Source organism: Benincasa hispida, chromosome 10 (genome assembly GCF_009727055.1).
Source record: "Benincasa hispida cultivar B227 chromosome 10, ASM972705v1, whole genome shotgun sequence".
Taxonomy (NCBI): domain Eukaryota; kingdom Viridiplantae; phylum Streptophyta; class Magnoliopsida; order Cucurbitales; family Cucurbitaceae; genus Benincasa; species Benincasa hispida.
The window spans coordinates 7,010,869-7,081,278 of NC_052358.1; the positions used below are offsets into that span (position 1 = coordinate 7,010,869).

Sequence of the window (70,410 nt, forward strand, 5' to 3'; positions counted from 1 at the left end):
AGTTGGGAACTCCTGCCATTGAGGGCGATCCTTTAATTCGCATGGGTGCAAGTGGCCAGGTAGCCGACTCAAACCTACCACTTTGAGGATTCGTCTGATTTGGGAGCTGGGAACTCAACTACACAAGATGGAATTCACTCCTCCTCCAAAGTAGGGGTAAGCAGATAGATTGCTCCCTTAAAGGTACGATGTGTCGCCACACACTTTCTCATGGCCCAAAAGGTGTCCACACATAGTGAGACTATGTTGTATTTTTCATTAGAGGGATTAGTGGTACTTAAGAATAGGGGCAAAACGATAAATTAGCCCAACTGTACTTACGAGCATCTGTGAAGGGTTATCGTATTGATGATTGGTTATATTTGATGGACATAGAAATATATCTGTAGTAAGAAGAGTTCAGCTGTAGGTCTTTAGTGGAATGCCTGACAGTTAACGGATGGTGGATCTCGTGGCTAAAGAGTTTAGTCAGCTATTCACGTACCGTTGGAGTTTCGAGCCATAGGTCCATAAGGTCCCCTTGGTAGCTTGGATACAAGTTGAGAATCAGTTTTTGGGTCAATTTGAAATATTTAAATTGATAAGAGAAAGTTCGATTATATATGATATAATTGAACTGATTAATTATATATGATATGATTGACTAAATGTATGAGATACATTAATTTAGAGAAAATTGGATATAAATATGATTTATATCAAGTAGAGGAGAAAACACTATGGTTGATATATGATATCAAACTATAGAATATGAATATAATGTGATTATAATTATTATTTTATTAATTGGACAGTTATGGGATAATTGCCCGACGTTTTCTCCGTAGTCACTCGTTAGTGGGAAGTTCAATTCTGTTTTCGTAACTGAAGAATAAAATGAAAATTGTTTTCATTTTGCAAGACATACGCATAATTGCTCACGGTGTGATTTGCAATCAATCGTTTAGTAAATCAGAGCCTATATGATAGCGCATTATTTTACTAAACGATCGCTCACTCCCGCATGCTTCTCTAAACGTTCGCCCACAATTTACTGAACGATCGCTTAACGCTCGAGCCTTACTAAACGATCGTCTAGCTTTTCCTACACGATCATGTACCTCGCCTAAAAGATCAAGCACCTTGACTATACGATAGTCATTGCCTTATCCCATTTACTTGATCATTGTACACGATCTCTTTTCCTCCTCACCTTTATCAAATCCGAATAGAGTCCACACTTTGGATTCTCACTCCGAGAATACTAATGGCTCCAAATAGTGGTCTCGTCCTCATTTCCTGTTGTTCGTGTGAAGCCGTTCGTGGTAGACGACTGGGATGTTGCTGAACGATTACTTGTTGTTCTAGCTGTTGGGTTTTATGTCCTCAAAACGCGTAGTTTGTAGAATGATAAACATTTTCTATAATCAATAAACTTGTTATTGATCTCATAAATCGTATGAAAGTCTAAATCCAATAAACTAAGACCCATGACTATTGTATGAGTACTTGAACTTTATGTGGAGATATAAGAGTGGATCGGGTTCGAGTAAATAGTCAAAATAATCTATGGTACATGAATGAGGTTGGGTATCTTATTCTGGTAACACCATTGGATGCGGCCTACTCTATAGTTATTACAAAGAGTTGTAAAATGCTACATACAATGTGATCCTAATTCGTATATGTTATGACATGAGGAGTGAAGACATCCTATGCAATGAGTTTGCATAAGATTAGGACAAAGAAATAAGTCACTCTTACTTTATAACGTTGTTTACTATTTAAGACTGACTATTTCACCTAGATGACCTAGGTAACTCAATCTTAATCTTGAACTAACTATGAACTCTTGTTTATTCGAGATTGCCCTTAGATTTGCATAGTTGAGGGTTGGCTCAACAACATCGGCTTAATAAGACTCCCACTTCAGGGGTAAGACCGGATAGATAGCTGGGGACATAGGGTGTAAGATGAAGTTCACACCTACCCGTTTTAGGGATAGAAGAAAGGTTATTCTCTCAAGTACTGAATCTAGATCTTGAACAAGGGGCCCCACCCTTTCACTGGGGTGAGAGAGTTTGGTTTGGTGATTGGATCACAAACCAGTTGTTCATTAGAGAATCAGTAGGGAATTGAGGAATAAGACGTAATCTTGGGGGTAAAACAGATATTTGACCAAACCGTTATTACGAACAACCTGTGAAAGGTCGACTTGGTGATTATGGTTAAATCATGTGGACATAATATATCTACAGTGAGAGGAGTGCAACTATGGGCTTTAGTGAAGTGACCCACAGTTAACGAATGGGGATTAATTTGGTCTAATGAGTTTGGCCAATTAATCTTGGATCGTTGGAGCCCATGATCTGTAAGTCTGCGAGGTCCTCATACTAACTTGTAATGGACTAGTTCTAGAATAACGTGATAAGTTAATTTGAAACGTTCAAATTAGAATTAAGGGAATTAGTAATTATATGAGATATAATTATATGTTTAATTTTAGAATTAAACAGAATAGGAGAATTTATATATTTAAATATGATTTAAATATTTAAAGATGAATATGTGTTAAAATTAATTTAATATTTGATATTAAATTAATTAAGTTTTATTTAATAATTAATTTATGAAATTAATTATATTTTCTTTTTTAAAATCAAAATAGATTTTATAAAATCAAAATAGATTTTATAAAATCAAAATTTGATTTTTAGATAAAATTGAAAAATTGGTAAACAAAATACACAAAATGGAAAAATAAGTTTTTCCATTATCCATCTTTGAACTAACTCATACATATTGCAATGTCTTGGCCTTGTCTTCTCTAAGCATGAGCTGCAACTTATGCAAATCTTCTCCTTACATATTGATCTGCAATATAATAAAGAGATTGGAGTGAAAATCGGGCATACAATCTATAGTGAATTTTAGAGAAAATTCGTTTTGAAGAATGATTCTTCAACAAGGTTGCTGCAGTGAGCTTTTCTCCTTCATCCCTTGATTCAAGCTTGTTTTGAGTCCCACAACTCAATCTAGAGACCAAAAGAATAGTGGGGAAGATCTTGAGGTGGTCTACAACAAGATATGGAGAAGATTGCAGTTGGATAAGGAGCTTTGAAGAAGTTCTACAAGAGGTATGTCTTGAAACCCATTTTTCTGCAGAAGCATGTTTTATATTATGCCAAAATTAGTGAATTTGAGTGCTTAGATGATCCTTGTGCTTCTGCTGCTGTTGATACAATCCTACACTAGCGAGAGCGAGGGGAGTTCATTCGTGGAGAGAGCGGGATTTTAAGTGAAGAGAGTCTTCAACTGGTAAGTTCCTCGTTCTCTTATTTATTTATTTCTAAGCATGCCGGTAATTTAGTGGTGTTAATGCATATATGTATATTTGAATGTATATGTAGAAATTCTGTCACAATGAATTGGAAAGATTTGCTTCCGCTCATAGATACTCTTGTATAAGAGTTCCTTCAGAGGCAAAAACAGTTCTTCCGAAAAATAAATAAAAGATGGCTTTTATCCAAAGGCATATAAGTTATTGGCAAAGGTAGGGTATGACTTTACTGTTGGGTTTCATGTCCTAAAACTCGTGGTTTGTAAATAATAAATTGACTATGTAAATTGATAAAGTTGTTATTAAATATATGAATGACTTATTTCGTTTTAAAAATAAATCAAATAAACTAAAAGATCCATGACTATTACATGAGTACTTGAACTATAAGTGGAGACATGAGAGTGGATCAGGCTCGACTAAATAGTCAAAATGATTTATAATATATGAATAAGGTCGGGTGCCTTATTCTAGTAAAACTATTGGATGCGACCTACTCTATAGTTGTTACCATTTGTTGTAAAGTGCTACAAACGAAGTGATCCTAATTCGTTCATGTATTAACATGAGGAGCGGGGGTGTCATATGCAATGAGTTTGTATAAGATCGAACCAAGAATTAAATCATTTATAACGTTGTTTACTGTTTAAGACCGACTATTTCAAAGCGATCACCTAGGTAACTTGACCTTGATCCTGAGCTAACTATGAACTCCTGTTTATTCAGGATTATCCTTAGACTTGCATGAGTGAGATTTGACTCAATAGTGCGGCTCAATTAGCCTCCATTTCAGATGTAAGACCGGGTAGATATATGAGAACATAGGGTGCAAGACAGAATTCACTCCTACCCACTTTTAGGGCTGACTCTGGGTCTTGAATGAGGGGTCCCACCCTCTCATTAGCTCGAGAGGACTCAGTTTAGTGATTGGATCACAAACCAATTGTTCATTAGAGGACCAATGGGACTTAAGGAGCAAGATGTAATCTCGGAGTAAAACAACTTTTCATCCCGTCATTATTACGAACAATCTGTGAAAGGTTAACTTACTAATCATGATTATATCGAGTGGACATAATATATCTAAAGTGAGGGGAGTGCAACTACTAGGCTTAAGTGGAGTGACCCGGTAATTAACAAATGGTGGTTAATTAGGTTAAAGTGTTTAGCTAGTTAATTGCGGGTCACGATCTGTAGGTCCGTGAGGTCCCCCTACTAGCTCATATTGAACTAAACCTTAAAATAGTGTGACGAACGAATTTGAAATGCTCAAATTCAGTTTTTGGAGCAAATCGTTAAATATATACAATATATTTAACCTAATGTATAATTGTGAATTAAACATAAAGAGAGAGAAAATGTGAGATATTTAAATAAGATTTAAATATCAAGATTATGAACAAAGATTCATATAAATTGAGATTAGTGTTGGATTTAATATTAAATTAAATTAATTAAATTGTTTAATTAATTATTTAATATTAAATTAATTTAAAAATTTATTATTAGAATTAATTTTGAAATTAAATGGAATGGGTCAAAATTGCATTAAAAGTCAATTTGTTGACTAGCTAAAAATGGCAATGAAAGTCAAATTGTTGATTTTTGATTTTTGAAAGCCAAAAAGTCAAATTTGTTGACTTTGGATTTTGAGAATCAAACTTTGACCAAGTTAGTGGAAAGACCCAACATTTGTGAGTGGGAAATTCCAACTATTGAATTTCTAAGTGTTGTCTTCATTTGAAGACACTCGTCCCACTAAATCCCATTTTGAGTTAGTAGATTTTTTAGTGTCAAATTCTCATCAAACTCAAAGTTTCATGTGTTTGCATGTAATGGTCTTTAAGAGGGAGTGTTTATTAAATTGCAAAAATTCTTGGCCATAGTGGAATTGGATGAGATTATGTGATAATCTCATTGCAATTTTCTCTCGAAGTCTTAACCTTTTCCTTTCCAAATTAGTCACTCACCAGATTCCATCTTCTTGTTATAAGGCTGGAGAATAGTTGAGAAAACTCTCGTGGTGGTCTATGAATCGTTCGTGAGAAGATTGGAGTTAATTTGGAGAAGATTCAAAGTCTACAAATGTTATATTATTTTCTCCCTTTTACTTGTTATATTAATGCATGCTTATCTTTATAATTAACCTAATTAGAGTACTTTAGATCTGTTTTTCTTCCACTGTGCATGTGTTCGTTCCATCAATTGTCTCAGAGCATGCTTAAAGTACTAGTTTTTTTGGTTAATTTATCCATATGGTGGGTATTGATTCATTTGATGAATACTTGTGTTCCAAAATGGATAATTTCACTTTTGGCATTCGTTTTTCCTCTTGGATTGTATTAACTATTGTAATTCTCTAGTGTTTTATGGGCTTTAATGTGTCGTGAAGGGTCTGTAAATTTGCTAGAGTCTTTAGAGTCGAAATTAAGTTGTAATTACAAAGAGGACAGTTCCATTTTAGTGAAAAATTGCTCACAGACCCGAAATGGTCTCCCAGACTCGGTTCAAAGTTTCATTAACTAATTATAATAATTTTCATCCACTTTTATAAAATTTTCAAAATTTTCATCAACATCGATATTTTCACTAAAATCGAGGTATCAATGTTTTCATATATTTCCATAAACACCTATATATCCGACCTAGGTTATTACCCCCAAATTCTTTTTTTCTTTTGATTTAATCTCAGGTTGGCGGTTTTCTTTTTCTTTTTTTCAGGGTTTATGCTGCTGCTTCCCTCTTCTTCCAAAACCCTATTCAAGTCCACAAATTCACTTGATTGATTTTGAAGTGAACAAGGAGCTTCCATTGTGTGAAATTCTAACCTCATTTCTCGTTCTTCGTCCACCAAGATGCCACCGAACGATGACATTGTTTTTACTTCCCGAGCTACGCTTAGAATTCCACACTTTCCTCCGTCTAGTTCGCATTCGAGTTTCAGATTTTGCTTCCGAAATTTAGCTTCACAGTTCGATCAGTCCTGCAACTCAATATTCCAGTTCATTGATTCGGTTAAGAAAGGTTCGAAATTGACTCATTTCAATCACAGTATTCCCCACTTATGGCCACCAGCACTCCCCTTTGGTGCTTCAAAGAAGCTAACTCAGCAAGAGAATTCGGTCAATCGACGAGCAAGTTGGACTTGGGGGGCAATGTTTGTTAGCAAATCTCCTCTAATTTGTTCAGCGTCAATGTCGCTAATTCAATCAGGCGTGTCGAATAAGTCTGATTCTGGTCATTGTACGGAGCATTCAGGAAGGCGACGGGGGATGGAGGACAAGAGTACGGGGTTCGTTGGAAAATCATCTCTTCTTTGTTCAGCTTCATTGGCTTTGACGCGTTCTGACGAGTCGAGTCAGTCTGGTGGTTCGGAGAGTAAGGAATTGCCTCAAAAGGGGTATTCAGCTGGTCGGCTGGATGAGGAGAGGGTTCTAATCAGTGAGGTTCTCGTGAGAAATAAGGACGGTGAGGAGCTAGAGAGGAAGGACCTCGAGATGGAGGTTCTGACCGCTTTGAAGGCGAGCCGACCCAACTCTGCGCTCACTGTACGCGAGGTTCAAGAAGATGTGCACAGGATCATCAATAGTGGATATTTCTACTCGTGCATACCCGTTGCAGTTGATACCAGAGATGGCATAAGATTAATATTTCAGGTATAATTGTTGAATCAGTTGTATAATATATTCCCCCCATTGGGAAGGAACTAGGAAGAATTTTACGTGTGGAATGGTTTGTGTTAAGTGAAAGGGGAGCTCGATTGAAAGTTCAAACAACTTATACGTTCTAATGCAAGTTGCGATGACAAATTATGCACATGTGAGCTTGAAAAATAAAAAAATCTCTTGATAACCCTCTTTTGAAGCTACAGAGATAGAATTTATCCTGATTGGTAACGGTTTTGTTTTTCATTTTCTACTTTTGAAATTTATGTTTGCTTTCTCATCAATTCTATACTATGGTTCTCACATTTATTGAAGAAACACTTGAATTCTTAATCAAATTCTAAAAACAAAAACAAGTTTTTGAAAATTACTTTATTTTCAAAATCCAAATAGTTACCGAATGGGGTATAAGTGTTTAACACACTTTCCACAGGGAAAGTCATTGTTATGAACAAGTTCCTTTTTACATTTCAAAAGAATATTTATTAATGTTATTTTCTAATGGCACAAGGTAGAACCAAATCAAGAGTTTCGGGGGTTGGTCTGTGAAGGTGCTAACGTCCTTCCAGCAAAGTTTCTGGAGGAAGCTTTTCGTGAAGGCTATGGTAGGATTTCCTACATAATTATAGATTATCGCAATTCTGTGAACCAATATACAATGTGCTCACAGACGACCATTATTTTGGATTCTTTGGTGTCAAGCTGTGCAGGAAAAGTTGTCAATCTCCGGCATTTAGATGATGTAATATCATCCATCAATAGCTGGTATGGTGAACGTGGCCTTTTTGGCAGGGTTAGTTGTTTTTTTTTTTTTTAATCTTTATCCTTTAACAATTTCATCAGTTTGTTTAAGTTGAAAGTTAAATTGTTTTTGCCTTGTAGGGATTAACACATTGCAGACTTTAGGTGTGCCTTTTTTATGATCACTATTGTTCTCATATGTTGATACTTTGACTATAACACAGGTATCAGCTGTAGATATTCTATCCGGGGGCATTCTTAGCTTACAAGTTTCTGAAGCTGAAGTAAATAACATTTCCATCCGATTTCTTGACAAAAAGACGTAAGAATATGTCTTTTGCATCTAAATTTGCATGCTAACAGCCATAATGCACTAATGCATACTGCAGTAGAACAACCTTACACACATGCGCCTATGTGGGATGGGCTTTATATTTTTTGAAAGTTTGGATTTCAATTTTTTGACTGGTGGTTACATTCAGTGGCGAGCCAATTTCAGGAAACACAAGACCTGAGACAATACTCCGGCAACTTACTACCAAGAAAGGACAGGTATTTGGTGCATGCTTGATGTGTCTAACTTTTATTTATAAAATATGATCATCGATCAATTTCTTCACCGTTTTGATGTAAGTAGAAAGGGGTTAAATTGGGTAATTGGGTAAAAATATAGGTTAATTTCCTTTTTACTCTCCACTTGTATTCAAACTCTATAAATAGGAGTCTTCCCCCTCATGTATGGATAACAATTAATGATTAAGATTTTCTTTCAAGAATTCTCAAAGATTCGTAGTCTACATCAAATTGGTATTAGAACGCCTTCGTTAAAGGGCTTGATGGTGATCAAGAACAGCAACAAGCTTCTTGACCTCTAAACTCGTGATGCGGAAGCATCCTTCTCCACATATCCTCAATCTGTGAACCGAAGACTTGGGAATTTGGAAACCTCTATAAGTGGTTTATTGGATAAGATGGTTGCAATGCAAACTTCAATGGCTCTTATGAAACAATCAATTGAGAAATTGACTTTTGAAGTAAAAAAGATAGCCAACAATCAACCAAGAACCAACCAAGTTCCTACATCCAACCAAGAAAATTTGGATGACTAAAGGCAGCTTCAAGATCTTCAGTAAAGGTAAAGAAATAATGAGAAAACCTTACCAAGAAACCAAGAAAATCTGGATAACCAAAGGCAATTTCAAGATCTTCAGCAAAGGCAAAGTGGTAAAGACTAAAGAGTCTTGGAGAAATCTTGGAAGAATCTTGGAGCTAAAGTTTTTATTCAATGATTAAAATGAGTGATAAGTTCCCTTTAAATAAGCCCAAAAGGAAAGGGCTTGTACACACCTAATTAACTAACCTAACCTCCTTTAAATAGACCCAAAGGAGAAGGGTTTTGTCACACCTATTCTAAAATTAAAATTGAATTTAAAAAGAGAAGACAATCTGTCATTTTACAAGAAATATCCAAAATACCCTTTTTACAAGAAATGCCCAAAATACCCTTAATATCCCTACATCAACTCGGCCCCCTTAGAATTAAACTCGTCCTCGAGTTTTAAGTTGAAAGCTTGAACTCATCCAGAACTTGATAAGGGAAGATGTCTGCAACATTGAAAGTATTGCTTATGTTGAATGAAGAGGGGAGGTCAATCTTGTAAGCATTATCATTGTATTTCTCAAGGATAGCAAATGGTCCGCGCTTTTTGTCATTAAGTTTGTTGTATGCTCCTTTTGGCAAGCGGTCCTTTCAAAGATATATCATTACAAGGTCTTCTGGCTTGAATGAAACATGTCTTTTATGACTATCCGCTTGAGCTTTGTATGTGGAGGTTGCTTTTTCTAGGTGGTCAATGACTTCCGAGTGTAGTTCTTGAATATGTTCAACAAGTTGTTCAACTTCTTCGCTAATATACGTTAGAAGCAAGAGTTGCAAGATCAAAAGTCAAACGAGGGGGTCTAGTGTATACAATCTCAAATGGACACTCCCCTATTGATCTATTCTGTATGTTGTTGTAAGCCAACTCCGCTTGTGCAAGGTTAGTGTCCTATTGTTTTGGTTGATTTCCACTTAGACATCGAAGCATATTACCCAATGTTCGGTTTGTAACTTTTGTTTGACCGTCCGTTTATGGGTGGCTTGAAGAGTTAAATTTGAGGTTAGTGCCAAAACGTTTCCAAGAACTTTTCCAAAAAAAAAAACTCATAAGTTTGACATCTCTATCAGACACAATTGTCTTTGGAATTCCATGAAGCCTGAAAATATCTTGAAAGAAAAGATTAGCAATGTTCAAAGCATCATATGTTTTCTTACAAGGTACGAGATGAGCCATTTTGCTAAACCTATCCACAAGACAAATATAGAGTCAAACCCCCTTTGTGTCCTTGGCAACCCCTAATATAAATCCATCGATAAGTCCTCCCAAATGTTAGTAGGGATTGGAAGAGGAGTATACAAACCGATGTTTTGAGTGTGATCTTTGGAGATTTGGCAAGTAAAGCACCTTTTTACTAAATTGTTGACATCTTTGCGAAGCTGAGGTCAGAAAAATTGTGTGGCAAGGGTTTCATAGGTTATGTCACGACCTAAATGAGCTGCTAGACCGCCCGAATGGGCTTCCATGATGATAGCCTTGTGTAGAGATCCTTGTGGGATGCACAACTTATTACCACAAAACAAAAAACCATCCAAAAGGTGGTAGTCCTTAGGAGGAGAGTTAGAGAAACATTTATGCCAAATATCATGGAAATCAAGGTCATTCTCATAACAATTTGGTAGATGATCAAAGGCAATAATTTTACTTTGAAGCATGGTAAGGAGAGATGACTTTCTACTCAAGGCATCAACCATTTTGTTAATGATTCCAGATGTATGCTTGATGATAAAATCAAATTTTTGTGTAAAAGAAATCCATCTAGCATGCATTCGGTTTATATTTTCTGAGAATGAAGGAATTTTAAGGAATAATGATAAGTTATTAAAACAAATTCCTTGGCTATAAGATAATGTTCCCATTGATGGAGGGCTCTGACCAATGCATAAAATTCTTGTTCATAGGTGGACCACTTTTGTCTAGCCTTGCTTAACTTTTCACTAAAAAACTCTAAAGGATGAGATTCTTGTGAGAGGACATCCCCTATGCCAGTAGAACTTGCATCTAAAACCGGTGGGTTAGCTAATTTGTGTTTTAAAGCATTAAAACTATCCGTAGTCTCTTTAAACCATGCAAATTTACCTTTCTTTAGGCAACGAGTTAAAGGGGCAGCTATGGAGTTAAAATTCTTAATAAATTTGTGGTAAAATGATGCTAAACCAAGGAAAGATTGCACCTCTTTGACCGATGTAGGTATTGGCCATTCTTTGATGGCTACAATTTTTTGAGGATCCGCTTGGACACCTTCTTGTCCAATAATGAAGGCAAGAAATTTGATGTTGCTGCATAAGAAGACACATTTCTTAGGATTGATGTATAGAGCATTAGATTCAAGGATAGAGATTACTTCCTGGAGGTGTGTAAGGTGGTCGTTGACAGTCTTGTTGTAAATTAGGATGTCATCAAAGTAAATGACCACAAATTTGTTGATGCAAGGTAAAAATATTTGGTACATAAGTCTCATAAAAGTGCTAGGTGCATTTGACAGCCCAAAGGGCATTACAAGCCACTCAAATAGTCCTTGGTTAGTTTTGAATGCGGTTTTCCACTCATCCCCCAGTCTAATTCTTATTTGGTGGTATCCATTATGTAGATCCACTTGGAAAATACCTTTGCACCGGCTAATTGGTCAAGTAGGTCCGAAATTCTTGGAATTGGAAATCTATATTTGATTGTTATCTTATTGACTGCACGACTATCTATGCATAAGCGCCAACTACCATCTTTTTTAGGAGCTAAAAGAGTTGGGACAGCACAAGGGCTGAATCTAGGTTGAATATGTTTCTTATGTAAAAGATCTTGGATAATGGCTTGGAGGGCTTGATACTCACTAGGGCTCATTCGATAGTGGGGCAAGTGGGATAAAGAAGATCCGAGGATGAAATCTATGTTATGTTGGATGTCCCGGAGTGGAGGTAGGCCACTTGGGATCTTAGTAATGGAGGGAAACTTGTCTAAAAGGTTCTGCATTTTGCTGTCCATAGGGGTTGGTAATAAGGCCTTGGGTTTGACATGGACAAATAAAGCTAGTTTGAATGTGTTTGCATTTGCCCAAGCTTGTTTATAAGGCATGATAGAAATTAGTTTGCCTTGTGCTTCTCCTTGATGATATGTTTGCTCATATGAGTTTTCAAATCAATAGGTACAAGGATCACCTTTTTACGCATTCATTCAAACTCATATGTGTTGGCATTACCATTATGTTTGGTATGATTATCGTATTGCCAAGGTCTTCCAAGTAGAATGTGACAAGCGTCTATGTCTAGGACATCACATATGATTTGATCTTTGTAATGTGTTTCAATTGACAATGGAACCGTACAAAGTTCATTAACAATAACCTCACTCCCCTTTTTAATCCATCCTACCTTATAAGGGCTTGGATGGGGTCAACTTTTAGCTTAAGGTGGTGTACAAGTTTCTTAGACACCATACTTTTCGGGCTACCACTATCAATAATAACGTTGCATACCTTCCCGTTAATGGTACAACGGGTTCTAAACATTGCGTGCTTTTGAGGATTTTTTTCGGTTATCGGAGTCAAGAGGACCTTTTGGATTACACAAGAAAGAATGTCTCCCTCATCTGGTAGGGCCACATTGATATCTTCCTCAGAATAGTCCTCATCTTCTTCATCCTTATGTTCTTCTTGAATTGTGAGGTTCTTCCTTTGGGGACAATTGTTAGAAAGGTGTCCCGTTTGACCACACGTAAAGCATTTGCCAAGATGAGGTCTATTATAAGGATTATTATTATTATTTCTAGAAGAAAAAGTAGGACTTCCCTTAGATTCAACTTTTTTCCCCTTGTTTTTGGTAGATACTTCACTGGACTGCCCTTTCGAAGTTTCTGCCATGGATTTTCTGGTGGTTGTTGAATTTCTATCCCAATTGCTCCTTCGGCCATCCCATCGTTTCTGTTTTAATGCTTCATCTTCCTCAATTGTAGATGCCACGGATACTGCTTCTGCCAAAGAAGATAGGGGTTGTAAATGTAATTTTTCCTTTATGTCTTGTCTCAAGCCATCGACAAATCGAGCTACTTGTTGGTTATCACTTTCGGCCAAATTGTTCCTAATACTTAAGGCGATGAAATTCTTCCGTATAGTCTTCGATTGTACGAGTTCCTTGCTTGCAATGGTGAAATTGGTTGTAAAGGAGTCTCTCATGATTAGCCGCAAGAACCTTTTTTTCATTAATTTCAACATTTTTGGCCAACTAGTGATAGATCTTTTACTATACAAACGTCGATTGCTTTGAATTTGATCTCACCACGCCGATGTGCCACTTTTAAGTTTCAAAGAAACAAGTTTTACCTTCTTGTATTCCGGGGCTCCCATATAATCAAAGAAATTTTCCATGCTTTTCACCCAATCCAAAAAAGATTTCGATATTCATCTTGCCATTATATGTGGGTATGTCGATCTTCATTTTGAAAGTCATTTTCTTGTCTCCAATTTGGTTGTCCATGCCAATCTTGATAATAATCTTGATTTCCATACCCCTGTGCTTGTGCAAAAGGAATTTGTTGTTGAAAAAGTGGGTTATTCCCATGAGGTGGATGCATCATTCTTGCTCGGTAATGTGGTTGGGGACTAGCCGAGTCTTCATCCTCGGATGAATCAGAATCCAGCCTCAACAAATTTGGTGGCACGGGTCTAGAAGGCAAGTAAACCGGCAGATGTTGATGATTATGAACAGGATTCGGCAGCCGCACTCCTCTATCTTCAAATCTTTGTTGTATTCTTGCTGGTTCTTGAATTCTTGGAGGAATTTCTTCGACCCTCCTAGGCAAATCTTGGTTTCTTTGAAGTAATTGGTGCTGGTTTTCAGGCCTTGTTGAACTTCTTGCAGCTGATCTTGATTGTTTCCACCAGCTTGGAGTCCGGTTGGTGCTTCTTGATGAGTTATTGGTTGATTTTCAACCATTCTTCCCATGTCCAAAGTCAGTTTTTCAATTGCTTGTTGCAAATCTGCCATAGAATTTTGCATAGCACTCATATGATCCATGATGCCGTTGACGGTAGTTTCTAAATTGCCCAATCTTCGGTTGGTGGTTTGAGAAGTGGAAAAAAATGCTTCCGCATCATTAGAAGAGAGGGGGAGAAGAGTGGGGAGTTTACCGAGCCCTTTACTCGCCATGAGGTCTTTTCACGAGGTTACTCTGATACCAATTGGTGAAGACTAAAGAGTCTTGGTTGGTGGTTTGAGAAGTGGAAAAAAATGCTTCCGCATCATTAGAAGAGAGGGGGAGAAGAGTGGGGAGTTTATCGAGCCCTTTACTCGTCATGAGGTCCCTTCATGAGGTCGCTCTAATACCAAATGGTGAAGACTAAAGAGTCTTGGAGAAATCTTGGAAGAATGTTGGAGCTGAAGTTTTTATTCATTGATTAAAATGAGCGATAAGTTCCCTTTAAATAAGCCCAAAAGAAAAGGGCTTGTATGCACCTAATTAACTAACTAACCTAACTCCCTTTAAATAGACCCAAAGGAGAAGGGTTTTGTCACACCTAATATTAAAACTGAATTTAAAAAGAGAATACAGTCTGTCATTTTACAAGAAATATCCAAAACACCCTTTTTTACAAAAAAAAAATGCAAAATACCTTTAATATCCCTACATCAACAAGGAAATAATGAGCAAGTATTACCAAGAAACCAAGGAAATAACCGACAAGTTCTTCCAAGAAATCAAGAACCAACAAGAATACCTCAAGGAGATTTAAACAGAGCAGTTTTAATGCCTAATCCTTTTCCATACCATCTTCAAGTCCCAGATTATCCACAAATAAGACCAATGCCACAACATTTGATAGGTTTAGATTCTAACTCGTCCAAAGAAGAAGAATACCCTGGTCCTCAGCCCATTTATCCTCCAAGATTTCAACTCCATCATCATGCAGAAAATCCTTTATTCCAAAGGCAAATTTCTCTCATTCAACTACGAAGACATGCTAATCAAGTATTTTCAAGATTGGCAAGATCAGCCATATTGGAGGCAAGAAACCGAATACAAAATGGAAATCAATATTCCAACATACAATGGGAAGATGAACATTGAGATCTTTTTAGATTGGATAAAAAATTTGAAAAATTTCTTTGATTACATGGGAACCTCGGAAAACAATAAGGTTAAACTAGTTTCTTTGAAACTAAAGTGTGGGGCATCGGCTTGGTGGGATCAAATTCAAGGTAACCGACGTGCTTATGGGAAAAGACCTATAACTAGCTAGCCAAAAATGTTTTTTTTTTGGCTTAGAGATACTATCTTGGTCAACAGGTACTCGAACACTTACAATGCTTGGAGCCTTGATGAGCTTGATGGAAATTTTATGTTTTGGACTTTTTTCATAATAATTTTGTTCAAGATGTAGGAGGTTCGTTTGACTATAGTTCGTTGTACAAGTTTATTTATTTCTTAATTGTTTCATTTTTTTTTCTTCTTTTTAAAACTCGAGGACTAGTTTTCTTTTTGGAGGAGTAGAATGATGCAAGTAGAAGGGGTTAAATTGGGTAATTGGGTAAATGTATAGGTTAATTTCCTTTTTACCCCCACTTGTATTCAAACTCTATAAATAGGAGTCTTCCCTCTCATGTATAGATAACAATTAATGAATAAGATTTTCTTTCAAGAATTCTCCAAAATTTGTAGTCTACATTACCTTTAAATTGGTGAAAGCCACTTCATGATGGTTGTTGTTGGAAAATAGTTAGGTTTTTGTGGGGGAAAATTGAGTGTACTCTTAGTTTGGCATTTTGGCTAGCATAATTACACACATTAATGGGCAATTCATTTTACTAATCTCCAAGCTCGAATGTGCTGGTTTCTCAATCATATGTAGTCTTCAATTTAAAGATAATATTTAATATGAATACACTCTGATTCAAGGTTGAAGTTATTCATTACAGGTCTACAGTATGCTCCAAGGAAAAAGAGATGCAGAGACTGTCTTAACCATGGGGATCATGGAAGACGTCAGCATTATTCCCCAACCTGCAGCTGGTGACAAAATATTTTTCACTTTTACATGAACGATTGATTTGTATTTTCTCTTTATTTCATTACTTAGGCCTCAGAGTTCCTGGCTGATTGCTAACTTAAACTTCTGATTTCATGGGAAGTCTTATGCCTCAAGTCCAGTGTCATAAGATCCAGTGCATAAAATCAACTTAAACTTTTATGGGAAGACTCTTTTGTATTGTAGCTATTCGCTTGGCCTGATCTGTTTTCGCATTTTGTGGGCTTTCGTTTTTTTTTTATGTCCATGTATTCTTCCGCGCGCGTGTGTTTTTTTTTTTTTTTTTTTTTTTTTTTTTTTTTTTTTTTAAAAAAAAAAAATTAATTTAATGAAAGCCAAATTCTTTTACCAATTAAAAGGATGAAATTGAAGTTAATCAGTAGTTTATGTGTAGATTTCATTTGGACAAATATCAATTTATATCCCGAAACTTTAGGTGTTGTATCAATTTAAACTCTAAACTAAGAATTGTATCAATTTAAACCTTGAACTTAGGGTGTTGTATCAATTTAAATCTTAAACTAATAATTGTATCAATTTAAACCCTGAACTTTCATAATTGTATCAACTCAAATCCTCTATTATGTTTTATTTGGATATACTTGTGAAAATTTAGGGTTTAAATTGATATATTTATGAAAGTTCAGGGTTTAAATTGATACACTCAAGAAAGTTTAGGGTTTAAATTGATACAATTATTAGTTTAGTGTTTAAATTCATACAACTCCCAAAGTTCAGGGTCTAAATTGATACAATCTCCAAAGTTTAAAGTTTAAATTGATACAACCCCCAAAGTTTAAGGGTATAAATTGATATTTGCCCATTACATTTTTATTGGACTTGGATATTTAGTTGTGTTTAGTGTGTTTGAGGTGGCATCAGGTTTGAATTTGATTATGGATAAAATATTTACTTGCGGAATTAATATCAACATAAAAGAGAGACAGTGATTGCCCTGGTTACTACTACTTGGGATTGTTCCTAGAGTGGCTGAATCATTCTGTATTTGGGCATGCTGTTGGAGGCAATCTGATTTGAGTGGCATTTTGGATAAAGTCGACGAAAAACTGGAGAAATGGAAGAACTAAACTCTTTCAAAACTCAAGAAGAGGATGCGTGACATTGGCACGTGGGCGAGAGGGGGAAGAGGAGAGGGAGGGGGAGAGAGAAAGAGAGAATCTAAGAAAGTGGAGTCCAATAGTTATCTTCATAAGTCAGAAAACATAGTAATGTCAGATTCAAAGTTATCTCTTTATGATCTATTTTTATTGTGCGGACTTGTATATATTTTCACAACATATATCCAATTCTCATAATTCTTTTATTTGGAATTGTCTAGATGCTGGAAAGGTTGACATACTGATGAACGTAGTTGAGCGTCCAAGTGGAGGTTTCTCTGCTGGTGGCGGTCTATCATGTGGGTATGAATCAGATGAACGATTTTTCATCTTTGCTGAAGTTTCCTCACAGTTGACTACATTTAGTATTTTCAGTTATCTTTATTTAATGTTGACTTTTGTCACTTTTTAAAATATAGGACCACTGGTGGTGGTGGCCCTTTAGCTGCCCTTATTGGAAGGTAAGTTCAAAGCTAAACATCCTGTTCTGGAACCCCCAACATAAATCCATTCATATAAACTCTCGTCTGGAGAGACATATAATCTACATGTTTCTCTTTTCTTCATGTACCACTGTTATCTCTCTATGATGGATTAATTTGCAACTACTTAGTTTTCTTGTGTCACGCCAGCAGTAAGTTCTGCTGCCAGCCGGCCACCAAGTGCTGAGCATTTTAGCTTAGTAACAATATTATACTTGTTGCAGCTTTGCCTATTCCCACAGAAATCTTTTTGGGAGGAATCAGAAGCTCCATGTCTCCTTGGAGAGGGGACAAGTTGATTTCACTTTTCGCATAAATTACACAGACCCATGGATTGAAGGAGATGATAAGAGGACATCACGGACAATTATGGTTCAGGTAATCTTTGATTTGGTGTGTATTTCTATTTACGATATTTTTCAGTGATAACCTGATCAAGATTCTTTGGTTCTTTCCTTCAGAACTCAAGGACTCCAGGTACACTTGTCCATGGTGGTAGCAACCTGACTATTGGTCGGGTTACAGCTGGTTTGGAATTCAACCGCCCTATCAGGCCAACGTGGAGTGGAACGGGAGGGCTTTATTTCCAGGTACTTTAGTAGAACTGGATACATGCTTCTGAATATCCTTTGCATATGCACTGCAGGAAAGTGATTCCCCCCCTCCCCAATGCGCGTGCACACACTAATGTTTTCTCTACATAATTAACTTCAACTCTCTATGCTGTTCGGTTGCTAACTTTGTGATAGACCCAAATATATTGAGATATAATCGGTAATCAAGTAATATGTGGTACTTGGACCTTGCCAATCTTGATATCTCTCTCAAGGCGTAATTCACTCACCACAATATTTTCTTCATTCCCCTCCCCCTTTGTTTGTTACAACAAGTATAGCAAACTCCCTAGCTAATTACTGATATACCCTTAATACTATGATAACTCCCTAATACCATTCTGGTCACTTTCTAGCTAAGAAGTACTAGACTTCTTATTTCCAATGTTTTAAAGGCCCTCCCAGGCGCACGCAGGCACTAGGCACAGGTTTGGCGTCTCGTCTTTTCAAGGCAAGGCATGCAAAAGAATACGGATTAGTTTACGTCTTCTGTGAAGTCCCAAGGCCTAAAGCCCTGAATCTTGGGGCTGTTTCATTATTTGAAAAAAAAAAAAAATATATTATCAGAGTTTTTCCTTCTATATCAATTAAAGAAATAAAATCTCCTAAGCTTAAATGCAAAATTCCTTGTGTTTAGGGTTTTTTTTTTTTTTTCCTTTTCTTTTCTTCATATTCCCACTTCAACTATGCTTTCTCTTCTTTATGTAGTACTTTTATATATAGTGCGCTTTACATAAAAATGCTTGCATTTATTTTCACTTTGCATTTAAGCCTCATAAGACTATTGCGCTTTTATGCGTACCTGGACTATGCAATTTGAGCTGAAAAAGATTTTGGCAAATTCCAGGTTGTGCATGGAATTATTGAACCTCTGGAATGTTATTTATAAAGTTCTGTCAACAGTCAGATCAAAAGAATTGTTTGGCTTACTATGCAAATTAGCCAAGATATTCATAGTTTCTGCATTAAATGTGCCACTCTTTGGTTCTTTTCCTCTATTGAAGTATTTTAGGGAGATTTCATAATATTTTTGCCTATTCATCTTCATATACAGCGTGCTGGTGCTCGAGATGAACAAGGAAATCCTATCATAATGGATAACATCAAATGCCCTCTCACTGCAAGGTCTGTTCCTTTGCAATTTTCAATTACACTTCATTTTTAAGGAATTTGATGCTAGGTGCAAGTTAATTGTGTTAAACATTGTCTCTTAATGATGTTAGTGGGAATGCTGACGACAATATGTTACTGGCTAAACTTGAGGGTGTCTACACTGGTTCTGGGGACCATGGATCTTCCATGGTTAGTTACTTCCATCATCTCAACTTATTCTCCAGCTTTGATAATCCCTCATAACTTTTCTCCGTGCAGTTTGTTCTTAGCATGGAACAGGGGCTTCCATTTTTACCTGAATGGTTATGTTTTAATAGAGTGAATGCTCGTGCCAGAACTAGCATGGAAGTTGGTCCCTCTCAGCTCCTTTTGAGGTATGGTGCCTAGTTATGAAGTGCAAGAATCGCTATAAGTTGAAAGATACTGGGAGGATTGCTTTGAATGCTGCCCTTAATTCCTTTATTCTTTTTGGTTTGAAATGAATCATGGAATATGATCGTGCCTGGAAATATGTTGGATTTGCTTTCTTTGATTTTTGTAGGACATTCCTCTTAAGGCGACAGGAAAACACAATGGCTTGCCTTTAATCACTCCTTTTGGTCCCTTTGATGTGAAAGGAATGAATGAATCTTCACAATAGACACTTAATATATGATGACTTTAGGGATTGGTTATTTTTAATGCTGTTTTGGTGAAAATGTTCTCACCTCTTTAAGGATCATAATCTTTCTTCTTTAATTTATAGTTGGCAATCCTTGGTGGTCTGGTTATTTCATTTATCAATGAAATTCTCAGATTATTCATAATTGAGGGGGGAAAAAAGAAAAAAAGGAAAATCATCAGATTGATTTTACTTCGCTGATGTTTTTTGGTCCTCGTTTCTAGTTTGTCTGGAGGTCACGTAGTTGGTAAATTCTGCCCACATGAAGCATTTGCCATTGGGGGAACAAACAGTGTAAGAGGATACGAAGAAGGTGCTGTAGGCTCGGGTCGATCTTATACTGTTGGATGTGGAGAGATCTCTTTTCCCTTGGTATGTAGGGAAATCATACTTCGTCTCATTGTGTTTTATGCTTCAATTTGTTTTGGTCTTTCCATTGAGTTTCATTATAAAGGACTCGTTTGATGCTATAAATGTCTGATAAATGACAGCTGCATTTCTTTGTGTGGATCTTGACGTGTTAGATGAAGCTAGTTGAGCTATTTAAATTAGATGATGTCAAAACTGAATGTTGACTAAAAATCATAGAAGTTTTTAACCCATCTCGGCTTCTTGCTCTTTCAAAGGAGAGAAATTGGATGGATTTTGAATTAGCAATTTACATGAACAAATTAGTATTTGAGGGGGGAGATTGTGCGCATTGATTTGAACAGTCCGAGTTGGGGTCAATGGTAATTACCAATTCCGTTTTTCAACTTTACCTTAAGATCAAAGTTATGCTGGATTGAAGGAGTTTAAAGCCATTGACGTAAAAAATTTAATGAAATAAGGTTTCTTTTCTTTTTCTTTTTTTTTAAAGAAATTAATGGAAGAAGGCTTGAAAAGTTAAGTCAGTTTCTCGGTATTCTTGCTGATCAAATGCCTAGAATTTTCTTGCTAATCTCAGCTCCTGAATTATGAATTACGTCTTGAATATACCTTTGGTGGCTGGTGGGCATGGATAATCTTTTTTAATCCTTTTATTTACCCTCGTTTGTAGTTTGCCCCTGTAGAAGGAGTCCTTTTTGCTGACTACGGAACTGATCTTGGATCGGGCTCAACTGTTCCAGGTTGGTCTGCTACATTTCTTCGGTTATGTTGGACATTTTCTATGTTCGATTCATTTTCTTGCTTTCTGAAGATAATTAATTTTAGTATGTGGTAATATGATAGGCCCCAAGTCACCAAATTTTATACATGTAGGAAAGAGATGAACGGGGAGTTGGGTGATGTTTTATGTGGAGTGAGCATGTAATTTCTGTAATAGTTTGGGCGTGTGCTGCTGTGATTTTGTGGGCCCAATTACAATCCTGTCAGAGGGTTTTTTTTTTTTTTTCCTCTCTCTCTCTGAGGCGCTGCTTGGGTGATTCTTCGGGGAGGGGTGGTATGGTTTTGGGTATCCATTGTAAACTCCTCATATTTTGGGTGTTTTGGGAGAGGAGCTCTTGAATATATCTTGGCGGTTTCCATAATCATTCATAAATAATCGAGATTTACCATAATACTGGAATTGATTGCCTCGAGGAACTAGAATTCGTGCACAGGCACAACAGCAAATAAGCATATGGGGTATTCATGTTGTCTTCCTAGAAAAGATTACATTGAATTGAATATTTAAGCATTCCAGACTTGATGTTCTTTGATGTGATGGCTTATTAGTTAGCCTGGTATTGATGAAGCAATGTATGTGGTTTTGATGCTTTGGTCTATTCAACAGGCTATTCTATTGACGGCAATAGAATCTCTCTGCTGTAATTTGAACGAAAAGCTTGTGTTTTCCTTGAATCAGGTGATCCTGCGGGGGCTAGGATGAAACCTGGAAGTGGATATGGGTATGGGTTTGGCATCCGTCTGGACTCCCCTTTGGGGCCTCTTCGTCTAGAATATGCATTCAACGACAAAGGTGCAAAAAGGTTTCACTTTGGCGTTGGCCACCGGAATTAACTCCCTCTTCCTGCGATTAGATGTAGGACCCTTTTTGTAGCAATCTTTTCTTCTTTTCTTTGTTTTTCTTGGTGGGGGCGGTTGATGGATCTTGTTAGTAACTTAAAATCAATTAATTTATAACGTATTTTTCTGGGAAGTAAAATATTTTTCATCATCCTCTCCCTCTTTATTTTTTTAATTTTTTTTTTTTTTTACCTCGGACGTGATTAATCTAGTTCAATCCTTTTTTTTTTTTTTCATCCATTTTCTACTTTAATATTTTAATTCATATACTTCAGAAGTTTGTTTGTTTGTTAGACAAAAATGGAGGTTCTTAATAGGAATTTGGCCGTGTTAGATGGGTTCAACCCTAAACCCTACATCTTAAACGATATTCAAATATACATCTATAGGACCCAAATTTCCATATAATATTTTGGATACAAACTATATTGTTGATGGAGGAAGTTTGAAGATAATTGGAAGAAAAAAATAAGATTTGAATTAGATATTAAGGAGAAAAGTGAGGAATTCATAGTTGCAAAGATATCATTGTTACTTCATTAAGGGAAAAAAAAAACATTAAGGGAAAAAAAAAACATTAAGGAAAAAGAAAAGATTAAATAATAAATTAGATAAAAGAAAATTGAATATTCCAGAAAAGAAAAAAAAGGTAAATAAATGAAAGAAGGGAAAAAAACAAGCGTGGCTTCCTTTTTTTTTTTTTTTTTTTTTTTTTTTAAATTACAATAAAAGCTAAATAAAGAAGAGGAAGAAATAGTAAGTCGGTCAGTAGAAGCTCCATGAAAAGGAAAGAAAAAAAAAAAGAAACTGATTTTTTTATTTATTTTTTATTTAACCACAACCATGATTGAGAGGGATTGAGGAGAAAAACTTAAATGGAATAAGTTGCTCTTAGAGGGCCAAAAACAAGAAGAAATATAACTTGAAAGGTAAGAATATTTACATGTTTTGTTATAGTTTTATAAAGACGGGTTGAAAATAGACAAATGGGGATAAGGATTATGTTGGAATTAAAACTTGGCGTGAAATATTAACACTGTGAAAAGAATTTGGTGTATTTTCATGCAATAAGTAACTGTTGAAGAAATCGGTGAGTTTTGTTAATTTTTAAGAAAAAGATATTCAAGAAATTGTGTTTAATGGCGGGAATGTTGAAGGAAGTCTATTTTTAGTTCTTGGATTTAAATGGCAAGGGTTCTTAGGTTCATGAGTTTTGAAGTCGCTGAGGAGGTTAGAGAAAATGAAATTAAGGAATAATGTGTAATACAATTGATTGAGGATGGACGTTGGTCTGAGAGAGAGAAAGTGCACTTTAGAAGCTAAAAAACAGGATTGTTTTTATTTACTTTGAAATAATTTTATAGTTATTGAAATTCCAGGTTGGACGGAAGTTGGAGTTGCTTACAATCTAAAGGGAGATCGACAATATTTTTGTGAGTGGTTTATTTTATGAATTTTTTATTATTTATTATATTTTAAGAGGTTTCATGAAATTTATGTTTATGAATGGTTTTAAAAGTGTTGCTAAGTGATTTTCATGAATTGTTTTCAAACTTACAGTATCATCATGTTTTTAGTTGATGTTATGTTAAAAGGAAGCATTAAAGTATGTTGTATTCCAAACGGTTTTAGAATAAGTTATGAGATTTAAGATAAAGTGATTTAAAATGCACTGAATCTTGTACTCATGTGATTATTTGATATACCTCGTGAATGTGTTTCCACGGTATAAATGATATGGTTATGTTTTTCAATACACCTTGAGAATATGTTTCTAAGGTATAAATATTATGGTTATGTTTTTTGATACACCACCAAAATGTGTCTCAATGATGTAAATGTTGACCTACGTATGGAAGGAAATATCGATTGTGTGTATTGATCTACACCAACATGTTTAAGTTGGGGTACGCGTTTAGTGAAGATTCTTACAAGTTTATCTTAAAAGATTACAAGGGAATGTTTTGAATTTTCTAATGGTTTGAAGATAGTTTTACTAAATTATTTTAATTTTAAACTCATCACACACCGAGCTTTTTAATTCACACTTTAAAAAGGAAAAAAAAAATAAAAATTCACCAGGTTGTTGTTGATTTTAAGAAAGAGTTAGCTTACCATTATTTATCACCGGTCTCACCACGTGTCACAATACATCTTTTGTATGTATATTTAGTTAGACGTTAAGCTAGGTTTAGGTTAGTGATGTTTTATGTGTTGTAATATGAATGCTATGTTGAAGAGAGTATAAGGATGTAAAGTTTAAGGTAAGGAAAGTTTTGACAGTAAGTTCCATTGCATCTTTAAAATCTATCGTCGTAACATCTCGTCTCGGGTTGAATAGAGAATTTGGGATAGGGTGTGAGAGCTCCCCCACCCTCACACCCACACAGACCCACACACAAATATTTATAAATATATATAGATACATATGTCTGATTATATTTGGAACGATAATTTTTCTTGCAGAGAAGGTAATAGCTTTTCTCGATTTCATTGATCTAGGTAGACTAGGAATGTTTCTCTTTTAGATCTTGTCTCCGTCCTTTTGGCTTTTTTCTTTTGTTTCATATACTATTACTTTCTTTTTCTTTGTTATTTCAATATATTTCATTAAACAGTATAGATATTTAGTGATACAACAGTAAGCTATTTCTTTATCAATATTTTTGGTTAAAACCTATACATCTGTCTCAAAATTTCTAACAGTATATTATTTTATGTGTATATTCAAGACCAAATAGGGAGCAAGCTTTTTGAGGAATTTGTTTCTTTGTGTGTAGTAGGATAATATTTATATTCATGGCCACTAGCTTGACTCTTTAATGGGGTGTAGGACAGAACAAGGACAGGAATAAAGAATGGTATTGAAACTTGCTTGTTCTGAATAAGTTGAAATTATGTACTAAGTTATTTACTTGATTTAAATCTAATTAACCCCATTGTAAGAGCACGAAAAATAGGCTATTTCAGAGGTGGTGACACTCTACAATTCAGTGTGCAAAAGCTGCTCACTGCAGCTTCGAAATAAGGTACATTTTCATTGAATGAAAGCTGAGGATATCATCATTTTAAGGTACAATCATTCCTATGGTTGCAGTAATTTTGTTGTCTCAGGCAAATGCCCTTCTTCCAAAGTTTACATATTAATTAAATTATTAAATATACCAAAGTCCTAAGCTCTTCTTTTTCTTTGGTTTCTTTTACGTAGATCTGATCCCCTCTCTCTCTCTTACCTTTTTTAGTAGTAGGGTTGGATTAATTTTTGGCCATGGTGGAAAGCATAGATAAGAAAAAGTAGGGAGTTTCAGTTACTTTTGTTTGATATGAAGTTGGACAAAGTGAATATGCAATATATTGCTATGGAGAAAAAAGAATAAGGTTGTAATGTTGGAAAAGGATCTTATCTCATTGCTATCATTATCTAGGCCCCAAATCAAATAATGAAGCATCTTGAAAGAACAAAACTACTTTTTCTTATTTTTTGGCTTTCCACTTTAATTCCTAATTATTTTTTGTCAAATATGACTCAGCAGCACCATTTTCCTAAATCTATTTCTCATATATGTAACTTCCGTAAGACACTGATTTTAATCATAGCACATTTCTTTCTATGAAAAGGAAAAGTATTTGAAATAATAATAATAATAATATTTTTATACTTTTAGAATTTTCATCAATCATTGACTGAATTCATAATAGCAAAAGTTTCTCTCTACATGATGATGAATTTGAATATCCTCCTCAAATTATGGTTCTCTTTACATTTTACATTTTGTTTATCTATATTTAATTGGTTTAAATGTATAGGTATTAGTCTAGATTTTTTCAACCTTTTTCCATGACATTTTATTTTTATAGCGGATATTTTATATAAGATGACAATTGAGATGATTATTAACAACCATTAGCTTAAAGTAAAGTTTACTTTTTATGACACTTGTGCTGTATTAACTACCGATTATATCTTCTTTGTGTTCTACAACATAACAAAAAATCTTAATTTTTTTTTTCTATTATTTGCAAATGATTTTATTAAATGAACATCTTTTGATCCTCATCAAGACAGTAAAATCAAATATGGGTGAAAATAATAATGTTGCAAATCATGGCTTTGGTTGCCAACTTAAGCATTGTTCAACTCGTTGAGTCATATTGTTTATTAAAATTTCATTGACATTTATATCTTTTTCAAATTAACAGAGATATTTTGCACTACGAGAAATTTAACTAGCTATTTTGAATAAATGAAATAAGAAATTTATTTTGATTTTCATTATTACCTAATAAAACTAAATGAGAAAATTTATGATAAACCAATCAATTAATCACACATGCTTTGGAAACCAAAATATTTTTTAAAAAATATTTCCAATTAAGTTGTAGAAAACACTTGAATATAAACGACTATGGAAATAGTCCCCCACAAACTTGAGCAGGTTAAAAATACGTCAACTAGATAATAAAAATACTCAAAATGAACTAAAAAAATATAGATTAAAAATCACATTGTCTTTCCTGTAATTTTAATTTTGTAACAATTTAATACTTAAATTTTACTATATAATAATTTAGTCCTTATACTTTAAAATTTGTAACGATTTAATTCATATTGTAGATACTACTGTTACAGTTTAATTAATTTTGTTGCATAAGTAAAGAATAAAATTGTTATAAAATACAAAGTCTAATCATAAAATAATAAAAATTGACAACTAATTTTGATAATTTTTTTTAAAGTTAAAGACAAATTATTACAAGGCCCCTCTCCCTCTCGGTTGAGCTGCTTTGCCGAGCAACTACATTGGGATAGGACTGGGTTCCCCACTCTCAGAAGTTTATGAAACGTGAAATCAAAGTGTTAAAGCACGAACCCCCATTAGTGATGGACAAATCTGTTTGGATCGATAGATCTACTTTAACATTTGAATTTCTCTGACAAATTTAAAAGTATAAGGATGGAATTGTTACATACTAAAACTTACGAATTAAATCATTATAAACTAAAGTATAGAGATGTCCACAAGGCGGGACGAGGCCAGGGATGCCATTCCCCATCCTCGTCCCCGCTCCCCATTTCATTCCCCATCCCCATGAAATTTCTCACGAGGATCGGGGCGGGATTCCCCGCGGGAAATTTTTTTCCGTTACTTTTTTTTTTGTAAAAATTCAATTAATTTAAATCACTAATGTGAACAAATTTTAATTAAATAATTAACTTTATCACTAAATTGTTTATTATGGGTAGTTTTATATGATAATTTGAATTTAAAAATAAATTACTCAAATTTTGGTCTAAAAAAGCTAATTATTTTTTTAGTAGAAAGAAATAAATATAAATCAAATTATTCACATATATGATCTAAATTTAAACATAGTCATTATCTTTCCCAATAAATAATCAAATTTGAATTTAAATGTAATATTTATATAATAATAATAATAAGATAACATTAAATAACTATACTAAATAAATATATAAAAACTAATCGGGGGCCCCGTCGGGGGCGTGGACGGGGAATGCATTCCCCGTCCTCATCTCCGTTTAGCTTACGGAGATTTTTTTTTCCATTTTCCTTATCTAATCGGAGAATCCTTGTTCTGATGGATCCGTCTCCATAGAAAAATTGAACATCTCTACTAAAATATATAATTAAATTGTTACTTTTATTAGAAGTATTTTTGAACCAAATTTAGCACAACGACCCACAAAGCCATAATGATACTCATAGGCCAATAACGGATCTTTTAAGAATTTGAAAAGTAAGAATTTAACTTAATCCGAATTACATAATTAATAATATATTTTTATTTATCGAAAATGTGCTTCCTGTTACCACAGAAGTCTTATCAAACCCATCTTAAAACTCATGTACGGAGGGTTTTCATCACACACTATAGAATTGCAACCAAAGTGAGAGAGAGAAAGAACATAAATGGATCATTACACAAAAATTACAAAGAATACCCCTAAATTAATAGGATTTTTTAAAAAAAAATAAAAAAAAATTGATGAACTTAAGGATTTTTTTTGTGTGCAACTTATTACTAGGACCAAGAAAAAAAGCACGTTTGTTTCTATACTGTGGGATATATTCTTTATAATGATTTAGCCTATATAATTTAAAACTTGAGAAAATATCAATTTAAACTTCTAAATTTTAGGAGTTGTATTTCAATTTAAAATTTGGACTAAATATTGTATCAGTTTCAACAAATTTTGTAAGTATACACTTTCCATTACATTTTATTTGAAAAAATCCCGTCATAACAATTAGACCCTCAAAATTTCATAAATGGATCAATTTAGAATTTTCGTCAGAATTTCGAGAACTATCAATGCATTCACCATAATCGTCTATTTTGTAAAACTGATATTTGAAGAAGTCTACATACGTTTGAGAATTAATACATGATGATTTTTAAAGGTAATTATAATGAAGGGTCTAAACTAATTGGCTTATGAAAATTTGTGTTTAATTCCCTCAAATTATAAATTTAAAGAAAATTATAAGTTGATATATTTATGAAAATTCAGACAAAAAATCGATATAATTATTAGTTTAGAGTTTTAATCGATAACAACCATCTATATAAATGGTAAGTATTAATATTTGGTAAACAAACTGCTTTAAAATTTATAAAAAAAATATACATTATTAAGAAAATTGAGAGTTGGTACTTGGGTGTCATTTTCAACTTTATTATTGTTATTAATTTTCCCATGTTAGTATTTATCAAACATTGAGTTGAGAAGGTCGGTGGTAATTTAAGTGAAGAATTAAGGAGATATAGAAAAAGAAAATTTGAAAATAAAGATGGAAAGAAATAGCTATAGCTTGAAATAAGAGTAGAGATAATAATCCAGTGTATAACAATATTTTAAAAAGTTACAGATCTAAATTTTATATTGTGTTATATTCACTAATACTTGGACGTTTTGCAATTATCCGTAAAAAAGAATGAAGGGTAAGAGGGGAAAGATTAATAAGGTGAGGACACAAATGGAATAAGTGAAAAAAAAAATGTTTGTGGAATTGTGTGTGAATTAGTAGTAGGGACAATGGTGAATGTTGGATTAGCCGACCAGGAAACCAAGACGTGACCACCAAAGCAAATGTTTGGCTTCCACACTTAATTTCATTTCCAAAGTCCCTCAATTTCTACAAACTTCAATTCTTTGCCCCTTTCTTCTCTACTCTCTAGTCTTTGGCATAAATATGGCAATAGCTATGGAATTACCATTACGGTCTCCTAATACACTCTCCAATGCTAATCACTTTCTTTCCTCATTTCTTCATCCATTTTTTCAACTCTTCTTATTATATAAACTCTCATCTTTTACATTAATTAATTAATTCATTATTTTCTCCCATCTCTCTTCGCACGTGAACTTCAATCAACACTTCAAATATATCGTCTCGTCCAATTAATATGTTGGACTTGGGAGTTAAACCAATTGCTTAGATATGATAAGGTTATTGTACTAAATTAGTGCATCACTTAATGAATAGGATATTAATTATTATAATTTTTGAAAGTTATGCCATCTTATTTAAGATACGTTTCAAAACTATATACTTTTGAAATATAAAATCTATAGGAAGTTATGCTTAATGAAAGTTGGGATTTGGAATAAGTGTAGTGGTGACCTTAAAATAATAAAGAGTTTGTGAACTTGTAACAATGTGTTTATGCCACTACCACATGCACCCTTTCCATTCTAAATTTTCATCCAAAATTTTATTGGAGATTTTTAAATAGTCTTGAAATATTTAAGAAAATTTAAGAATAATATTGCAATTTCTTTTAAAGAACTAATAGAAAGTGTACATAAATTTGTTTTATGGTAATATTTGAGACAGTTCGGATTGTAAATATTTCATGCATCTCCTTCAATCATAAAAGGTAAAAATATATTATAAAAAATATTTATCATATAGTAAGTTGATAATTTAATATTTTAAATAACGTATATAAAGATGAGTGCAACTCATGATGCATTATATTATTTTTTTTTGTTTTATTCATGAGGGGAGAGGGTTATGTTTTTTTTTTTTTTTTAAATTTTAATTTTAATTAATATTATTAGATATACTCTTTTCACATTGTTCAATGAGTCGCTTGTTCTTTCAAATCCCAAGACTTGTGATATCTCTCTTCCCACACCCTTTGTTTCTAATTTTTATTTTTTGCTCTCATTGTTTAGTCATTCTAGCATGTGATTTTGGCCTTTGTCCTTTTTTCCACTCACTTGGGAATTCCTCTTTAGTTTTTCTTTTTCCTTCCCTTTTTATATCACAACACAGGGTTTATTGGAGAAATAAGGTTTTTTTAAAAAAATAAATTAGGAAAAAAAAGGATTGGTTTCAAAATATTTAGAAAAAAGGGTTGTTTTTTTGGATTTATTTCTCCAATAAACCCTCACAATACAACACAACACAACACAACACCCTTCTCTTTAATTTTGTTGTGATTTGTCCAAAATCTCTCTCTCTCTATTCTATCTTATTAACTTTCAGTCCCTTCTTTTTCTCCTATATATTATAAGGGTTTGTCTAAACAGTCATCTACTTCCCCATAACCATTTTTCAAAATGACTGATCCTTACTCCATCAACAATAATAATGGCTCTTTTGGTAATTTATACCCTCTTCACCACTACTTTTCTTCTTCTTCTTCTTCTTCTTCAAATTCTTACTCTCCTTATCATGATCATCTCTTCTCTCTTTCTTACTCCAATGATAATAATAATAACAATAACAATACTACCCTAGAAAACAACATGACATCTCCCTTATTTTCTCCTCATCATTCTTCTTCCTCTCCCCAAGTTCTTCTTCCCCTTTTAAGCTTAAGCCCTGCAAGAGTAGTACAAGATCATGACAGTGAAGATTTGATGAAGAACTTGTGCAAGCTTCCAGCTGCTGCTAATTGTGAAGATGATCATGTTGATCATGATGTTTACAATGATGATCAAAATGTTACTGTTGCTTTGCATTTAGGGCTTCCAACTCCTTCTTCTTCTTCTTCTAATTCTGATTTGATTTTGAGACTTTCTTCAACTGAGATATCAGATCAAGAAGATCATCATCAATTACAAGAACTTCCTAATAATTATTCCTCGTTATCTAATAATTCTATTATTACTACTACTACTACTGGACTTAATAAGGGTCAATATTGGATTCCAACTCCTGCTCAGATTCTTATTGGTCCAACTCAGTTCTCTTGCCCTCTTTGCTTTAAAACCTTCAACAGATACAACAACATGCAGGTATTTATTTATTTTATTATGTTCATTATTCAATTTTAATGTGTTCATCAGTACCTTTTTTTTTATTCATTTTATCATGATAATATTGCTGAAAAAGAGGAAATTTTTCATCTTTATGCCATATGCTTGCTTCCCTACTCTTTTGAAAATTTCTAGACTGATTTTCAGCCTTTGGCTCTTTTGTAATTTGATAACTTGGGAGTGACTAGGATAAAGAATATTTGCAGACTCTTTAGGGCCCTTTTTATTTATTTATTTATTTTTTCTCATGAGATTTCATAATTTTGGTTAATTATTAATTTTTTTTAGGGTTTTGGTTGTCTTCACAGGTGATCTATATAATACTTTGGTACATCCCAAATTTTGCTATCTTCGTGCATTTAACTTTCAATTATTATTTAAATATTTGGTGGGATACACAAAGATAGATTTCGTCACAATGCATTTAAGCAATTTTCATATATATATATATATATATTTGGTGCATGGTCATAATTATTGTAGTTTTGGGGATTTTCAAAAGATCAGAACAAATCTTCATATCTGCTGGTGTATTTTCAGAATATAAGAGATCAGTGTAAATCCCTTCTTTTATGTGATTGAACAACACACAGCAGCCATTTTGCTGTTTTGACACATTTTGAACTTCGTGTGTTATTTAATAAACTTTGGCATTCGTGTGAAATCTAAATCTAATTTAACTCAAACATTATTGCTCCTAATTATATTCTTTGTGTACTTTCACTTGAACCCTGTTTAATGCAATTTTGAGCCTTTATATTCTTGGTATATTTGTACTTCAACACTAAAAGGAATCCCAAGTTTTTGAGAACAACAAAAGTTTTTTTTTTCTTTTTCTTTTTTTCTTGTTTAAATTTTTTACCCCTTTGCTTTTCCAATTCTCCCTTTGACCATCATAATTGACTCAGGAGATTTGATATCATTTATTAAGTTGAAAACTCCTGAATCTTTTGCCTAAAGAGAACTGAGAGTGATGATATATGTACAAGAAAAATTTGTAACAAAGGAACTGAACTTGATCAGATTGACCTCAGTGCAACAACTTTATTATATATATGTTTAATTTCAAACCCCCTACTTCATACACATGTTTGAAAAAAAATTCATAAATTTTATGAAATATCTACATAAAATAATTAAGATTTCAAACCCTTCCTCAAGATCATAATTACATGCGAGCTGACCATCGATCTGTCTGAAATTAAGAATGTAGCTGATGCCACTTTAGTAATCGCCATCGCTTAGGGTTGATTTCTTTTGTTTTTATAACCGTTGGTGTATTTGAATATCTCAATTAAATTGACACATTCTTAACACTCATATCATATTCTAACTCTTAAGTGTTGAGTTATATATATTCATGTTGATGTATGTTTGACGTTGTCGTCATGAATATAGTAACATGTATAACCTAAGCTTTTATTGTTACGATTTTATTAATGACATGATTAAATGCTGAGCTATATTCGTGTTGTCATGTTAGCAGATGCATATGTGGGGGCATGGGAGTCAATATAGAAAAGGGCCACAATCACTAAGAGGAACACAACCAACAGCAATGCTGAGGCTGCCATGTTATTGCTGTGCAGCTGGGTGCAGAAACAACATAGACCATCCAAGATCAAAGCCATTAAAAGACTTCAGAACTCTTCAAACACATTACAAAAGAAAGCATGGAATGAAGCCATTTACATGTAGAAAATGTGGGAAAGCTTTTGCTGTAAGAGGAGATTGGAGAACTCATGAGAAGAATTGTGGGAAGCTTTGGCATTGCACTTGTGGCTCTGATTTTAAGCATAAAAGATCTCTTAAAGATCATATCAAAGCCTTTGGACATGGCCATGCAGCTTATGGGATTGATGATCACTCTTTTGATGAAGATGATGAGCCAGCTTCTGAGATTGAAACATGATTATCATATATATATTATTATTAATAATAATTACGGACCATTTTATTGATATATTATCCCAAATGTTTTTGGATTAATTTTTGCTTCCATAATTCTGATCATCATTAATTGTAGCTTTTTGTACTGTGAAATTGGAGTTGTTTTAAATCATTATTATTGTTGTTCTTTTCACCAAGTATATGCTAATTGAATATGCCATACTCAAATTAAAATTTGCCTTCATATATTATCCTTGAATATGCCTAGGGTTTAATTTTATTTATTCTTTGATTTCCTTATTTTCCATTGAAACCTACTATTTTTGGTGGCCGAGGAATTTAGGTTATATGTATTATTTACACGTGATTATAAAAATGCTCAAAATTGCGAAATTACCATTTGCAATACAATTATATAGATAATACTTCATTTTAGCTATTAACAGATTGGATAAATTAGATATAGTTTAGGTTCCAATTTCTTGTTAGTTTTCTGCTTTAACTGTGTTTGTTTTCTGCCATAATTTATCTACTTAAAGGAAAAGCAATTGAATGCTTAACTAAATTTCAATTTTTTTTTTTTTTTTTTGGTAAGAGAAGTGAATAACAAAAAAAAACCAAGTTTTTATTTTCAAAAACTAAATGATAATCAAAGAAAAAGTTAGAGAAATTAAGAGATTTCCACTTGTACAATTTTGACTTTACATTTTTTTTTAAATATATATAAAATCTGGGTTTAATGAAATTATACTACTTGACGAAGGAAAAGATTTATGTGCAGCCGCGTTGCACTCATCCCTTGTACAACCTCTATTGCATCCAATTACAAAATATTTTTGTGTGACTAGAAAAGGGTATCATGAAATTTAGGTGCAGCCTAGCTTATAACTAAGTATTGCTTTGATAAATTAATTCTTGCTTTGATAAATTAATTCGTTTTGATACTTGATGCAATAATTAGCTACAATAATACTGATGGAATGGTAAAGTTCTATAGCAGAAGTAGGGATTGATCCCAGTTTTTAATTTTACACATAACAAAAATTTACAGAACCAAAATGTGCATTATTTCAACTAATTTACAATATGCTGAGAGAAGGAAAAAGGAATTAGGGTTTAGAAATCACTTACTCTTGAAGAACTCACAACCTTCACGAAATCCTTTATCTAATAACGATTAACCACGAACAATGAAAATCATGAACCATGAATGATAAAACCAAGGGGTACCACCACAAGAATTACCTATGTATTCTCCATAGGGTCTGAGAATCACAGGAAGCGTGGGCTCTGTGATTTTGAAATAGGAAGATAGATTGAGAGGAGAAGAGAGAGTGTCTAGGATTTTCTTGAGATCTCAAACACAGAGAATATCGCTATCACAAGTCTTCTGTCAAGAAGATTATCACCAGTCCAACTGTCCCACTTACTACATGAGATTAAGAGAGCATTAAGGGGAGAGAAGTTTAATTTTAAATTAAAATTAAAATAAATTAATTTAAATTTAGATAAATATTGTGTGTGTATATATATATATATAATAACTAACTTATTATATATATGTTATATCATATATAACACATAACCTATAGTTTAATATTGTATTAAATACAATATAACCTATATTTTAATTCTCTCATTAATATATGGTATTTAATATAAACCCATTTATACTAAATTTAATTATATGAATTCAATTCACATGATTAATATTTGAATCATATTCAAATATTTACTTCCTCTCAAACAAACTTTTTATAATGTATCAAATACCTTATATTAATTATATCACATATAATTAATTCCCTCAATTAATTTGAACAATTCAAGTTAATCCAAAATTGATTCTCAGGAATCACTGTTGAGCTATAGAGGGGATCTTATGGACTTGTATATTGAAACTCTAATGGTACTTCACTAATTAATTAAACTCCTTTAATTAAATTATTTAACATCCATTAACTGCCGGTCACTCCACTAAAGACCGAAAATTGCACTCTTCGCACTACAGATATATTTCTGTGTCCATTGAATTTAACCAATCAACAGCGCAATGACCCTTCACAAATTGCTTGTAAGTACAATTGGGCCAAAATTACTGTTTTTCCCCTGCAGTTACATCTAACTCCTTAAGTACCACTAATCTCTTTAATGAATAATAAATCATAATCCAACCATAACTATACCCTCTCGAGCCATAAAAGGGTGTGGCGCCACATTATTCAAGCCTTAAAATCAGTCTTAAGGGAAAAATTTATCTACTTACCTTGACATCAGGGAAGGAGTGAATTCTGTCTTGTATAGTTGTGTTCCCAACTCCCAATCAGACAAATTCCCAAAATGGTAGGTTTATTGAGTCGGCGATCTGGCCACTCTCACCCATACAAATAAAAGGACCGCCTTCATAGGCAGGAGTTNCGTGGGCTCTGTGATTTTGAAATAGGAAGATAGATTGAGAGGAGAAGAGAGAGTACTGTCTCTTATACACATCTAGATGTGTATAAGAGACAGGTTGTAGGCTCTGTGATTTTGGAATAGGGAGATAGATTGAGAGGAGAAGAGAGAGTGTTTGGGATCTTCTTGAGTTCTAAAAAAAAAAAAAAAAACTCCCTCTCTCATAAAACTGTCTCTTATACACATCTAGATGTGTATAAGTATCTAGCCTTATCCATCTACTACAGATCATTTAGGTTATCACTTAAATATGATCTACCTATATGTCTCTACATACATGTTTAAGTTACAGATGATAACCTTGGATGTTAGTTTATTGGTTTTGTGGGTTAATGCTATTAAATGATAAATAAAATATCTCATATTTTATTAAATAAACAAATTATTTGTACATTACAATTAAAAACTACAGAACCCACGAGATTTAGGACATCAACCTCAACAATCTCCCACTTGTCCTAAAGCTAGTGGGGTGTACATCATAAAAGTTAGACAAGTACATAAAACCGTAAACTAGTGCATAATACACGTCCAATACATAATCTCCCAGTTGCCCTAGACTAAATATGGCCTATCCCGTAGACCTATACTCTGCAGGTGACCCTTAAACACCTTAGCCATGAGGGCCTTTGTAAATAGATCAACAACATTGTGCTTCGAAGTTATTTGCGTGATGATCACGTCCCCTCGATGCATAATCTCTCGGATGAGATGATGCTTTCGATCTATATGCTTCATGCGCTTGTGACTCCTAGGCTCTTGGGAATTTACCATAACACCATTATTATCGCAATAAAGGGTGATGGACTTAGACATGTCTAGAACTATTTCCAAATCTGTCAGAAATTTCCTGAGTCACACAACTTCCTTAGCAACTTCACAAGACGCTACGTACTTAATCTCCATAGTGGAGTCAGCAATGCACCCCTGTTCGGTGCTCCTCTAGACTACTGCCCCTTCATTAAGAGCGAACACAGATTCTGATGTGAATTTTTTAGAATCCTTATCAGTCTGAAAATCAATGTCCGTGTATCCTATAAGGATCGGATCCTTAGAACCATACATGAGCATGTAGTCCCTCATTCTTCGCAGATACTTGAAGATGTTCTTAACGGCGGTCCAATAATCAAATCATAGATTAGGCTGATATCTACTGACTATCCCCATTGTATAGTAGATGTCAGGTCATGTACATAACATCACATACATCAGGCTACCAACAACCGATGCATAGGAGATCCATCACATTTTCCCATCTTCTTGAGGTATCTTAGGACATTGTTTCTTAGGCAAAATAACTCCATGCCTGAAAGGGAGTAAACCTCTCTTGGAATTCTGCATCGAAAACTTGACAGGCAACTTGTCAATGTACGATGTCTGAGACAGGGCCAACAATTTGTTCTTTCGATCTCTAAAGATTTAAATGCTCAGAACAAACTACGCCTCTCCTAAATCTTTCATTTGGAATTGGTTCACTAGTCAACTTTTAATTTAAGTCAGCATGCCTACATCATTCTCAATAAGTAGGATAACGTCTACATACAACACTAGAAAAGCTACTGAACTATTGATGATTCTCTTGTATACACAAGGCTCATCAACATTTTGATCAAAGCCATAAATTTGATGGTAGTATCAAATCTTATATTCCAAGATCGAGAAGCTTTCTGATCCATAAATGGACCGATTAAGCATGCAAACCTTTTGCTCTTGACCTTGGGTTTATGAATCCCTCAAACTGCTCCATATAAATGGTCTCCTTAAGATTGCCATCCAGAAAAGTTGTCTGGATGTCCATTTGCCAAATCTCATAGTCATAATCTAAGACGATGGATAGGAGGATCCAGATAGACTTCAACATGGCAACATGTAAGAAAGTCTCCTCATAGTCGACTCATTCAACTTAGGTATAACCCTTGCCATAAATCTGGCCTTGAAGGTTTGCATCTTCCCATCAGCATCATGTTTTCTCTTGTAGATCCACTTACAACCTATAGGTTTAACCTCATCAGGTTGATCTACAAGATCTCAAATAAAATTGAAGTACATAGACTCCATTTTGAGATCCATAGCTTCGATCCACTCATCTTTGTCAACATCCTCCATTTCCTTCTTGTAAGACAATGGATCCTCAACATCTCCATCAGCTACGATAGTCAGGATTTATGTTAAACCCATATAACGAACAGGTAGGTTCAAAACCCTCCCACTACGTCGAGGTTCCCTAAGCACTTGAGGTGGATGTGACCTACTAGATGAACCAACTTCAACAACTCTTGTTGAGGTATTGGGTTCTTCAACAACTCTTGTTGAAGGTTCAATAGTTTCATTAGAAAATTCATTTAATACAATTTTACTGTGGGGCTTATGCTCCCTTATGTGATCATCTTCTAAAAAGGTAGCGTTTGTCGACACAAACACCTTATTATCCTTAGTATCATAGAAGTAACTACCTCTCATTCCTTTATGGTAACCTACAAATAGGCACAATTTTAAATGAGGTTCCCATTTCTTAGGATTTGTCTCAAACACATGTGCTGGGCATCCTCATATCCTAAAATGGCATAAACTACCTTTTATGACCATTCCATAATTTTAAAGGTATTCTAGTAACACTTTTGGACAGAACAAAGTTCAAAATGTAGGTTGCAGTTTGTACCACATAACCCTAAAACGAGTCTGGTAGGATAGCATAACTCATCATAGACCAAACCATGTCCAACAAGGTTCAATTTCTCCTTTCTGATACACCATTCTGTTGAGGTATACCAGGTGCTAAGTTGGGATACAATTCCATGTTCTATCAAATAGTCTTGAAATTTTAGATCCAAATACTCTCCACCTCGATTAAATCGAATTTTTTTAATGGTTTTACTTAATGCATTTTCAAGTTCAACCTTGTACTCCTTGAACTTTTTAAAGGCTTCAGACTTATGTTGCATTAAATAAACATACTCATACCTAGAATAATCATCAGTAAATGCGATGAAATATTCAAACCCTCCTCATGCCTTAACATTCATCGGACCAAAGAAGTCTGAATGTACAAGTTCTAAGAGCTCTTTGGCCTTGTGACCTTTTCTAGTAAAAGATCTTTGAGTCATTTTGCCTTCAAGGTATGATTCATACACCGGTAAAGAATTTTCTTCTAACTCGCTTAGAAATCTATTCTTGACTAGTCTCTCAATCCTATTAAGATTTATGTGTCATAATCTTAAGTGTCAAATATGAGCATTTTCCTTAGGAGAAATTTTAAGTCTTTTATTCTGAGTTATCGCAATTTTAAACATTTTAGTGTTTAAGAATGCTTTAGTTGCTAACGATCTTAGCACATAAAGATTATCTTTCAGCTTAGAAAAACAAATATTGATACCATTTTTGTAAATAAACACTTTATTTACATTAAATGAAACAAAATATTTTTGTTCTAGTAAACACTTTATATAGAAATTAAGTACCTCTTTAAGTTAGGAACAACAAATACATTTTCTAATAAAATATATCTATTCTGTAAAGTAAGCCGGAGTCCTCTCACTACCACAACTGAGATGACGTGTCCAGTTCCAATACGCATCGTCATCTCCCTAGCCTCCAATTGTCGTTAGGAACTAATTCCCTGAAATGAAGAACAAACATGGTTAGTGTCGCCTGAATCTATTATCCAAGCTAAATCATCATTCTCCATTAAACAAGTCTTCAAAACAAGTAATTTATTTACCTTGCTTGGCTTTTTTCTTTTCTACCAAGTATTTGGGATCATTCCTCTTCTAGTGTCTCTTCTAATTACAACGAAAACAAATTCCCTTTGCAATCTTGGCCTTCTTGCCTTTCTGGGCAGCAACTGGTGGATTAGCTTTCCCTTTTCCACCCTTATTCTTTTTCCACTTTTAAGTACCGAAAAAAAAAGACACAGACTTAGTTCCAGAGGTCGAACCTCTGTAAAACTTCTTAGAGGATGAAACAACATTTGCCTCACCCTTTTATTCCTTAGTTTTCATCAAAGATTGGAAAGTCTGTAGCTCATTGAGCAAAGTGGTTAGATTGTAGTCAATCCTGTTCATAACAACATTGCTCGGAACTGTAGAAAGCTTTTAGGTAAAGTTTCCAGGATGGAGCTAACTTGACTGACCCCATTGATGACAGACTCATTCATTTTTTCCATGTTGAAGTGGACCATCATGTTGAGAACATGCTCTCTAACAGATGCCCCTTCTTGCATAAAGGCATTGAAGATGAATTTAAGAGCGTCATGCCTGAGCTGTGTGGACGGTTGTCCGAATATTCTCCGTAGAGAATCCATGATCTCACGGGCAGTGAGCATGGACTCATGCTTCTTGGCCAAGATTTTAGAAAGACTTGCCAAGATATACGCTCGGACCTTTTCATTTGCCCATGTCCAACGTTCGTATGCCTCCAAAATGTTTTGAGGAGCATTTTAAGCAAGAAGAGGAGGACAATCCTCTATAAGGACAAATCTCAGGTCATCGATGATTAATATTGTGTTGATTGTGTTTTTTCATGTTACGTAATTTTCATCGGTAAGTTTGTCGGCGGTGAGTAAGTTTAGTGTTGCGGAAGTCATAATGAATTTGTTTAAACATACAATTTATTTAAATTTAGTTTCAAGCATTACCCATTTAGAAAAGTCAATCAAATTTAGCAAAATAATTTAATGTACCCTATGTGACATCTATTTTGCAATGATGTTTCAGTGAGGCAGGGTAAAAGCCACTGTAGGATGATTAAATACCCCTTCACTGAAGAGACAATCTCAACCAATATACAGAAAATTCCTTGTTACTGTAACTATTAGTCACCATTGTTCGGTCCAGAAAATGTTAATGTTAACTAGCTTAACATTTTCTTGTAAGTGTAACCCACCATTTAGATTCTAGAGTTCCGTCCAATGAGCCAACAGTAGGAAAAAATCGATTAGGATAAAAACTAAAACAATCATATCAATTTCTAAAGTTTGAGTAAAGAGTCATGCAAATGTCATCCGTAGGGGGATACAAACAAAGATGCTTCGAGACCGAGCATGAAAATTTACTATAAACTAATGAGAGAGACCGTGGGATGTGTTAACACACGTCCTGCTCCCACTTACTATAAACACTTTCTCCATTCACCTTGGTATTATCCTATACAAACACCACCCATAGGGGGACATAAGCAAAGGTGCCTCGGGGCCGAGTATAGATCTCACCGTGTGAACTTATATGGAGAAAAGTGAAAAAAGGAAAAATGAAGTATTATATACTCTATTTTTCTCTCACTGAGTGTTTTACCTAGGGTTCTTTAACTTAGAAAAGACTACTTATTTTTACTAAGTGATTGTTTAAATTTGCCCAAAAGTAACACTTACTTTGGATAGTTAAACAACTTTGATTAATGTTCATTAAACACTTTAATAAACTCTAATCAATAATTGTATGCTTGTAGCAAATCTATCTAATTCACCTTTCTAGGTTAGTTCCCAGGTAGGGGTGTTTCGTTTTCGTCAACTTAAATACCCCATCCTAGACAAAACTAACCTTAGACAAAAGATCCTTTATAGATGCATTTACTATAAATTTAATCTTTTAATTAAAACCAATTTAATCCTATTAAACTGATTAAAAGATTAAACTTATTTCTAATCTAATTAGAAATGTGATCTTAGGTCTATGTGAATCATATTTTTAAACTATTTTAAAAAATGATTTTAACCTAAAGTTTGCATACAATTCTAAATTATTGATTTTAATTTTTAATTTCATTTAATTATAAATTTTATGAAAGAAATGAAATAAATTAAAACCAATCATTGCATGTGAAAACATATTTAGATAAATTATAACAATTATAAAATAATCTAAAGTAGTGATATGCTTCATGCAATTCCATTTCATTACTTAACATACATAACACTTATATAATAAAATAATGAAATAATTAATAACATACATCCATCCATACATTCAAACTATATATCATAACTCTTATAATATAAATGATGCATGACTATGTTATTAATGCATGCAAACATATATTATAATACTTATATTATATAATGCATGAACATGCTATAAAATTAAATTATGCAGCTATATATTATGACATTTATAATATAAATGATGTATAAATAATACATACCTATGGTGGGATTCTACTATATGATATTCATTATGACATATATAAATAATAATAAACTATATATCAAATATATAATTTAAACAACAATTATTGGACTGGGATTGGACTCCTAAGGCAATTAATTAAATTAATATAACTATTATGTTAATTTAACTAATTAAAAGTAACTACTACATAATTAATAGCCAACCGATTCTAAATAGGTGAATCGATTCTTGAACTGCATAAACCGGACTGCTCAGTACCCAAAACGACCATGAACGGCTCAAACCAAGCGAACCAATTGAGCCACGAGCCGAACCACGAACTAATTTATTCTTTCCATCTCAGAGCATTGTAACACGGTGACCTAGCGTTGCAACACCATGGAAAGAACATTCCATTCGCCCTCCACAATGTTGTAATGCTATGACACAACGTTGCAATGCTATTGTACAGTAGCCACTATACAGTTGCAAATTCCGTTGAATCTTCTCCGATTTTGGCCTCGTTTTCTCTAGAAAAACTCTGAAATGATCATGAACGACTCAAAACTTTCAAATTACATACTCTATTGCAATTTATGTCCAAAAACTAAAGGCTCTTACAAACCAAGTTGTAAAATAAAGCGATAAATCTAAGGTCCAATCCTGAAATTATCCATAATTGTAAACCATCATCATTTCAAACACATTCATGATATGAAATATTTCACAGAATGCATACCCATCATTAATCTATAAATCAATCTTGGAAAAAAAAATTGGGACCAAAACCACCACTCTGATACCAATTGAAGGAACAATGAAGTTCTGCAGCGAAAGCGGGGATCGATCTCAATTTTTAATTTTATACAAAACAGAAATTTACAGAACCAAAATATGTATTATGTCAACTGATTTACAGCTTGCTGAGAGAAGGAAAAAGAATTAGGGTTTAGAAATCACTAGGAATTAGGGTTTAGAAATCACTTACCCTTGAAGAACTCACAGCTTTCACGAAATCCCCTCTCCAATAACGATCAGCCACGAACAATAAAAATCACGAACAATTACAACCACGAACGGTAAAACCTAGGGGCACCACCACAAAAATTACCTTTGTATTCTCCATAGGGTCTGAAAATCACAGGAGGTGTGGGCTCTGTGATTTTGGAATAGAGACTCTACTAAAGACCGACTGCTGCACTCTTCGCACTACAAATATATTTCTGTGTCCATTGGATTTAACCAGTCAACAGTGCAATGACCCTTCACAAATTGCTCGTAAGTACAACTGGGCCAAAATTATTGTTTTTTTTCTTCTTATAGTTACATCTAACTTCTTAAGTACCACCGATCCCTCTAATGAACAATAAGTCATAGTTCAACTATGACCATACCCCTCTCGAGCCAAGAAAGGGTGTGGCGTTGAAGGAAATCAGATGTGAGGATTTTTATGAGCAACGGAATGATCGTTCAAAATTTCATTCGTATATGAATATTAATAATTACAATCAAGAAATGGAAACATACAGACTATGCACAAAATGAAATTACAGCATGTTTTACTATAAGATCAAGGGATAGAATTTTACATACCTTTGAAGACTCATCTTCAACACCCTTGATCATGAACGCTCAAACACTTTGATCGCAATACAACACAATCACAGTGACCACTAACTCAGCGATCTCCGAGATCACGAACACAGCAAACTCCAAGACCACAAACACAACGAATGCCTCCAATAAACCTTGACAATATCGAGTTAAGTACGACACCACCAAAATGGCTACCTTAGTATTCTCGGTGTAAGAATCCATAAGTGTGGGCTCTATGTGGACTTGGTTAGAGGACGAGACCGGAGAAAGAACAATCGTGTAAACGATTGAGTAAGTGGAAGATGACAAATATCTATTGTATAGACGATGCTCAATCATTTAACAGAAGCTATGCGATCGTTTAACAAAAGTTGTGCGATGTTTAGCTAATCGGCCAACTGAGTGACTATCGTATAGAAACACTCCACGATCGTCTAGTCTCTCTTCAGCTGTCATTTGGTAAATCTCATTTACTTGACAACCACTGTAGAACTTTCCGAGAATAGAATCTCTCACAAAAACATAACTAAAATTAGGAAAACATTTTTCCTTTTATCTCACGATTACCATGAAACCATCAATAATCTCCCACTCAATTGGTTATTAGAGAAAAAGAGATAATGATCCAAGAATTAATATTATTATAGATATATATGATAACCAGCTTACCATAGTATACTTATAACCTATAGTTTTAATATTTCATCTCATGAAAAATATAAACCATAGCTTCTTTTCTATTTCATGGTACTTAATGTAAATCTCATTTACATTAATCCTCCACTTGATGTACCTCATACACTACACAGATCATATCATATATAATCGAATTATCTCTTGCCAATTTGAATATTTCAAATCAACACCAAGAACTGATCCTCAACTTGAATCCATTGAGCTACCAAGGGGACCTTATGAACATGTAGCTCAAAACTCCAATGGTACGTGAATAACTGACAAAACTCTTTAGTCACGAGATTCACCATTCGTTAACTGTCAGACACTCTACTAAGGGCAACTGAACTCTCTTTACTACAGATATATTTTGTGTCCATATCAACCAATCAATAGTGTGATAACCCTTCACAGATTGCTCGTAAATATAGCTGGACCAATTTATCGTTTTGCCCCTGAAGTTACATCTAACTCCTTAAATACCACTGATCCCTCTAATGAAAATAATTCATAGTCTTACTATGATTAAGTCATCTCTTCCAAAGAGAAGTTGTGGCCACTATGTTCAAGACCCGAAATCAGCCTTTAAGGGAGCAATCTATCTACTTACCTCTGCTTCGGGAAAGAAGTGAATTTCATCTTGTGTAACTAAGTTACCAACTCCCAAATCAGACAAATCCCCAAAAAAGGTAGGCTTGTTAAGTTGACAATCTGGCCACTCTCACCCATACTAATCAAAGGACCGCTCTCAAAGACCGGAGTTCCCAAAACACTTAGGATTAAGGTCTTGTCACCTATGGTCGTTTAGGTGAGATGTAAGTCTCAAGTATCAACGACATTACATAAAGAGACTAGTCATCTCGTGGTCTGGTCTTATATAAACTCTTTGTATAGGACACCCCCGCTCGCATGTCTTCACATGAATGGTCAGGATCAACCATCTATAGTAGTTTACAATACTTGTAAACCTCTACAAAGCGAGCCGTATCCGTATTGTCACAAGGATCAGGTATCCCTCCTTAATCCTTATACTATAGAGCTTTTTAGGTTATCACTTAAGGAATGACCCATTTGTATATCTCATATACATGCTTAAGTTTTCATACAATAACCATGGAGTTTTTTTTATTGGATATGAGTAAATGCCAAATAAAACAACTCTTATTTTATTCATAACAATGTGTATAGTTTACAAACTACGGGACTCTGGGAGAATTAGGACACCAATCCCAACAGGCACTACATTGTTCAAGCCCCAGAATCAACCTTTAAGGGAGAAATTTATCTACTTACCCCGACATCTGAGAAGGAGCGATTTTCGTCTTATGTAACTATGTTCCCAACTCCCCAATCAAACGAATCTGAAAAATGGTAAGCTTATTGAGTCGGCAATCTGACCACTCTCACCCATACAGACCAAAGGACCGCCTTCATAGGCAAAAGTTCACAACTCACTTAGGATTCAGGTCATGTCACCTATGGTCATCTTGGTGAAATGTAAGTCTCTATTATGAATGGTGTTATATAAAGAGACTAGTCATTTCGTGGTCCGGTCTTATACAGACTCCTTTGTATAGAACACTCTCGCTCACATGTCTCTACACAAATGATCAGGATTAGATCATTAGTAGCACTTTACAACAATTATAACATCTATAAAGTTGGTCGTATTCGTAGTGTCACCAGGATAAGATATCCAGCCTTATCCATCTACTACAGATCATTTAGGTTATCATTTAAACATGATCCACCTATATGTCTCTACATACATGTTTAAGCTACAGATGATGTTAGTTTATTGGTTTTGTGGGTTAATAGTACTAAATGATAAATAAAATATCTCATATTTTATTAAATAAATAAATTGTTTATACATTACAATTACAAGCTATAAAACCCATGAGATTTAGGGTATCAATCCCAACAAATACAATATAGCCTAAAACTAATTTTACTAGATTTGATCTAGAATCAAACTATTTCCCTTATGATTGGAAAGGTGTAAAAGGACAAGAAATGGGGTCCAAAATTATGATAAAGGGCATAGCTTATATGCAACTGAAACAATTATTTACAAACAACTCAACTCCCCCATCATAAATTCCTGACCATGATTAAAAATTATTACATCTTTCTCCCACACATTCAAATATTTAAGGATTTTCTCCATTAATTTAATTAATTAACATATATAGTCTACGCAGATAAAAAAAATGTCGAATTCTCCATCTCATAATTGAATAAAAAAAATAGAATTTTTATCATTGATTTAACATAGAATCAAAATTGAAAGTCTTGTGTTGGAATCCTATAATTAATTTATTAATAAACTTAAATTTTTAAGTTAATCGATGATTTAGTGGAAGGTTTTGTTGAAGTGTCGGAAGAGGTTTGAGATGAGGTGTGAGAGAGAGGAAGGGTTTTTATTGAGATGTCATCTCAAAGTTTTAGGTCCAGAAAGAGGACTGTTAAAATAGGAAAATAGAACAGTTATAGTAGTTATTAGGGAAGAGGGGATTTTTGAAAGTAGAAATGAATGAGTGATTTAACACAACAGTAAAAAAAACAAAAAAGTAAAGTAAAAAAAATAAAAATAAAAATGCGATTCTTTTCTTTTCTTGTTAAATCTGTAGTCTTACATTTCCAGTGTGATGTCGCAGCACTAATAACCATCTGTCTGCCATTCAGACATGATGGATCCATCTTTCCCCTTCACCATGAAAGACATGATGTCGCAGTAATATTTTACTTTTACTTTACTTTTTCTTTTTTCTTTTCTTTTCTTTTTTTTTTCTATTTAAGATTCAAATATTATTAATTTTAATATTTATCTTCTGATTTTTCAAAATGTTCTGTTCGATATGTGAAATATGGGAAATCATGCAATTGGGAAACGTAGTTGAAGTATCGAATATCAAAACCCTTTTACAGCCTTTCATATTTCAAGACCAATTTGTAACCCTATTTCACTACATCAATTTCTATCACCCTTTTTTTTTTTATTAAAAAAAATTATTCAAATATTAAATTCTATCTAATCTATATTTTGTCTTATAAACCATGAATTATGAGTTTTATAACTTTTATTTTGGATTATATAGGTTTGTGATTTATAAGAGTACTTAGTGAATTATATAGTTTAATTTTTTATAGTGAAAAACTCATAGCCTTGAGTAAATCCATGGAAAGTTAAAAATAGAATAATGATTAAATGGGTTCTAAACTAATGATTTTTTTAGCTCAACAATGTGAAATTATATATATATACATATTGAAAAAAGTGAACAAGAAAAAAAAAGATTCTACAACTATAGTCCAATATATTTTAGGGTTGAATATTTGAATCATAGCTCTATTAATTGGTGAAGACATAATAATACCTTCAATCAAAATTTCAGAAGTTCAAATCTCTAATTTATAATTTACTATTTGCTAAATGAAATTATAAAATGATTAAAATTTAATCTAAAAAACTATTTGTCACCTATGGAATAACTAGTCTTTTTTTTCTTCTTTCAAGTGAATCTCTTATATATTAATATTTTTATAATTAATTAGAGTAACATTAACCATTATATAACAAACAAAAAAAATAATTAAAAGAAAATATAAAATATTTAAAATTAACTAAAAACACTTTTCACTGTTCTAAAAGTTGGGATGTTTCACATCCAAATTTGACCTTTATCCCATCTGATCATGTTGGTTGATGTCCTTTAGATGGAACTTAAATGGATTTAGTTCCCCACATCGATTCATTCCTTACTCCATTTTTTAGCTACCTTTTGCTTTTCTTCTTTGATTCACTCTTTTATTTTTCTAGGGGTGGGGGTATAATTTAACCTCTAAAGAACAACACAAGCCTTTTACATTATGTTCTAAGGGAGTGGAAAAAAGATAACTTTTAGATTCATATATAAATATACTTCTCTTCTTCCTCTCAACCAAATGAAACAGTTCTTATAATTTTCCTCATTATAAAAGCATAAGCAAAAAATTAAAAAAAATAAAAAATAAAAAAAAATTTAAGCATACCCACTTTTCAAGTTTTATTATTATTTTTTTAAAACTTCAATTCAAGTTGTTGAATAATTTTGTTAAATGTTTGGAAAGTCTTACATTAGTTAAAGAAAGAAAAAAAGATAAAAGTAAAAATATGAAAGCATTATAAATCAACCTTTTGATTAATGAAAAAGATATGCTTTTTTCCAAAGCAGATTTTGATGGCTTTAAAAGTTTTTATGGATACATTACTCCAAGAATATATAATTAATAGTTCCTATCTAACCACTTTCTCTTTGAGGTCTCCTAATTCCAAGATACTTTTTCTAACTTTTGCTCTGGACTGATGTGGAAATATGTATATCCAGAAATTTACCAATGAAATTTCGATATTGACCTGAAAAAAATTGTTTAAAATAATGTTTTTTAAAAGTCATTTTATTTATTTTTTATTATTATTATTTATAAAAACATGTTTTAAAATAAAAATAGTTATGTATTTAGTTATATTTTCTATAAATATTTCTATATATAAATTTATTTGTTTTTGTCATGTATTCAGAGTGTTCTATCAATGTCAAATTGATATAAAAAATTAATTATTAAATCCTATAATCAAACTTTTTCGTTTGTATTTTCTTTAGTATGTGATCGATCTAGAGTTGGTCATTGGAGATAATAGATGCATTTAGTCATTTAAACTTGTCATCAAAGATCGTCATTGTCGGAATTGGTTCCAGAAGGAGGTCGTCATATGTGGTTGTCGAAGATGGTCGCCAAAATTAGTTGGCAGAGGTGCGTCACCAACGATGGCAAAAAGTTTAGTCGAAGTAGTTTGTAAGGTGGTGGTCAACGGAGGATGATGGTAGCCGATGACACCAATGGTGGAATTGAGATAAATATTACTAAAGAAATTTTGATCATTTTATGTATTATATAAATTAAGAAGAGATTAACTATTAAACGCATTCAAAAATTCTTTTTCTTAAAAGTTGATTTTATGTGTTTCTCTTCAACAAACTTATTTCATAAATTCATTTTTTTTAAAAGTTATTTTGTATAGTTGTCAAACAATTTAAAATAATTTTTTTTTGTAAAAATCAACAAACACTTTGAAAAATTAAATCCAACATATATTTCCTTTATTGATTATAAAAATATAATATTTTTACGTGAAGAAATCTTATAGGAAACATGCAAAGGACAATAATCTACTATAATAATAAACTTGGCACAACAACGCCTTTTTCTTTTTTTCTTTTTGTTTTTCTGAATGGAGGCACAACAGCTTTAATTTAAACGAAAAATAATACACACATAGAGAGAGAACTAGTGAGAAAATTTCGATGTTAAATATGTTTACCGAAAATTTTTACAGATAAAAAGAAATATCAAATTATTTATAGAAATAGTAAAAAAAAAAAATTATTAGACGACACTTAGAATTCTTTCAACATTTATCACATAGTATTAGTGATAAATTTTTATCAGTATCTATCACTGATAAACGTTGATAGACTACTATTAACGTTTATCAAAGAAAATTAAAATTTGTTATTTTGTGTAAATAGTTTTCTTATTTTTCTATTTTTGAAAATCTCTCTATATTTAATAGCAAAAATGTATACATATGCCAGCCTAATTCTTGTATATAATTGGTAGATTTATTTTGTTTAGGCAGAAATAAAGGAACAATAAAGCCAGCACAAAACCCCTATGTTCAGAAAACAATCTTTCCAAAACATAGAACATTTTTGAAATGAAGCCAACTTTGCAAAATCATGAGCAAATATGTTCTCTCAAGTGATAGGACAAAATTGAATAGCGTTAATAATGTTTCAAACAAAAAGAATTTCGTCAATGAAGACTCCAATCTCAGCAAAAAAAAAATTGTTCAATCTTAAATTACTTATTTGTTAATTTTATATGTCACCTAATCCTTCACTTGTAAGAATTTGTCTTTATTAAAGCATATATTGAACTACAAGTTTAGTCCATAAATTTTTAAGTTTATGTCTGTTTGATTCCTAAAATTTAAAAAGTCTTTAATATGTCTTTTAACTTTTAATTTTGTATCTACAAGATTCCTAAAATATTCAAAATTCTTGCAATTAATTGTTCTATTAGATATGAAATTAAAAATTTTTAATTTATGTTTAATAAAACTCTAAACTTTGCTTTTTTTTTTTTTGTCTAATAAATTTGTGAACTTTAAAAATGTTAAATAATCTACGGATCTATTAGAATCAAAGATGAAAGCTTAAAGACCTATTAAACATTGTTTAAAGTTAAATATCATATTAGATACAAAATTAAAAATTTAGGAAGCGAAATAGATGTAGTACTCTTAAAAGTTCAGGCTAGGGACTAAACTTGTAATTCAAGATTTTTATAAGCTAATGTTTTCATAGTTGAAACATTTGACTACACACATGCAAGTTTGAAGTATGGGTAAAAAAAAGATGAAGAAGTATTATGTGTGGGGTTGGTTTGGATATTGATTTTTGCATCTGTTAATAGTTGGGTCCTATGAATTGAATCAGTCCATCCACTGTTGAAACATTGTTGAATCTAAAAAGGTTTCTTTTTCCTCTTCCCAATAAAGCTTTGGTTTGACAGAAAAGATTGGTTTTGGTTTTGGTTTTAGTTTTGGTTTTGCTTTCAATATCTTTTCTTGGATGAGAAAACAATCTCTCTCTTAGGTTTTGATTATATAAGTTACTTTAATTTCTTTATTCCAACTTTAAACCAAATACAATCAAATGAACCACACCAAAGTTGTGGGAGTAGACAGCTTCAATATCCCATGAATCTCTTCATAAACCATTATATTATTATGGTTACTTTGTTTTCAAGGAGCTGTGAAATCATGACCACATTAAAAAAAAAAGTCATTAAAATCTAAACCAATATTAGATATTTGAGTGTTTGGGAATCAAAGTGTAACTATGATTTTCATTTTGCATAATATAATTTCCGTTTTTTGAGAGAGAATTCATCATATTTTATTTAAATTATGTAGCTTATTCAAATGAATAAAATCCTATTGATCTGTAAGGGGGTAATTTTGAAATTATTAAAGACAATCACTTTTGTCATGTTCAAAATGTTAAATACAAATAAAGGCTCACACTAGAAAAAAAAAAAAAAAAAAAAAAAAAAGAAAAAAAAAAGGGATCTATAGTATATAAATGAAGACAATTAACTCTACTCTATGAAATTTTTAAAAGCAAAATTCTAAATAAATATTTTAAATGATTATAGAAAGGATTATTTCAAATATAACAAAATGAGTTAATTTATTTACAAATATAGAAAAATATCATTATCCATCGCCCTATAAAACCAAACTTTCATGTATGAAGGATTAAGGTAGTTTTCCAACAATTGCCTTTATTTTCCTCAAAGGAGAAAAAGGAAAAGAAAATTAAAGTTGACAAGAACGGAATCCTTCATGAGGTCTGTGCACATCTTTCGATTTGCACTTACTTTCCTTTGATACGCAAGCCCTGAGCCCATCTCAGCTCAAACTTGGACGTGTCTCAGGAAGGAATTTTAAAGAAATTGATCTCACCAGAAATAAATGTATCAGAAAATAGAAGAGAGGAAAGGAAATGATGGGGCCATCTAAACAAACCATAGATACGAGAATGAACACAGAATTGAGATCAAGTAAAAGAATTTGATTCATTTTTCACCTTCTGATGAGGTTAATAATTTCAATATTTTACACAGAATTAGCATTTTTATGGAAGAGGGCTGTATGCTTGTTGAGGCAAATGGCAGGTAACACAGAAATGGTAATCCTTGATTCCCCAATCTTCTTCTTTTCCAGTAAATTTACAGCACAGAAATGGCAAGGAACAGAAGAGACAGGTAGCTACAAGCTCAAATCCTCCGGCAAGCTGATTTCCAGAAAATAAAGGCTGCAAAAACCAGTGAGATTGTGACATTAGATGGATTTAATCAAGTACAAAGAAATAAGGCAGCAAACTATTGAAAGAGCTAAATGCATGCCAAACCATCAGTTTCTCATCCGTTTTCATTTTATCATCCCTTAATGACTGAACAAGATTCAAGCCTTAGCAAATGGAAGCTCGTAACTACTTCAAGTATGTTTTTTCACAAAATTATTCAACTTCAGACAATAACTTAGGTGATCCCCCTTGTTAAAAAACTTTCGTTTTTTTTACTACTTTGGCTCCCATTTTCCTTCTTCCCCGGAGGCAGGGTGCTCAAGAGTAGAATTGAAGCAGTGACCATTGGCATTGAAACAGAAAACATGGTAGAAATTAATAGCAATCAGGAAAATAATGAAGTTAAAGTCGATTCACTTTCACTTCAGCAAGGAGCAAAGTGTTAAGTTGTTTTCATCAGTTAAAATTTTAATGGATACCAGAGCGGATGATCTTGAATATAACTACATAAAAATCTGTGAATTTAGATGGAAAATTTAGTTTAAAATAAAGGAAAAGAAAAAGGGTCACGCATTATAAGATGGTTGGCTACTTTTTCCCATGTTTTCTTACCTTGCCGACATACAAGCCATTCCTAAGAAGACTACCTTCACAGCTTGCTTTTGTCCAGCATAATCAAATGCCAAAGGCAGCATTTCATGCAAAGTTAGAAAGGCCATTACTCCGCCAACTGAAACAAGAAATACATAGAATAGAACTATGTCAAAAAGAATTTAAGATGTGTTCCTTCAATTTCTAATCCAAATATTCTGTTTTTCCATACCAGATCCTAGTAGACCTTCAAGAATCTCAGGACTCAAACTGCTTGGAAATAAGTAGGCTGTGGACAAAATGCATTTAAATATCAATCATTTACATATGTCCTCAAGAGATTAGTTATAAACGTACAAGTCTCAAGTTAAATTCCATATCACAAACCTTAATGGCCAAAATTGCAGTTAATCCCACAAATCTGCCAGTATTATCAATGCATTTGGTCGAAATATTTCATACTTAAGGCAGGAATAATATCACTATCTAACATTGATTGAATATAGTAATGCATGAATAGCACTTTGAAATCCAGCGCACATTTTCAGTCAAAGAACATCTAGATTCGGTGTCTGTTTAAAGTAGCTGGACTTACCTACGATTATAACACCAAGGGGCTCAGCAAAGCCAGAGAGAGTAGCCAACTTGAATGCCTGCCATTTGCTGAGCACAAAAAAATGACAATAAATTTACCATATTCAATCCTTTAAATGGGATAAGGTGAAAATCTTAACAAGTGACCTTTTTTCTAGGGGTAACGACTACTGCTTGAATTTAAAATATTTAGAGCAAAAAATTCATAGGTAACCAACAACAAAATTGAACCCATCCTCTAAAAAGAGTCTAAAACTTATCGTTTGATTGAGGAATATATTGGAAAATTAGTCGGTCGACAGCACATTTCATACGAGAGAAAATGATTAACTAAAGCATGAGGCACTGACTTTACTCCATTACATAAGATAAACTGAAATTATCCACTAACCTCTGTGTAGCAAAATAAACAGGAAGCGCAACAGCTACACCCTGCATAATAATACAAGAGTCAAGACCTAACGTCGATCATTTCCATGCAACATTTCCCATAGTAAATTTTTATTCCACTAGCGTTAACCAATATGTTAAAGTGCTGATTTCCCATCAACATAACCTATCAGCTTAGGCTTTTGGGGTGATTGGTGATTTAACATAGTATCGGAGCAGAAGTTCTGAGTTTGTAAAGTCATTATTCCCCATTTAATATTGAATTCCACTTATTGGGCCTTCAATAAGTTTTCAAATCCACAAGTGAGGGGAGTGTTGGAGCGTTGATTTCCCAATACCATAACTCTTAAGCTTTTTGGTTAATTGGTGTAACACGATATTTACAGTTAAGACACCTAAAACAAACATTTCTACGCACCTTTTGCATTCTTATTAATTTAAGGAGATAGAAGGTCCAAAACTAAGAGGGAAAGATTTGGAGGGGAAAAAAAAAGGTAGAACATTCATTGTTAAGACCAATAAATTTAATATTAATCATCACATAAATGTTAGAGAACAATCACCAACCAGTGATGCAATACCCAAAGTTAAGGAAAATTTAATTTTTTTTTTTAAAAAAAAAGAAAAGAAGAAAAAAGAAGTCTGTTAAGGTTGGTTTTTAAATTTATGACTTCTTTATAGAGCTTTTGGAACCAGATAATCTTAGATCTACATCTACTCCACTCCGTGTATGTCATTATTATTTATTCAAAGACTATCTGGTTACATACACCGTCAGATTATCAATCCATATAACCATTGAAGAAAGATGCTAAATATGATATGGACACCTACTTCCAGAGAAAAGCATAAATGTTGGCTATGTAACAAGAAAATAAATACCTCTGGTATGTTGTGCAAGGCGATGGCTAAGGCTAAGTTCAGACCAACACGAAGACCCTACATAACATTAAAAAGAAACTTGGTTGGTATCAGCAAATATAAGCAATATGGCTCAGAATAACCAAAAATGAAAAGATCACCAATGAATTCCCAGTGGATCTTCCTTTTCAAATTTCCAAATCAACGAAGAATGAAAGTTGTAAAACTAATATACACTGATAACTAAGTTTAACATAATTTCATTGGCTGTAAAATAAATAATTGAAAATATTGTTTTCAACATCGTTGTTCGGATGGAAACTAATATACATTGATAACTAAGCTTATTTACTGTGAGTTAATGTTGTTGCTATCAAGGGCATGCTTTATGAGATTTGGATGGAAAGAAGTCATCACATTTTTCAGCATTCTTCTCAAACTTCTACCCTTTTTGACTCGGCTTGGCTCAATTCATCTTCAAGGTGTTTTTTCTCCAAGAAGTTTGAAGGATTTCCAATTCAAGATATCTATTGTGATTGCCTTGCTTTAATTACACCTTTATAATTTCGTATCTTTTTAAGTTTCTTGTTTTTCTTCATCATTGTTGTAATTTGATTTATGTTCTTAGTTGTATAGGAGCATTAATCTCCTTTCATTTTCTTAATGAAAATTTTCATATTCTTTTCTTAAAAAAAGCAGACTTGTTTGGAGTATATGTAGGAAAACATTAGGTATACTATGAAAATATTAGAAGCGCATATAGTAGGAGTTGGTTAGCACAGGGTTATAAATAGGGTGAATTAGATGGTTTGGGGATGGGTAGAATTTGTAAGCATTATTTTGAGGGAGTCCACGCATCTCAAAATGCTTGGGTATTATAACACATGACACATTAAGAAAAAATGGGCAAATAGCAACCTGACAGATAAGAAAGTAGGCTCCTTGTTCATGTCATATGCTTCTGATACAAATGAATAAGCAACACTCCAACATTAAAGCATTTACAGTTTTCTTAAGAAGAAAATAATACCTTGGAATTTATTATTTGAGTTTCTTTAAAATAAGATCAAACTACATTATCTTATTTGAATTAAAGAAGGGATATACTGACGTATACCTTAATTGATCCAAGAAAAACAGCCATCCCTTCTGGAAAATTATGTAAGCTTATTCCTGCATTTCATTAGACTAAATTAACGATGTTCTTACTTTTCAGGATGTGTGGTTCAATGGTGAAAGTAAATTATTCAACAGCATTAGTATTTGCCTAAGCACTCAACTAGCTTGACCATCAGGTTTAAAGAAACCTAGGCATATCTTGGACAAATTGATAGAGAACATAAACTTATACCATTTCAACATGACAGTTGTACGCGTACCTATTGCTGTTATTATCCCACTGAACAGAACCTGACGGCGGTGCTTTTTCATAATATCCTTGCCCCCTTCATCCTTGTCCTATTATCCAATATAGAGTCAAACTCTAGAGATAAAATTAATGTTACTCCTTTTGAGAATGCTTTACTGTGCACAGAAAGTGATTTTAGATGAGAATGAATCCCAACCTTCTTACGTTTGGTATCTGAAACAGGGCCAAGTGTGGGTTCTGGGATAAAGTGAGCAACAAAAGCAAAGAAGATTACACCTGCAAAAAACTGCAGTGCGGATAACAAGACACTTACATATAATAGTTGAAATCATTCAACAAAGGCTCATGACACATATTGGATGAAACGATCAATAATTATTTACCCAAAGATTTCCTTTCAAGAATCCAATTGAGTTAATAGCATTATGAGCTAAATCCATGAACGAAATGCTCAACATTAAGCCTGCAGCAAAGCCCTGCAAACCAGACTTGGTAATTTAGACTAATCCATGTAGTAGAACTGACTTTAACATTAAGTTAACAGGCAGCCACATAGTAAGAAACTGATGTATTTAACCACTCCTCATTGCAAGAATTTTGACTATTTTAAACTTAAGAAGTCAATACTATATAGCAGTAGTGACCCATAATATAAACTTGAGCTACTTAAATTCATCCTAAATTACTACTGTTAGAAAGTGTTGGAGTTCAAGTTGAATTCAATCTCGGACATTATTCCATTCCTTCAAAGATGGGTAAACGCAAGAGGAAAGAAGAAGAAAAAGCACAGTTTCCACCTTTTTTTAAAGATAAGGTGACCTCTTTCTTCTTCTTTTTTTTAAAATTTTAATTTTACATATTCTTTCTTTCCTTTTTTTTCCTTCTCTTTCTTTTTCTATTTTAACATTTTCTAAAGAGACTGAGATAGAATCCACATGGTCCCCACATAAGCACAGGGAGCTGTAAGGAATGATAAAACCGTATAGGAACCATAAGGTAAGGGTGAAATTTGTTTTCAATTTTCATTGATCACAAAGTAAAAATAACAAATAAGAAAACAGTTAGCCTTTCATCACCACCAATGAACAATATTAAAGTATTCAATTTATGCTACAAAGCTAGCCCCCGTCCCCAAAAGAACCAAAAAAGGAAACCTCCAAGCATCACCTGTAGAAGACCGAGCATCTTCAAATTTGGAGCCCCGCTAAGAATCACTAGAAGTGCACCTGTTCCAAATGTTATGAACAGAAATGCGTGCTTAAATGCTAATTGACCAGAAGTAATAAGCAGGTGTAGAGGCTCAATAGGGACACTGGGCCATTAAAAATTGTAAATAACTAAGTTCCAAACCCCACCCCAGAGGGAGAGGATAAGAGACCATGCTGATTCTTCTTTGTGAAATTAAGCATGGATAATGGAGAGTTGAAGTAGTATCGATTGTGTGCAATAGGACATAAGGACGCATAAAACTAATTTCACACAAGGTAACAAAAGAAGTTGTGGAAAGAAAAGTACAAGTCAATCATACGAGACCAATGAATTAATTCAACATATAAATCCGTGAGAATATGACTTTGAACTTTGAAGTGCTCTTCTCTACGTGAATGGGCACTGTAGCCATTGAAAAAAGAAAACGGGGGAACTCGGTTATCAGTAATGAAGAAAATGGTTTTCAAGTCAAAACTAGAAAATTATCATCTGGAAAAGCACGGCAGTAAAAATTTCCCACGATTCTCAAAAGCCCATCGACTTCAAAACCTCATAACCAGATAGATATACTCCAACCATATAACAATCAAGATTTTGAGACTGAAAATACTAGATGAAGCACAATCATAACTAATTTGCCAAACATCAACTTCCTGACATATAATCAAAGAAACATTTCACATTAAATTTGGCCTCAAGACCCAATTAACAAATACTTCAAAACATAACCAAAGATGATCAAGAATGAAGAACAAAAGGTACAAACTAAGTACGCAGTGAGGTCTGAAAAGAACCCATGAGATAATTCTGAATTGGAAGCAGACCCACATAGCATATTACGAGAATAAGCTTGACTAACCTAGAGATGTACTGAATCCACCCACAAGCGAAAGTGCCAGAGCTACCAACACCTGAGAAGCCATGGAGGTCTTGTAGAGTTGTATCCCGGATTCAAAGGCGTCGGTAATTACAGCAATGAACCCCCGAAAAGATTCGAGGGCTTTCAAAACTTCAAAATTCAGAGAAAATTGGGGGAAAAACGCTAACAATAGAGAGAAATGTTGAAGAGATATTACGCGCGCAACTGAGGGAGGGTGACTAAATTCTGCAAGCAGCGTGGAACTTGCCGCCGTTATTGAAGCAAATATATAATAAATGGATTAAAAAACTTCTTTTTCTTCATCTTCTTTAGAGCGAAATGGATTAGAGGGATTTGGAGAGAATATTTACGGCGAAAGGAAGAGATGGTTTAGGAAAGTGGTCCAAGAAAGTTGGGCACTTTTTTTTTGTTTTTTTCGTTCCGGTTTCGGCTAACTTTCTGAATCGTCATTCCTGTTTATCTTACACACTGGTTTATCCTTAACTTATGCTTCTATTTCTTCTCTCTTGAGTTGTTCCTAAAACTTTATTATTATTTGTGTTTTATATCTTTTCAGTTAGGCTTTAAATTCAGTAATTACCTTTACCTCTCAAATTATGAAATTAAACCTTGCTGTTAATTTCATGTTGGTTCAAGTTTAGAGTTATTAGGATTTAATTAGTAAACTTAAATCATTAACAAATTATGGATTTATAGTTATTATGGGTGAAATTAGACTTAAAGAAAATAAGTCGAAGTCTTAAAGAAGGTTAGAAAGAAGAGGCTCGAAGTAGAAGTGAACACAAGTTTGAATAAACCTAAGCGTTTCATATCTATGTCAACTAATCACACTCGGTGCTCAATTAGATAATGAGGAAGCCATAATCAAGGCCAAAAGCTTGCATTAGTGCTTCGACAATTTTTTAGCCTAAGGATTCTTTTACAACTTTGATTCAATTGTGTTTGGCCCATTTGAAGGGAAAAACAATAAACCTTTTACAGGTGGTTTAGATACCTAGAAATTAAAGATGTTTGGGCATAGTAAGTTTGAGAATAAAATTAATGGGAATCCAGAATGATTGTGTTTGGTTGTGTCATGGGAATGTTATCAAAACTTTATGGGAATAAATTATTTTTGTATTTAATTTGTAAAATTAATCATGAAAACTCTATAAATTTTTAATAGACGGATTAATAAACAATAAATTCAATTCAAAGTTTTGAGAAAAATCAATTATTTAACAATCAAGTAATAATATTAATTAAATTATTGATTACAAGTATTTGTAAAATGAGAAATTTATAATTAAAGTTACTTGATTATATAATTTGATGGAATCAATTTGATAAATTTATTAATAAAACAACTAATTAATTCTAATTAATTAATGATAAACTAATTATAATTATTAAAAAGATAAATTCATATTTATTAATCATAACAATCATTAACTAACTATAAATATAATTAACTAATTAAGTGATAGATTCATTGCTTCGGATGTTTACAGTTTATTGAAAAATAAGTATAGATATCTATATGAAAGGTATATGTAAACTAATTTATTAAATTAAAATAAAAACCAAGTATATATTAAAAAAATTTAAAATATATTTATTTATTTTAATTAATTAATTAATTAAATAGGAATAGTTAAATTCATACCCTATAATTTAAAATAAAAAAAAAAATAAAGAAATGTATTATAAGAAGAGAGAGCAAGAATGAAGAAAACCCACATTTTTTTGAAATCATTCATAGATATAATAGATATATGAGAATAGCTTATTCCAATACTAAAACTACAAAACTTGCATCAAATAAGGGAATGTTTATCCCTCACCTATTTCCAACCTTATTCCTATTTCGATTCTCTCAATCAAAATGTCCTAAAACTCATATGAAGTTAAAGTTCTAAACCCTTGAAAATTCTAATATCCTGTGGAGAAACTTTTATGATTCATTTATTGCTTTCTTCTTACACTACTCTTCTCATCCTACCTCCACAATCCTCCTAATTCCATTTAAATCTAATTAATCATCTCATTATTTCTTTTTTATGTCTCCCACTCATTCATTCACATCCATCTCTCTTTAACCTTCCATCTCCCAGACTCTGACTTATTCACATTTCCCTTTTCTCTTTTAACTCTTCATTATCTCTCCCAATCCTTCAAATTCCTCTCAATCCCTAAAATCTTTCTGTCTAAATAAATCATTCACTTCTTTCATTCATATTCACAAAGTCACAATAAAAAGTTAATAGGTAGAAAAGAAACCACATCATTTTTTTTCCTTTCAATTTTCATTTTTGTCGTATCTTGTAACAACCCGATTTTGAGATAATTTTTTATTTAATTATCTTAAGTTATTTGGTTGTTATTTTGAGTTTTGAGGTTAAAATTTGATTTTGAAATTTTGGAAGGAATTAATTGAGATTTGGAAAAGAAAATTGACTAAATTTGGAATTTGAGGAATTGTTTTAGATAGGGAAAAGGAAAAGGAAAAGGAAAAGGAAAATGAAATATGAAAGAAAAAAGATGCTTTGGGAGTGTGAGATACGCGGACGGGGAGTACGCCTGTCTCTTATACACATCTAGATGTGTATAAGAGACAGATATATATGTGTGTGTGTGTGTGTGCGCGCGCGCGCGCCTTAGTTAACGTGGAAGAGAAAAAAAGAAGAAGGGAGTCTTCATCCTCTTCACGCTTGAGTCTAGCAGCCAGACGTCTTCTCCTAATTGTTTGAATAGGTCCAATCGTCTCGCCTCATCAGAGTTCTTCTGTCGTTGACTGTCGGTAGACGTCACGCCCGTTCGCGCGACCATCACATACATTGCCAACCAGTCGCGTCTCCCCTCGCTGCTACTTATGCTCGCCGATTTCGTTCGTCATCCCATTCACTACAAGAAAATGACCCTTTTTTTGATGCTCCAAATCGTCGAGAAATGCTAAAAAATGTGTCGGGAGTTAAACTCCCTATGACATTCTTGTCGTCGAGAGTTTGGTCAGGAGATGTTTGTCGGGAGTACAAATCCCGACGTGCAAACATATACCGTTGGGAGTTTGAAGAAACTCTCGATGCCTATTATATCACATTGGGAGTTAGAAGCAACTCCTGACACCTGTTATACCACGTCGAAAGTTTGGTACTTCTAACACATGTATAGACGTCATTGGGAGTTCTTCGGGCTCCCGATGGCTCCAGTCGTCGGGAGATATACAAACTCCCGACGTTTTTCGTTAGGAGATAGTCATTTATTTTTTTATTTTTTTATTTTTTTAATTTGATCTTAAGCAAGTAGAAAATATTCACATAAGAAATAAAACAAACAAACAAAGTCCATAATACTCTTTATTAAAATAGACAAAAGTTGGCAAAATACATAGAAGAAATAGACAAAAGTTGGCAAAATACATAGAAGAAATAAACAAATAAAAGAAATATGTCTTCACAAATACATAAAAGAAAGAACATGAAAACGTCTCCAAAACATGATCTCAAACACAGCATCTCCAATAGCATTTCCAACCTTATCTCTAAACAACATCCTACAAGAAAATAAAAACCATAAGGTGAATCCTACAAATTCTACAAAACAAATTGTTGCGAAATTAACAATTAAAGAATACAAAAAAGGAACGTAGAGTAAGGAAGATTGACACACAGATATACGTGGTTCACTAACAGTGTGTTAGCTACGTCCACGGGCAGAGGGAGAACAATATTATTTCGAGAGAATGTTTTCAGAATTACATAAAAAATGATGCCTCGAATAGATTCAACTTTGGAAGATCCCTCATACTAGGTTGTTCGAAGCGCCAGCAAACAGATTCAAGGCATTTAAAAAAATCTCCACCTTGACTTGAATTCTCTCCCAGATAATAGATGTACCAAATGCAACACAAATCAATATTGCCAGACATACCCAGACTTCTCCCTCATGCCTCAAAGTGTCCCACAAAGGGGACCACTAACAATTCAAAACATTTAACAAGTCCAAACAATGTTGGAACTGGCCTTATAGAACCAGTTTGGTGAACATATCAGTAGGGTTATCAGCAGGACCAATTTTCATTACTTTAACTCTCTGCTCACCTCTTAAGAAGTGATATCTTACAGCTATGTGCTTAGTTCTCTCATGATGAACTTGATCCTTGGCTATGCATATTGCACTTAAACTATCACAATATACAATAGCTTGGTCATGATGCAAACCAAGATTACCAACTAACCCCCTCAGCCATATTCTCTCTTTAGCAGCTTCTATCAAGGCCATGTACTCTTCTTCAGTAGTAGACAAAGTAACTGTAGGCTGTAAGGTTGCCTTCCAACTAACAATAGATCCACCCAGAGTGAACGCATAGCCAGTCATAGACCTCTTACTGTCAACATCTCCAGCATAGTCAGAATCAGAATAACCAATCACCAATCACCAAACACTCTGTGCAATTCCCATAAACAAGACCAACATCAGATGTACCTTTAAAATAACGAAAAATTCTCTTAACAGCTTGCTAATGCTCCTTCCCAGGTTGACCTATGTACTTGCTGACAACACTAACAACATGGGCAAGATCAGGCCTAGTACAGACCATAACATACATCAAACTTCCCACTACACTAGCATAAGGAACTCGAGACATGTACTCCTTCTCAGCTTCAGACTGTGGTGAAAATTCAGATGACAAACGAGCATTTACAGCACTAGGAGTATCTATAGGCTTAGTTGATGACATACCAATCCTGGAAAATATTTTCTGAATATATCCTTTCTGTGACAAGAAGAGTTTACTCTTACCTCTGTCCCTATAAATCTCCATATCCAGAATTTTCTGAGCAGCACCCAAATCCTTCATATCAAACTCAGCACTGAGAAGATTCTTCAATTCTAGAATATCAGACTTGGACTTTGCAACTATGAGCATATCATCTACATATAAAAGTACATAAATCATCGAACCATCATCAGTTTTGTTGTGATATACACAACAATCATACGGACTCCTGTTATAGCCAAGTCCAATCATATAGCTATCAAAATGTTTGTACCACTGCTTTGGAGACTGCTTTAACCCATACAAAGATTTCTTCAACTTGCAAACATAATCTTCTTTACCTGGACATTGGAACCCATCTGGTGGGTCATATAAATCTCTTCCTCCAACTCTCCATGTAAAAAAGCTGTCTTCACATCTAGTTGTTCAAGTTCCAAATTTTGATGTGCTACTATAGCTAGTAACACCCTGATAGAAGTATGTCTGACTATTGGTGAGAAGATCTCATTATAATCAACTCCTTCCCTTTGTGTGAACCCTCTAGCAACAACTCGAGCTTTATATTTAATGCCCTCTGAAGGTGATATTCCCTCCTTTTTCTTGAAGACCCATTTACAAGTGACAATTTTTCTCTCCTTTGGTCGTTTAACTAATTTCCAAGTCTGATTTTTGTCAAGAGATTCCATCTCATCCCCTATAGCAGCAGCCATTTAGCAGACTCACCACATGACACAGCTTCTCTATAGGTGGATGGCTCATGAGGATCCACCTTTTTAGCAACCTGCAATGCAAAAGTAACCATATCTTCAAAACCATACCTCACAGGAGGTCCAACACCAACTTTTCTAGTTCTATCACGAGCTATACTCGGTTGATCTATTCGTGATCTAGAATTCTCAGGCAAATCAACTTCTGACATTCTAGACACATTAATTTCTGGTTGCACATCAGTTTCTGTAGTAACGTGTTGATCTTTTCTACCTTGATGTTGTAATTCATTCACAGCTAAAGTGAATTGCATCTCCACCTGTTTATCAACACTACTACTTTCTCTCACATCAGTAGACGTCACAAAAGGCTTTACAGTTGAGTTAAGCATGGAATTTTCATCAAATATCACAGTCTTACTAAGTATGACTCTATTCTCAGAAGGTGTCCAGACTCTATATCCCTTAACTCCATCCTCAAAACCCACAAATATACTTTTTTTAGCTCTTGGTTCTAATTTACCCTCATTAACATGATAGTAGACAGTACAACAAAAAACTTTTAATAAAGAATAATCTACAGGCTTACCAAACCACACCTCATAAGGTGTTTTACAATCAATTACTGTGTGAGGTCCACGATTAATCAGATAACATGATGTATTTACTGCTTCTGCCCAAAACCTTCTAGCCAACCCTGCATTAGAGAGCATGCATCTTGCTCTCTCCAACAACGTCTGATTCATACGTTCTTCAACCCATTTTGCTGTGGAGTATTCCTAACAGTGTGATGGCGAACAATCCCCTCAGCTTTACAGAACTCATTAAATTCAGATCCACAGAATTCCAGACCATTATCAGTTCACAGCCTTTTGATCTTCTTCCCAGTTTGATTTTCAATCAATGTCTTCCATTGCTTGAAATTCTTGAAGGCTTCACTTTTATGTTTCATCATAAAAACCCAAGTCATTCTTGAGTAATCATCAATTAAAAATACCTACTGCCTCCAATAGATTCAACTTTGGAAGGTCCCTAACAATCTGAATGAATATAATCAAATACACAATGTTCACAAAAATCAAAATCCTGCACCTTATGCCCACAAAGAAGATCACTTTTTGACAGAATTTGCATCCCTTTTTCATTCATATGACCAAGTCTCATATGCCTAACGTAGTCATATCATCCTCGTGAACGACCGACGATGCAACAACAATATAACTTGTTATTGTGGAACCTAATAGAAAATACAGTGTTCCACGCTTTATGCTTTTCAGAACTACCTCAGAACCCTTATAAACATACATTGCTCCACCTTTACCTTCAAAACTGTAACCCTTGCTATCGATTACACTAAAGGATATCAAACTCTTCTTCATTAGTGGAACATGTCTAACCTCTTTTAAAGTGTAGAAGGAACCATTATGTGTTCGTATCTTAACTGAGCCGATTCCAACTATCTTGCATACAGTACTGTTAGCCATGCTAACATTTCCTCCATCTATTTGCTGATATTAGGCACATATGATAAGATGCCCTAGAATCAAGAACCCACACATCATCAGAATGTGATTGTTCATTCACAACTAAAGCTAGATCTCCTTTAGAATCGATCTCGACTTCTTCAGAATCAATCTCAACTTGTGCAACAGAGGCAGATGCTTCCCTTTTGTCACTCTTTTCCTTCTTTTCACGATTCCTTTTTATCTTAGGACATTCGGTTTTTCAATGCCCCTTTTCTTTACAGTAGTTACAAATATCATCTGATCTAGAACCCTTTGACTTCGAAGACCTTTTATTCTGGTTCGACTTCTGCTTACCGAAATTCCTACGTCCCTTGCTTCCTGTAGCAGCTAACCTAGATGCCTGACTTTCTGTAACTGAACTTCCTGCATTCTGACGGTCATCTCTCATAAGCAAAGTGGACTTTGTATCTTCTAAGGTCAGAATTTCTTTCCCTTCAATATACGAGTCAACGAAAGTCTCATAAGACGGTGACAAAGATGTCAACAAATTAGGGTAGCATTCTCATCATCAACCTTAACCTCTACATTACGCAGATCTAATAAAATTTTATTTAATTGATCAAGATGGTCTCGTAGAGACATACCTTCCTACATACGTAGATGATACAAACGTTTCTTCAGAAACAACTTCTTGGTTAAAGATTTTGTCATGTAAAGACTCTCTAACTTCAACCAAAGACCAGTGACAATTTCTTCATCTGCGACCTCGATGATGACGTCATCAGCCAAACATAGCATGATCGTCGAATGAGCCTTCTTGTCACACCCCCTCCCAGATTACCCTTTTAATCTGGATGAGGATATGACCGTGGTAGTTACTAACCCTACTGCCAGTACCCACCACCAAAGCCTTCTAATCTAAATACCAACATCTTTAACACATTAGTAGTATACGCATATAGCAAACCTCCCTTAAAGTTCTACAAAGATACATAAACACATGCATACAACCATGTCATAACATCCACAGAAAAATATTCACAAATGGCCCAAAACATTCCTAACAAAGTCCTAGTCCCTCTCGTAACATGTGTACATAAACAAGCCATCAACCTAAGTTCTTCTAAACAAGCCGAGCTTTTCAGTGGCAAGCAGCAGCAGGATCAACTTTGAGGAATCTGACCGTTACCTGAAAAGAAAAACATTTGAAAACGTGAGTTAGAAGCCCAGTGAGTGACTTAATAAAAACATAACTATCATGTTTAAACTAAAAGCTCGAAAACATAATACTGGAACAAGAATGTACCAAGCAAACGTGTACACAAAACCTTTAAAACCACCATTAAACATCATTATTCTTTAGTTGAGAACGGGCATACATCGCTCTAGCTCCCAAGTCTGTTACCAGCCAAGAGACCCAAACTTCGGCCTCCTTTTGCTGGTATATAGCTTAGGAGACCCATACTTTGACCTCCCTTTATCCTTAGTTGAGAGTGAACTACTAGATCTAACCCTCAACGTCAACCTTAGTCGGGGAGAACCCTTTTGCTCAATCCCTCGATGTCGTATTACCAACGTGCACGTGGTGTTTTCTATGTATCGTCAACACATTCAGTGCATTTATTCAGATACCTTCCTTACCTTCAGTATCTGGCTCACTTAAGCTATCAAGTTCTCGAAGAGCATTAAAAGAATAGTTTTCAAATATAGCATAGAAAACTCTTTAGGATACCTTCCCTACCTTCAGTATCCTTTTTCATTATGTTTAGAAATACCAATGTATGTACTTTGACAGTCTTAGGTATTTAAACATAGTACATCAGTACTGTTGTACCTTAGATACTTAATTAGGATACTTTCTCATTGTCTTTCAGTATCCTTCATTTAACTAGTCACAAACATTTAGTTGAACACTAAGGCTTAGTGCTCAAATCATCATACTAGTTCATCATGAAAACGGAGTTACTAAAACATGCCGAAAGTATTTGGACAAGATAACATATTTAAACCATGTCAATTTCCATGGAAAACATGCTTTGCTTAGCATGAGAAATAACTTCAAATATATGTTGCTTGGCACCTCATTTAAAACACTTAGCATGAGAAATAACTTCAAAGAAATCATTGTTTCTAAATCATTAAAACATTAAATCATCACATAGTCACTCACATCTCGTTGGCCTCTTAACAGGTTATACGACTCTTCTAGCTCTTCTTGGCCTGAAACGACATAATTCTCGGTTAACTATTTAGAATTCTTAGCAAAATACCTCAAATAGTTCATTTACTAATGGAACTTTCATCATCAAAGATAGCTTTACTAGAAAGATACTCATCATGAGTGCATTCTTCTCATGAGTGAGATCCTCATGAGCGAGATTCTTCATCCTATTGATGCTCACCTTTCTAGCGAGATTCGGCCCAATTTTTAACGAGATCCTCATCATAAAATTAGCGAGATTTCCTTCATTAGCGAGATCCTCAACACAAAATCAGCGAGATTTCCTTCATAAGCGAAATCCTCATTCTCTATATGAGCTGTTTGCTTGTTCTTCTCAAGCAGCTATCTGCTTATGCACAGCTTCTCTGTTACAACTTCAAAAATTCATAACTCAAACTCCAACCCTCTTTTGAAGAAACTTCCTTCTACAAACATGTTTAGAATTGAGTTTTCTTACCTTAAAATTTCAGCCAAAAATTCTTTATATTTTGGCCTAGATCTTTCAATCTTCACTCGGGCCCTGATTAATCCGTGATTCTACCTCTTCTGTAAATTCCTCACTTTTTGTTCTTCTTCTTCTGCAATCTTTCTCCGGCAAGACAACCTCGAAAAGTAGATTCTCCCAGCTTTCAAACAACACCGATTTCACTAAATTTGCTCATGTAGATTGCCGAAACCAAGCTTTCGAAGTTCCTTTTCCCTTTTAATCTTCTTGCCGCCTGCCGAATTCAAGATTAACCGCCACGTACAAAACCAATAAGTGAGTTTCCTTATTTAACATGTTTTTCCTTTTCTTTCTCAACTCCTATAAATAACATGGATTTTTACTTATTAGATATTTAATATGTCATTCCTTTGGTTAAACATGCTTGTTTAGGAAACTTAGAATTTGGGGTTTACACTTAGCTACACGTGAGTTTATTTCTTCTTGCTTCCATCCTCTATCCCTCCTAAAACATGGCTTCATTTAACTCACTAGAAGACATCACATTACTTACTCTTACTTAAAGTAATTAGGGTTCGGGTTTTACAAATTCTTCCCCCCTAAAAGAAATTTCGTCCTCGAAATTTGCTCGAACCTACTTATAACTTAGACTTTGACAACATCCTTTGGTTGTAAACTTTACAACCTTCTTATTTCTTTCTTCTTCCCCCTTTTTACTAGCTTTCGCTGCGCTACTTTGATATCAACTTTGTTCATGGTAAATAATACCGGTACGTATGAACAACTTGGTCATCATAGTTCACTGTATTTGTCACATCTTCTGGTGACTTTTCCATTTTCCATTGAGTCATAGTATTAATTTATTACTAGGGTGGCCTTTTCTATTTCCCAGCAAAACCACTGGAACATTCTCTTTCAGTTATCATACCTTTGTATTACTTGCTAGCTGTGAAATCAATATTTGTGTCAACTAGACTTCTCGACCTAATCGAGAGCACTCTTCTTAGAATATCCTTTCTATCTGTACTTGGGAGAAAACATTTTTTGTACTATAACATTTCCCAACTACGACTTACCATACTGTATACATAAGGTTTTCTTAACTGTACTAGTCCCTAGATCAGTTACAATCAAACTTCGAGCTATTACTTGGAACATCAGCAGATCTGGACCTTTTCCTTTTTGTCTTCTGCTGACCATTTCGTTCCTTACTTTTATACTCAATGTTCCTCTTGGACATTTTGAGCTCACTGTTGCTCATATTTTCCCTCCTCTTAGGTTTAATCTGACTAGGACTTCCTCTAGATTACATCATTTCCTCTGAATTCACTAGAATAGACCTCACGTTTGCCACCAACCTCTGAGCAAACCTGCTATACATTCTATTTCTAGTAAAAAGTCTATGTTTACCTGCGTGACTCCTGACTTTAACTCATGTACTGATAGTGGATTGAGTAATCCTACCGGTCTTTGCCTTCCAGGTCTCACTTGTTGACAAATCAAACATCACATAGTACTTTTCCTATCTTGCTAGACTATGCCTTGGTCTATTAGTCTAGAGTGGCCATTTTGCTCACTCCTTATCATTCTTTACTGCGTTACTACTTAACTGAGAAGGAACTCCTCTTGTTCTCTTCCTACAATCATAACTTGCATTCTTAGTTGAGAGAGAATCTTTATTCAATCCCTCAACATTAATTCATGGCTAGAATGGAGTGTTCTCGACACTATTAATCACAATTTTCTTTTTCCTTAATTGTACAATTCTAGGTCAAGTACCATCATACCTTAGGTACTATTACTCATATACCTTCCCCGTGTCCTTCAACATCGAGCTATTCAAATTCTAGGGCAAGGCTCAGTACCTTCTCTATGTGCTTCAGTACTGAGTTATTCACATTATAGTCTAAGCTCCAGTACCTTCTTCATGTATCTCAGTACTGGGTTATTTATACTTACTTGCTTACATATTCTTATCTCTTAATAACTTAGTTGCCCAAACACATCCCTTACTAACGCATTCTCATGGTCATTGTAAAACATAACATAAATACAACATTAATGTGAGGTGCGTTGTTTGGTAACTATATGAGAATAGTCATCATAAATAGCTTTCAGTAATCATGCATTGCTAAACATTCATAGGCTTTAGCAATCTACTTAAAACATTTAACGTATCTAGAGTCACTCACTTCTACTGCTGGAACTATATGACCAAGAAATACAACCTGGTCTAACCAGAAATCACATTTGCTGAACGTGGTATACAACTGCTTCTCTCGCAGTGTTGGCAAAACTATCCTCAAATGGTTCCCGTGATCTTTCTTACTACTTAAATACATCAATATGTCATCAATGAAGATTATCATGAACTGATTCGAGTAGGGATGAAATATCCTATTTACCAAGTCCATAAATACTGCAGAGGTATTTATTAGTCCAAATGGCATTACTAGGAACTTGTAATGTCCATACCTCGCCCTGAATGCAGTTTTTGGAACATCCACCTCTACCTTCAATTGGTGGTAACCTGATCCCAAATCTATTTAGAGAAAATCGTGGCTCCCTTTAACTAATCAAAGAGATCACCTATACCAGGCAATGGGTACTTGTTCCTGATCATCACCTTGTCCAACCGTTTATAATCTATACATAACTAAGAGTACCGTCTTTCTTTTTTATAGAAGACCGGCGCCTCCCAAAGTGACATACTAGATCTAATGTAACCCTTATTTATTAATCGTTACCTTATTCAGCTGCCTATAGTCGATACACAATCTAAGTATACCGTCTTTCTTTCTCACAAACAATACTGGAGCTCCTCAAGGCGATACACTAGGTCGAATGTATCCCTTGTTAATTAACTCTTGCAGTTGAACCTTTAATTCTTTCAACTCAGTTGGCGCCATTCTACACGGTGCCTGCGATATAGGAGTTGTTCCTGGAATTAAGTCAATAGTAAACTCCACCTCTCTGTTGGGTGGTAATCCCGATAGTTCTTCAGAAAATGCATCATGAACTCATTTACCACAGGGACATCTTCTAGGTTCAGCTTTTTTCCTTGAGCAACCACTACGTGAGCCAGATAGGCTTTACATCCCTTGCTCAACAGCT

General features: G+C 33.9%; 3 protein-coding genes across 3 annotated transcripts; 2 read left to right on the forward strand and 1 right to left on the reverse strand.

Moving 5' to 3' along the window:
- The first annotated feature begins 5,996 nt into the window (after positions 1 to 5,996).
- Positions 5,997 to 22,025, forward strand: LOC120088338 (outer envelope protein 80, chloroplastic). The gene is made up of 16 exons (XM_039045562.1): positions 5,997 to 6,975; positions 7,496 to 7,589; positions 7,695 to 7,777; positions 7,950 to 8,047; positions 8,208 to 8,277; positions 15,788 to 15,881; positions 17,237 to 17,318; positions 17,435 to 17,476; positions 17,722 to 17,875; positions 17,959 to 18,087; positions 19,166 to 19,236; positions 19,335 to 19,413; positions 19,483 to 19,598; positions 20,110 to 20,257; positions 20,925 to 20,994; positions 21,714 to 22,025. Exons 1-16 carry the CDS (start codon positions 6,175 to 6,177, stop codon positions 21,866 to 21,868), a joined length of 2,286 nt encoding a protein of 761 aa, XP_038901490.1. The 5' UTR covers positions 5,997 to 6,174; the 3' UTR covers positions 21,869 to 22,025.
- Positions 22,026 to 30,336: 8,311 nt separating this feature from the next.
- LOC120089206 (zinc finger protein WIP2-like) lies at positions 30,337 to 33,204 on the forward strand. The gene is made up of 2 exons (XM_039046617.1): positions 30,337 to 31,148; positions 32,656 to 33,204. The coding sequence occupies exons 1-2, from the start codon at positions 30,468 to 30,470 to the stop codon at positions 33,079 to 33,081; spliced, it is 1,107 nt and encodes a 368-aa protein (XP_038902545.1). The 5' UTR covers positions 30,337 to 30,467; the 3' UTR covers positions 33,082 to 33,204.
- An 18,345-nt stretch (positions 33,205 to 51,549) lies between these two features.
- On the reverse strand, positions 51,550 to 58,167 carry LOC120088643 (zinc transporter ZTP29). Its single transcript, XM_039046058.1, has 12 exons — positions 57,678 to 58,167; positions 56,777 to 56,835; positions 55,993 to 56,085; positions 55,806 to 55,895; positions 55,620 to 55,698; positions 55,358 to 55,413; positions 54,262 to 54,318; positions 53,381 to 53,421; positions 52,991 to 53,058; positions 52,628 to 52,684; positions 52,417 to 52,534; positions 51,550 to 51,813 (listed from the first exon to the last, which is right to left on the reverse strand). The coding sequence occupies exons 1-12, from the start codon at positions 57,739 to 57,741 to the stop codon at positions 51,768 to 51,770; spliced, it is 828 nt and encodes a 275-aa protein (XP_038901986.1). The 5' UTR covers positions 57,742 to 58,167; the 3' UTR covers positions 51,550 to 51,767.
- Between the last annotated feature and the right edge of the window lie 12,243 nt (positions 58,168 to 70,410).

Excerpts from the sequence above, each read along its gene's own strand:
- LOC120088643 (XM_039046058.1), bottom strand. The coding sequence starts at position 57,741 with ATGGCTTCTCAGGTGTTGGTAGCTCTGGCACTTTCGCTTGTGGGTGGA. Across the intron at positions 54,319-55,357 it reads TTTTTCTTGGATCAATTAAG|GGTCTTCGTGTTGGTCTGAA; the intron begins GTATACGTCAGT and ends AATGTTATGTAG. Across the intron at positions 52,685-52,990 it reads CCTTGGTGTTATAATCGTAG|CCTACTTATTTCCAAGCAGT; the intron begins GTAAGTCCAGCT and ends TTTTGTCCACAG.
- LOC120088338 (XM_039045562.1), top strand. The coding sequence starts at position 6,175 with ATGCCACCGAACGATGACATTGTTTTTACTTCCCGAGCTACGCTTAGA. Across the intron at positions 17,876-17,958 it reads CACGGACAATTATGGTTCAG|AACTCAAGGACTCCAGGTAC; the intron begins GTAATCTTTGAT and ends TCTTTCCTTCAG. Across the intron at positions 19,237-19,334 it reads AAATGCCCTCTCACTGCAAG|TGGGAATGCTGACGACAATA; the intron begins GTCTGTTCCTTT and ends TAATGATGTTAG.
- LOC120089206 (XM_039046617.1), top strand. The coding sequence starts at position 30,468 with ATGACTGATCCTTACTCCATCAACAATAATAATGGCTCTTTTGGTAAT. Across the intron at positions 31,149-32,655 it reads ACAGATACAACAACATGCAG|ATGCATATGTGGGGGCATGG; the intron begins GTATTTATTTAT and ends TCATGTTAGCAG.